This window comes from Oreochromis niloticus, linkage group LG10 (genome assembly GCF_001858045.2).
Source record: "Oreochromis niloticus isolate F11D_XX linkage group LG10, O_niloticus_UMD_NMBU, whole genome shotgun sequence".
Lineage (NCBI taxonomy): Eukaryota > Metazoa > Chordata > Actinopteri > Cichliformes > Cichlidae > Oreochromis > Oreochromis niloticus.
In genome coordinates, this window is record NC_031975.2 from 32,343,658 (window position 1) to 32,415,746 (window position 72,089).

General features: G+C 41.3%; 4 protein-coding genes and 1 long non-coding RNA gene across 5 annotated transcripts; all 5 read right to left on the reverse strand.

Annotated features, from left to right (window-relative positions):
- Positions 1–10,656: 10,656 nt before the first annotated feature.
- Positions 10,657–11,595, reverse strand: LOC109203791 (odorant receptor 131-2-like). The gene has a single exon (XM_019363510.1). The coding sequence runs from the start codon at positions 11,593–11,595 to the stop codon at positions 10,657–10,659; it is 939 nt and encodes a 312-aa protein (XP_019219055.1).
- Positions 11,596–21,402: 9,807 nt separating this feature from the next.
- LOC112847974 (uncharacterized) lies at positions 21,403–22,592 on the reverse strand. Its single transcript, XR_003221816.1, has 2 exons — positions 22,478–22,592; positions 21,403–22,113 (listed from the first exon to the last, which is right to left on the reverse strand). It is a non-coding gene; the product is annotated as an uncharacterized LOC112847974 (long non-coding RNA).
- Positions 22,593–22,647: 55 nt separating this feature from the next.
- On the reverse strand, positions 22,648–28,028 carry LOC109203776 (uncharacterized). The gene is made up of 6 exons (XM_025910627.1): positions 28,023–28,028; positions 27,260–27,304; positions 26,194–26,232; positions 24,935–25,126; positions 23,367–24,412; positions 22,648–23,264 (listed from the first exon to the last, which is right to left on the reverse strand). Exons 2-6 carry the CDS (start codon positions 27,261–27,263, stop codon positions 23,172–23,174), a joined length of 1,374 nt encoding a protein of 457 aa, XP_025766412.1. The 5' UTR covers positions 27,264–27,304; positions 28,023–28,028; the 3' UTR covers positions 22,648–23,171.
- A 19,935-nt stretch (positions 28,029–47,963) lies between these two features.
- On the reverse strand, positions 47,964–48,914 carry LOC100705702 (odorant receptor 131-2-like). The gene has a single exon (XM_003452559.2). It carries the CDS (start codon positions 48,912–48,914, stop codon positions 47,964–47,966), a length of 951 nt encoding a protein of 316 aa, XP_003452607.2.
- A 14,952-nt stretch (positions 48,915–63,866) lies between these two features.
- LOC100705443 (odorant receptor 131-2-like) lies at positions 63,867–65,385 on the reverse strand. Its single transcript, XM_003452558.3, has 2 exons — positions 65,358–65,385; positions 63,867–64,822 (listed from the first exon to the last, which is right to left on the reverse strand). Exons 1-2 carry the CDS (start codon positions 65,383–65,385, stop codon positions 63,867–63,869), a joined length of 984 nt encoding a protein of 327 aa, XP_003452606.2.
- Between the last annotated feature and the right edge of the window lie 6,704 nt (positions 65,386–72,089).

The following is a 72,089-nucleotide window of genomic DNA, read 5'->3' on the forward strand; positions in this document are numbered from 1 at the left end:
GAGACGGGAAACTGTTCTTGAAGTACAGAGAGAGAGAGAGAGAGAGAGAGAGAGCTGTGCATGAAGTGTGATTTTTATCGTGGTGGAAGCAAAACAGCAAAAGTCAGAGGGAATTCATGACGACATTGATCACATGTGAAGCGTAGTTTGCTGCTTCTTTTGCTGCTGGCTCGGCGAATTTTGGTTGGAGAGACAAAACCTGCAGCTCAGAATCAGCGCAAAAAAGACGGAAACACAGCGCGGACCCGACGCATCAGAATCGCTGAGCTCCGACAGCGTGTCTGTGTTCGGGCCGTGGAGTGAGAAAGCCGAGAAAGACAAAGCTGATCCTGATGCGTCGGGTCCGCTCTGTGTTTACGTCTTTGTGTGAAATCCATTAATGAATTGATATCGCTTTATTCAAGGTACTCACCTCTCTCTTCCACCTGCCCTTTCAAATGGACCACGGCCAATCAGAGAGGTCCCGCCCCTGACTATCTCTGATTGGTTTAGTCCACGATAGGGGCATAAAGTGTGTCTGTTTGATAGGTTTGTAGCTTAAACCTATTCGCTGGAACGTTAAAGGCAATGTAATTACACAGCAAGCAAGACACGAAGTAGGCAAAGTTCTTTGTGTTACTCATGCATGAGGGAGGCCTGCCTGGAGCCAAGTGTCGTTCCACCCACTTGACCTCCGTCAGACTCTCAGCCAGGTTCCCCATAGCACTCCTTTTATTGAGGTTACTTGAATATGCATAGGGTCATTAACATATGATGTATACATACACACAAAGAGTACCTTGCCTGTGGTTTTGTAAGTGCGTGTGTGTGTGTATGTGTGTGTGTGTGTGTGTGTGTGTGCGTGTTACCTCCTGCTGACCAAAGGGTCGTAAACGCAGGAAGCTTACATCAAAAGAAGCAGATCGTCCAGATAGGATGTATCTACAATAAAACACTACAGCCCCTCACCCAGAACCTCGAGAATCTGGGGAGGGGGACTGTGAAATTCCTTTCATCCCACAGTTAAACAATATAGAAATGGATGGTAAGCATAAAAATGACAACATTTAACAATTCACTCTAACACTGTTGTTGACCACACGGAGAGTTGCAGAGATTTTTTTTTTTTTTTTTTGTTACCCGAAAATATTTGGTCGCATCGGTGCGACCAAATACTTTTTTTTTAGTCGCACCACTGAAAAATTTGGTCGCATTTGCGACCAAATTGGTAGCACTCTAGAGCCCTGTGTGGGGGGGCAAAAAAGCTACAGGTATATTACTACTCAGCACACCTGATTGTTCTGTACATAGTATTAAATGGTTATATAAAAAACGCCTGAGACCTTGGCTGCATTTTTAGGTAAATAGTACCATATAACTTTGTTGTTTGCAAAACTTCTGCATAATTTTTAGAAATGTGCAATTTCTATTTGCATTTCAAGTTATGAAAATTATTCGTTAAACATGTTTGTGGTCTGTACATTAAAAAATATAACTTGTTTCTACTCGGATTTTTAATTTTTTGTCTGGATTTAGATCAATTGTACTAATATTGTATGTCAAAATGAAAAAATAACTCCAATTTCAGATATTTGAGGATGTGCTGAAAATAATGATACCAAACAAGGCAAGATAAACAGTTTTTGAAGGAGAAATATTGAGGTAAAATCAAAAGTTGTCAAAAATGGCCAATTATACCCTGGACCAACAGCTTAACACGTTGGTGGTGTACCTGGGGCTTCTGTTTAAGACTATTCTTCCTCCTCACCATCACCCAGCTGTCCTCTTTCCCGAGGTGCTCAGGGCCTTCCAGGGAACAGCTAGCGGGGCCTACGCTACCTTCGGCTGCACTGGCTACAGGGGCCTGGCTAGCTACGGGTGAATCAAGGGTATGAAGCAGAGTCTCCTAATCAGTAATCCTGGCCTCCAGAGCTACAAATAGGCTATATTTATTACAAGTATCATTACTGCTAAAGTAGGCTGAGGAGTAACTAAACATCTGACACAATGAGCAGGAAAGTGCAGGAGGGACAGGTGAAGAGGCCATGCTGCTAGCGAGTCGGCTACAAGCTAAGCTAAGCTAGCAAAACAGTAAAGACACAGTGAGTGAATACTTTGGCAATAAATTAAAGAGTGCGTACACAGAGAGTGTGCTTCGGATGAAGCACGTGAAGATTATACTATCAAATTCATATTACTATGAAAAAAGAATTTATCTAAAAGTCTTCAATTAAATTGCTATGCATATAAGCTACTCAAAAACACCACTGCGTGTTGGAACAGGAACAGGAAGTGATACTCTACCGCAGAGAGTATCACTTCCAACACTGTGGACATTCGGACTCAATGTCCCCTGTCTCCCTCGGAATGCTGTTGAAACTCTGCCACAGGTGTGTGTTGAAGATCTCGTGGACTGGGTCCTCTGCCAGGCATTCCCAGCGCACCCTCACTATATGTTTGAGTGCGCCAGGTCTGTCCAGCATCCTCCCCCACCACCTGATCCAACTCACCACCAGGTGGTGATCAGTTGACAGCTCAGCCCCTCCTTTTACCGAAGTGTCCAGAACATATGGCTGCAGGTCTGATGATACGATTACAAAATTGATTATGAACCTGCTGTCTAGGGTGTCCTTGTGCCACGTGCACTTATGGACACTCTTATATTCCAACATGGTGTTTGTTATGGACAAACTGTGATTTGCACAGAAGTCCAACAAACCACTGCTCGGGTTCAGATCCGAGAGGCTGTTCTTCCCAATCACGCCTCTCCAGGTCTCACTGTCATTGCCTACATGAGCACTGAAGTCTCCCAGGAGAATAACAGAGTCCCCACGTGGAACATTCTCAAGCACCCCGCCCAGGGACTCCAAGAAGGCTGGGTACTCTGAAGCGCACTCGGCCCATAAGCGCAGACAACAGTTAGGACCCGCTCCCCGACCCAAAGGCGCAGGGAACAAACCCTCTTGTCCACCACAGAAGCCAAATGTACAGGCAGCAAGCAGAGGGGATACAATGATACCCACCCCAGCCCGCCGCCTCTTACCAAGGGCAACTCTAGACTGAGACACGGTTCCAGCCCCTCTCCCGAAGAATGGTTCCAGAGCCCAAGCCATGCACTGAGGTGAGCTGACTATATCTAGTTGGTACCTCTCAGCCTCATACACTACCTCAGGCTCCTTCTCCACCAGAGAGGTGACATTCCATGTCCCAATTGCCAGTCTTGCTAGCTGGGATTGGTTCACCATGGTGAACCAATCCTGGCAGCCGCCAAGGACACATTGCACCCGAACCCTACAATGCGTCATGCGGGTAGTGGGCCTGCAGGAGGATGGGGGATTTCCTTTTTTCGGGCTGTACCCGGCTGGGCCGCATGGACTAAGGCCCGGCCACCAGACACTCGCCCTTGGGCACCCTCCCCGGGCCTGGCTCCAGGGCGGGCCCTGGTAACCCTATCCTGGGCAGGGTGAACTATTCCCTTGCTCTTTCACTCATAGGGGTCTTCTAAATTGCTCTTTCTCTGGTCCCTCACCCAGGACCAATTTGCCATAGGAGACCCTACCAGGGGGCAAAAGGCCCAGGACAACATAGCCCCTGGAATCCCTGGGACAGACAAACCACTCCACCATGATAAGGTAGCGATTCACGGAGAGGGTAAGACATGTCTTTAAGATATTCCTGTAGATCAACTAATTGGTGTGTGTCCTCTGGCTTCATGGATAGATCCAAGCTGCGTCCGAATTCAGGAACCGCATCCTTCAAAGGACCCGGCCTTCTCCCTGTATTTGCGTGGGTTCTCCCCGGGCACTCCGGCTCCTCCCACAGTCCAAAGACATGCAGTTAGTGGGGATAGGTTAATTGGTAACTCTAAATTGGCCATAGGTGTGAATGTAGGAGTGAATGTGAGTGCGAATGGTTGTCTGTCTCTGTGTGTTAGCCCTACGACAGACTGGCGAGCTGTCCAGGGTGTACCCCGCCTCTCGCCCTATGACAGCTGGGATAGGCTCCAGCACCCCCCGTGATCCTGAAAAGGATGGCTGTACGTTTGGGGTCATTGTCCTGCTGCAGAATACATTTGGGGCTAGTAAACAATCATTCTCCTTGCACAAAGATTTGATAGTTTTGTTGAAAAACATCAATTTTTAAGTGAAAGTCATTATGGATTTCGGCCAAAAGGATCAACAGTAATAGCTTTAATGAATACTATTGAAGACATTTCATCAGCAACACATAATAGTAAATATACTATAGGGGTATTCATTGATTTAAAAAAAAGCTTTTGACACTCTGCAACACTCCATCTTGATTTCCTAGTTAAGTACTTATGGTGTGAGAGGAATTGTATTGAACTGGTTGAGCAGTTACTTAATAATAGGTTTCAGTATGTGCAGTATTTGGGTAATTCATCTGAAAGAATAAAAATATAATGTTTGGTTCCTCAAGTTTCTGTTTTAGGACCAAAACTTTTTAATTTTTATATAAACGACATTTGTGATGTGTCGAAAATGTTACATTTTGTTTTGTTTGCAGACGACAAAAATTGTTATTGTTCTGGAGAAAACTTGAAAGAATTGGCAAAAATTATGGTTATTGAAATGAAAAAACTAAAAAAATGGTTTGATGTAAATAAGTTATCGCTGACTTTATCATAAACTATGTTTTTTCCATTCGGAAACTGTGTAAAGGAAGAAGAGATAGTATTATTCATATATGGAGTATTGATTGAAAGAGTTACAGAATTCCGTTTTCTGGGTGTAATAGAGAATGACAAGTTAATGTGGAAATTTCATATTGAACATGTTAAAAAAAAGATGCCCAAAAGTATTTATATCCTGGGTAATGTTAGATATATATTAAATTACATGAACTTCTATATGGACAACACCGTACCCAGCATAAAGGTACGATGTTTTTCTAACAACAAGCCATGGATAAATCCTGAAATTAAGGCTCTGCTCAAGGAGAAGAAGAGAGTCTTTAGATCTGGAGACAAACAGGAGCTGAGAGCTGTCCAGAAGAAGCTGAAATGGAAGATAAGGCAAGGGAAGGAAAACTACAGGAGGAAGATGGAAGAGCAGCTGCAACAGGACAACATCAGAGGGGTTTGGAACAGCCTGAAGACAATCTCAGGACAAAAACCAACCCCCCAGGCTGCAGGAGACTTGGGGTGGGTGAATGACCTAAATAAATATTTTAATAGGTTTGATCAACCACCCACCCACCCCTTCCCCAGCATCGTCCCCCCTGCTGCAATCTCCCTCATCTTCAGGGACTGCCTGTCCTTCATCTCAGAGCTTCACACCTCTCAGCTTCACACCTCCCAGCTCCCAGGCATCACACCCACCCCCAGCTTCTGTGGACTCCAACTTACTCCCCCAAAATCCACTTTTTCTATCTCAGCACTTCAAGTGAGGAATGAGCTTCGCAAGATCAAGGTGCGGAAGGCTGCAGGTCCAGATGGCATCAGCTCCAGACTCCTGAGATGCTGCGCAGATGAACTGTGTGGCATCCTAGGATATCTGTTCAACCTGAGCCTGTCACTGGGGAAAGTGCGTGGTACCGGTACCAAAGACCTCCCATCCCAAGGACCTCAGCAGCTACAGGCCGGTAGCCCTGACATCACATCTGATTAAGACCATCAAGAGGTTGGTTCTAAACCATCTGCGCCCCCTGGTGAGGTCTTCATTGGATCCGCTGCAGTTTGCTTACCAGCCTGGCATTGGGGTGGAGGACGCCATCATCTACCTCCTGCACCGAGCTCTGACTCACCTGGAGAAGCCTGGAAGCACTGTGAGGATCATGTTCTTTGATTTCTCCAGTGCTTTCAACACCATCCAGCCACGACTTCTGAGGGACAAGCTGGAGCTATCGGGAGTGGACCACCACATGTCCCAGTGGATACTGGACTACCTCACAGAACGCCCACAGTATGTGAGGTCACAGGGCTGTGTCTCTGACACACTGGTCTGCAGTACGGGGGCCCCACAGGGAACTGTGCTGGCACCGTTCCTCTTCACCCTCTACACTGCAGACTTCTCCATCAACTCCCCACGCTGCTACTTACAGAAGTTCTCTGACGACTCTGCCATAGTCGGCCTCATCACAGGTGAGGACGACTCAGAGTACAGACAGTGGACTCTGGACTTTGTGGACTGGTGCCAGCAGAACCACCTGCTGATAAACGCCGGGAAAACCAAGGAGTTGGTGGTGGACTTCCGGAGACGCAGACCCACCACACTGACACCGGTGAACATCCAGGGAGTGGACATTGAGATAGTGGACTCTTATAGGTACCTGGGTGTTCACCTGAATAATAAACTGGACTGGAGCCACAACACTGATGCTCTTTACAGGAAGGGTCAGAGCAGACTCTACCTGCTGAGGCGGCTGAGGTCATTTGGAGTACAGGGAGCGCTTTTAAAGACCTTCTATGACTCTGTGGTGGCATCTGTCATTTTTTACAGTGTGGTATGTTGGAGCAGCAGTTTATCGGCAGCTGAGAGGAAGAGGTTGGATAAACTCATCAGGAAGGCCAGCTCTGTTCTGGGATGCACCCTGGACCCAGTGCAGGTGGTGGGAGACAGAAGGACTCTGGCCAAAATAACATCTCTGATGGACAGAGTCTCCCACCCCATGCATGGAAATGTTGCTGCAGAGCTCCTTCAGTGACAGACTGCTGCATCCTAGATGCATGAAGGAGCGTTTCCTCAGGTCCTTCCTCCCTGCAGCTGTCAGACTGTACAATCAGAACTGCTCCCAACAAACATAGATGTTTACATCTGTGCTGTAACAACTTCTACTGTTATAACTGCACATTACTTTTCTCAGCTTATATATACACTAACTTATTGGAAGTTACATGTCTACTTTTAAATGCACAGGTACAATCACACAATCTGCACTTTTCTATTTATTCTAAATATTCTTAACTATTTAAACATCTTTCAGTATCCTGCTCTTTTTGCACACTATCTGTACGCTAATTTTAACAACTGTACTCTGCTCTGGTAACTGTTGTCCATGATATGTAAAAATTGTGTTTTTTTGTTTTCTGTTCTGTGTCCTGTTCTTTTTGTATATGTGTGTTTTTTTGCTGCTGATACAACCAAATTTCCCCTTGTGGGACAATTAAAGGATTATTCTATTCTATTCATTCTATTCTTCTAGATTCCTCGGCGGCTGGTAGAGATGGAGTACCTGGCAAGGTACTAAGAGCATGTGCCCACCAGCTCACCCTCATCTTCACCAGGCTCTTCAACCTCTAACTGGATCAGGCAGCCATCCAATCCTGTCTAAAATCAGCCACAATCATCCCAGTGCCGAAGAAGTCTCCCATCACCAGCCTGAATAATTACCGCCCTGTGGCCCTCATGCCGGTAATCATGAAATGCTTTGCGAGACTAGTCCTTCAGCACATCAAGGATTACCTCCCCCCACAATTCGACCCCTACCAGTTTGCATACCGCGCAAACAGATCCACAGAAGACGCCATCGCCACGCTGTGCTGAGTCACCTAGAGCAGCGGCAGAGCTGCGTCTGAATGCTCTTCGTGGACTACAGCTCAACCGTTAATACAATCATCCCGGACATCCTCATCACCAAACTGGTCACTCTTGGCCTCCCTCCTCTCACATGTGCCTGGATAAAGGACTTTCTCACAAACCGGCCCCAGACTGTAAGACTCCGCCCTCATCTCTCCTCCACTCGCACACTGAGCACCGGCTCCCCACAGGGCTGTGTGCTGAGCCCCCTCCTGCATTCTCTCTACACCCACGACTGCAGCTCAACCCACAACAACAATCTCATCATCAAGTTTGCTGATGACACCACGGTAGTCGGACTCATCTCAAAGGGAGACGAGGCAGAGTACAGAGAGGAAGTCCTGAAGCAGCCTGGTGTTCAGAAAACAACCTGCACTGAACACCAAGAAAACCAAAGAGCACATTGTTGACTTCAGGAGACACAGCACTGACTTAGCCCCCCTTTACATCAACGGGGAGTGTGTGGAGAGGGTCCACACCTTCCAGTTCCTTGGTGTCCTCATCTCTGCTGACATCTCCTGGACAGAAAACATCTCAGCAAACGTCAAGAAGGTCCAACAGCGGCTGCACTTCCTGAGAGTCCTCAGGAAGTATAAGCTGAACTCCAACCTGCTGCTGACCTTCTACCGCTCGTCCATTGAGAGCCTGCTAACCTACTGCATCACGGTATGGTATGGCAGCTGCAGCAAGGCGGATAGAGTGAGGCTTCAGAGTGTGGTCAAGACAGCACAAAAGATCATCAGCTGCCCTCTCCCCTCCCTGGTGGACATTTATTCCTCCCGCTGCCTCAGCAGAGCAGCAAACATCATTTCTTCCCTAAAGCCATAACCACCCTGAACTCACACATGCAACGATAACACAGCCCCCCCACAATTTCTTTTTTTTCCCATTTCTAATATGAACCACCACTGTGCAATAACCTAACTGTATATATATAACACTATTTATTACATATTACTTTTTAAAACCAGCTTGTATATTTGTACATTTTATATATATATATTTTTCCCTCTGTTAATACTGTCCATATGTACATAGCGCTGCAGAACTGTGCCCCCCCCCAGCATGTTTGCACTGAGTAGGAGATGCTCTGTATGTCATTGTACAACCGTATAGTGACAATAAAGGCATTCTATGCTATTCTATTCTATTCTATTCTATTCTATTCTATTTTAGATTATAAGACAATGAGAATATTATATTTTTCATTGTTTCTCCCCTATCTGAGTTATGTGTTAAAGTATGGGGGAATACATATGTGACTAATATGAAACCATTATATTTATTACAGAAGAGAGTGTTTCGAATTATGCATAATGTTAAATATAGAGAACACACTAATAGTTTGTTTATAAAAATCGAAATTACTAAAACTAGAAGATATAGTGAAATTACAGACATTAAATATTATGTTTAGGGCAAAAAATAAAACATTACCTCTTAAGTTACAAAGTTTATTTGTATTGTGTTCAGAAAATGGGGACGGCAGAAGGAAGTTTTATTTCAAACATCAGTTTGCTCGAACCACACAAAAGCAAATGTGTCCAACAGTCATAGGCATAAGAAACTGGAACTCTCTCAATGATCATCTTAAGTGTTGTACAAATGTTTCTCAATTTAAAATCTGCTATAAGAATTAAATGATAAACCAATACGAAGAAGTTGAAAATAACAGAATGTAATTGTAGAAAAATTATCCTTTTAGTTTCATATTTAGTGGTATTGCTCATTGTTGAGTATATTGTTCTGTTTGGTTTGCTGTGTATAGAATAGTACCAGAGGGTATTTTGGTTGTAAGTGCCCACTTGTACTATTATTATTTTGAATTTAGAAAGGGTGCAGGTGTTAATACGAATTTATTCTTCTTCCTGCTCCTTTTTATGCATGGAAACAGTGTTACTTTTTTAAAGGAAGGTTTGTGTATAGGAAATGAATTACTGCTGTACCATGTGTGAAACTAATTTAACTAGCATTCTCTGTTTACAGCATTTTTTTTTACACCTACCTAAAACTTTTGCACAGTACTGTAATTATATGATAGTGTCCTCTGGATAAAGGACAGAAGCTGAGATGTTACGGTGTGGGCATAAAAGTAGAAGTAATCCAGTGTAGATTTTCTACGTTGAAAATCTAGTGTGAGTTAGTCGCTAAGATCGACTGGTCAAATATCCAAAGTATATCTCATGTGGAAAGGGAACTCGGCTCCAGCCTTTTGTAACCCTACAAAGAAATCAAATGTGTTTCTGTATTTCTTGTCTGGATGTACATGTATTACATTTAGTTCAAGGCATAATTCTAGTCATATAAACACAATATTATAATGTTTGAAAAAATATTTTTCAAAGGAACAAAAAAGTCAAAGATGGACAATCAGAGAGCATAGGTTATTATGCAAACAGGTTAGGACAATATATTTAGGACACAGAAAGGTTGTTTTTGTTTTGTTGTGGTAGCGCTAGAGGTTGATGTAGCCATGATGGACACTCCCACTGGGCATTGACAGATAATCCAAGGCTTCCTTTTCCTGACACATTACTTCCAGCCAAGTCTCAGAAATGTGTGTAACAAATTACAACTCTGCCAAAAAGTTGATTCAGTTCATGTGAATGTAGTGTTTTCAGTGGAAGAAATGTTCTGCCACTCATCCAAGTTACTTCTTTAGGAGAGATAAGGTTGCAGAGGTTATGCTACTAAGAAGGGACTTGTTAAGGAGACTAAAAAAGTCACTTGGAAGAGTGACGAAACAGTTTTCCCACTTAAAACGGTACATCCAAATGAACAGAACCAACCTTTTGGGATTTTCTCACCTGGATGATTGAGAAATTATGACTCTACTTGTCATTTTAAAAAAACTGCAAACTTTTTTCAAAGTCCCTGCAGAATATATATATATTTAAATTGTTCATACTGAAATATTGATATTTATTGTTTTTAAAAATGTAATTTATATCTCACTGACTATATTTGTACCTGCCAGAGGCTGCAGATGGACATTGATGTGTAACTAAATCTGATATAAGGCATCTATTTTTTCTGAAATATGAGTGGTTTTGTGCATGGTCCTTGAAAAAAATAGACTGACTAAAACTAAACAATGTTTCTTTCATGCTCACTTGCTGCAGCCAAACAGGCATCTCAGCTACTGACTTAGTTTCTGATAACAGCATAGGTGGTACATGAGGACAGGTCTGATGGTCTGATCTCTTAGCCCATAGATGAGAGAACTCAGGCATCTGGGTAAGATAATAAAGCACACATAAAAAAAATTCTGAACCCACAAAAATACGGTTCTTGTTACAGTTCTTGAAAGAGCTATGAGCAAAGGGTTATTAATAGTTGAGCAGAGACTCAGGCACAGCTGCATCATATTAAGCAGCAGAGTGTTTCGAGCTTTACGGGCTAAAGCTTTGTTTGCAGAGGCTGACCTGGCTGCTAATATCACAGCAATGTAGGAAAAAATGACTGCCACACCAGCTGATACAAACACTAAACATGTGAAAGCTGTATCATATTGATCAGACCTTGTCCCGAGCAGTAGAGCTATAGTGGAACAAACATCTTTCGTCTGCAGATTTTTCAACATTTCAAATGGGAAAAAAAAGATGAGTCTGGTGAGATTATTTAGTGAGCTGATGATCCAGATTACAATGATAGCAGCCCCTGTGTTTCTGATGGTGATGATGGTAGGATACCTCAGTGGGTAGCACACAGCTACATATCTCTCCAGAGGCATCACCGAAAGGGTGAGAGGGGAGATCCCAGTGGTGAGATTGGCCAACAAGCTGAGAAATCCACATACAGGATATGGCAATTTTACTCTAAAAATAGAGAGCAGGAAAAGAACCTGACTCTGTGCCAGCTGCACAGTGTCTGCAAAAAGGAGGTTATACAGAAGAATGTAACGGGGAGTGTCACGAAATACAGGTTTACTCCTCAGTGTGAACAACATGGTCCCATTAATGAAGAGAAAAATAAAAGATGGAACTGTTGACAGAGTGGAAATAATAATTACCCTCAGTAGCTCCTGATACTGCACTTCAATAGACATGTTAGTGTAAGACTGAGATACATTCGACATTACAGAGAAAGTTTAAGATGTAAAACATCAACCTGTTGAAGTTAATGCAGCACAGAAATCCAACAATTGCAGTATTCCTACAGGAGAAAAGTCATATTAAAACACCTCACAAAAGCCTGGTGGTTGATAAAAATCAGTCCCTTGTACAGGCAGCCTGCAGGTTAGGATCCGTGTTTGCTCATAGTTGGCAGAGCTCTTCTGCAGAGTTGGTGTGACATTGCATACAATTTATGATTTCTGTCTTCGCAACCTTATCACATGACACGGCAACTGATCACTAATGAGCAATGTAAACATTCTTGTATTACAAACATTATGCTTGCCCTTGTGGCACTTGCCTCCATTGTTCTTGGATTTAGTTTGGTGTTAAATATCATCACAGCCCTTTTCACCTGGTCCCAGAGAAACCTGGACATCTTTGTTGTCCATTAGCAGAACTGGATACTTTGGAGGTGATTGACACATACTTTCATGAGACAAGAAAACAGTGCATTACAATAATCAAACTGGGAGGAGATAAAAACATGGGCAAGCAACAGTGCTTTTTGGCAGTATTTCTTAAATTAAAAAAAACAAAAAAACAATACCTGTTCAAAGTCTAGATGCGAGACTCAAATATGACAGACTGATCAAACATTATCTTAAGATTCTGCATGTTATCTTTTATACTGGATGAAAAAGACCTAATTGCTGTCTGATCTGGGCAGTTGTTGTCATGGTAACACTGGACATGAATCCTGATTAATCATTATTGTGGTATTTCTAGAGTGACTTATGTTTCGTAGGTTTTTTTTTTCTTTTTTTCTTTTACACTTTTCTGGTTATTGTGTTTATCTCTTCTGGTTCTGGTTTAGTTCCCTTAGTGTTTTCCTTTCCCTGTGTCTCCTGTGTATGTCAGTTTTTTTTGTCATGTCCAGTCTGTCATAGCTCCTTTGCTGTGTGGGAGCTGCTGGTTTCTTATGTTCCCTAGTGTTTCCAGGTCACCATATGTCTCAGTTTCTGTTCATGCCAAGCTTTTGTATTCCCCAGGTCTCAGATGGCTTCCTCAACTCCGAGGTGGGGCTGGTAAGCAAACTGAAGGGGATCCCGATGTGTCCTGATGTGTTCCAGTAGGTTGGAGCTAGACAAGTATGAGTTATTCCACTAGGAGTGGGTTTCAATAATCTATTATTTGATTAAAAGTGCTTTCAGCTTTAACAGTTATATCGATTCATTAAAATCATGAATCGCTTTTTCAATATGAATGTATTTTCCCAGAAGCGCCAGAATCTCAGGTTAAAGCTTACAAAACTATTTCAAGAACAGCTTAAACAGTAAATGAGAGCAGATAAACAGATTCTGTAAAAAGACGTCATCACAAAGTGCGGACCTGACACATCAGAATCAATGAGATGTCGGCTTTTTCACCTGACAGCATGCCACACGGACACGTCGTCGGGCTGAAAGCCGACAGCTCACAGATTCTGATGTGTCGGGTCTGCGCTTTGTTATGACGTCTTTTTTTGTGCTAAATTCTGATGCTACAGGTTTCATCAATCTCCAACCAAAACTGACTGAACCAGGAGTAAAAGAAGATCAAAACTAAGCTTTACATTTCGCTTCACATAAACACACTGTTAGACTTTTCATCTCCACTTTACGGTAACATACTGGCATCACTGTTGTCAGCGTCACACCGTGACGCCATATTACTGTAGCTTACCGTTGTGCAGGATGATACCGTTTTTTGCTGTTGTGGTATAATACTCTTGGACAAATTATGGTAACGCACCGTAGCTTTTGTTAGGGTTCAATGTTGAGAGAAGAATCCATAAAAACCACAGATCCAGGCGTGTGCAATTTAGACGGCATTTTAATGAACACATGTGTGAGTTCAACAACCCAATCAGTGTTGAACTGAACTTACAATCATGAGACAAGGTTTTATATGGGTACAATAACAAAGCCCCCCTCTTTTACAAAAATAGACAATAGTACAGCTTACGTCAATCCAAACCACAAAATGTTCCATGACCTTTAACATTGCTCTAAAAAACATTGTCTTCGGGTCGGTGCTTCCCCTCTTCGCTGTCGCTCGTCGGGTGCACTTCCTCTAAGTACTTCGGCACACTTCTGCATTTCTGCCCTACCAAAATAGATCTGTTATGGTGTGTGTGTGAGTGCGTACACGTGCAAGGGCGCGTGCATGTTGTGTACTGCGTACGTGTCATGACCTCTCACTATTTGTCTGTCTGTACTGCATCTGCTTTTCTGAACCTTAGTTGACCTTAACTTAAGCAACTTGAACTTTCCCCTATCAGTGATCCCTATAGGTGTACTCTACTGAATTAATGTTTTGATCAAAAGCCTCTACTAAAAGCTTAAATCAAAGATAAATGCATACTAACTCTTTGGCTCTTTGGCTTGCACTCGCTCTGCTTTCGGTTTCACTTCTGCAAAACATGCTCTGCAGACGCGTTTCGTTTCCTGTCTCATTTTGGCACAGAGAGTATTTTCCTGTCTCTGCCCTCTACACAGAGATCATAAAAGCATTAATAACTTTTAAATTATAGATTCAACTCAACCCTTTAAAATGGTTCTTCTTTGGACCTGTAATAAAGACTAATATAATACCAATATATTTGAACATCTGAATGCATCTGAATGCAACATCACATGAAATGGTAATGATGATTATAAAATAGCAGCAAATAATAGCAATAAAATATTTCTATTCCCCACACTCCCACTCTCGACCTCTGGACCACCAGAGGTCGCAATACATTTATGTTGGGTCACTCCTTGGCCCATTCAACTGTTTCCCTGTCCACCCCTGACGTCATGGACATTTAGGATCACTGTTCTTAGCTCTGACCCTCTCTTGGCATCCTGTGACTTAACAAATCAGACAACCTCATGTCATCTAGGTGGTCTTAGTTATAAAATGCCCGCTCCCACTTGAGAACACTTCATGCTTAAGTGGTCTCTGCTCCTCTTCTGGGTCCCACTCTAGTGGAAATCTGGCCACCTGCAAAGGAAACAGAACACTTCCTCCCTAGTACGGCTTCCCTGCCTTATGTCCCTCAATTGTCTTCTTTATTCAAACCTAATGTTACTCAACCTAATGTTACTCAAAACATGAACCTAATTACGTATTTGGTTTTTCGACATTTATTTTCATATCTCATTCAACATTACTCAGCATTTGTGAACCTCTGAAAGCGTTGTCTTTAAGAGGATCAAAGGAAGCATGTCTCTGCATGTGCTTCCTCTCTGCTCCTTATCTGATCATCAACATCCTGTGCACAAACTGTCACTGCTGCAAGGGCCTACCTCTCATCTAAGTCACCTCTCACAAGCAAAATCATCATAAAATCATTATAAGGGCTTATTCTACTAAAAGGATCAAAGAAAAACAACCATTTTAATCAACTAAGTTTAAGCATATAATCAATTACTCCTAAATAACTTTCATCATAGCTAAAAGCTCCCTAGGAACAACTTCTGTGTGTTGACACTAACTTCATTTTAACACTCACAGTTCCTGTGTTATAACCTGTTGTAATATATCATTTTATTTCATTTTACTACTCTTAATGTAATGGTACATTCTAATTATATTTTATCAGTCATTATATTTTATCAGTTTTAACCAAAATACATAAGCTTTTCCCCCCTTGGACCTGGTTTAAAGCAAAAACTTGATCCCTTCAACAAGTATTTGTTATCCTGTAACTGCATTTTATATAAGAGGACTAATTTAGAGCTGCATGTGTTATCTCCATATTTTACATGTCACCCAATTTAGTTACAAACGAAACTCCTATTCAGTTAAATGCTAAATGGATTTCAGGCCTTTTGCCTGGAATCAATACTGTCATGTGTCTTAATGAACTCTGTATGTCTGTAAGCGTGTGCAATCCTTCAATAACTCAGGTCATTCTCACAGTAGATTGGCTAATCATAACGTTAACCAAAAGTTTATGACCCTCAAGAGACGACTCTCTGAGCCACAACTCCGTTAAAGGCACCAAAATGCAATGTGTATGAAAAAATCATTTCTACATATATAATCTCCAATATTATTCATTTGAGTCAGCGAGACTTTTAACATCCTCATAAAAAGCTCTCCTCTACCCTAAAGCCTACCTTATAACAACATTCTAGCATTATGTCACTGTTACAACTTATCCTAAAAATCAAAAAGAAATCCCACATTTTCTACTCATAAAATCTTCACTATTTTCCCCCAAAGCATATCCTTTATTCCCACAGTTTCCCCTTTAAGTTTTGTATACAACTTCTTATGAACACCGCATTTTATCTTCTAAACCTAATTCAGTTCATTTTAATCCTTTCTTTTAACAAATCCTCAGTTTTACTATATCTAGATTATCAAACAACCCCAATCATTATAAAATCCTAGTAAAACCCCTTTCAAATTAAACACATTAAATCTTAAACCCCTCTCTTTTTTGACACATCTCATGTGGCAAAAAACTCAACATGCTCCACCCAAGCTTAACCAATTAAAAGGAAAAAAGGTTAGTCATTTCATTTCCCAGAACCGCTCAGCAATTCTCCTCTCCGGTGTTTTGCTCCAGCCCTGAAAACCTGTGTTTAAGGAACAAAATCAATTTAATCATCATGTCAAATCTTCTCCAAATCGTTGCTCCATTGAACTCTGGATCCTTGGAACCTCCTGAAAACAAAACCTGTACTTTACATTTCATACTCTCCCTTTATGATCCAGTCTGTGTCATGACAAAAACAAACTTAAACAGAACAGTTATTAATCATGTGTTACCTCAGTTAATGGTAACTTAAGTTACACCAAACAATGTTTCCCTTTTAGCATTTAGCATTCTATAATGTAATAACATGGTCTAACCCAAATCAACAAAGCAGAAATTCACCCAAAGGAACATCAGCATCCCCAAATTTAAGTCTCCCACTTCTCCTGTTTGTCAACCTTTTATTTATTTCCCCCCTTGGTCCAACCACTCACATTCACTCCCATGCATTCACACATGATATTTTTTGCTGATCTGCAGCCCTCCGCGCACGTCATCAGATGCTCCACATCAGCAAAATGAGCTCAATCATTCGTTTTATTTCGTTTTCCTGTTTAGGAAAATAGTTCTCTATACTTTTGACTGGATTGAATCGATACAATCCATTTTTAGACAGAGACTTGCCGCCAATCAGTCTCTGATTGTAATCAATTATAATTCTGTAAAGCCCACCTGATTTTCGTACTTGGTAATTTTGTCAGCGCCGTCGGTTCACTGTCTTCCAGGCCTGCTTAGAACAAAAATGAAAAAAGAGAGCTGATTATTAGCTCATCAAAGTACAAAACAAAATCACCTGACAGGTTTTTTCCTGAGTGCACTACTACAAAAAATTTTTGGGGCCCCTCTCAGACATATCCCTGTCTAATCAAACACCCTCTCTGGAAATAATCAAACACCCTCAAAAATCTGAAACAATCTTAAATTTCACCCATTCAACACACCGAAAACCTCGTCAAAAGATCAAAGACCGTTTGCACAATGTCACCCTTCCTCACTTTACCATGTGTTCATTCAGCACAAGATAAAAACCAATTTCAACCACATATCATCCTTAAATTATAAATTTCCTGTCCAAATCTGCCCCTCTGAACAGACCTGACCACCGTAATCAAATATCCTGATACTTTACCATTATATATTTCTCCCAATACTCTTCATCAGCCCCGATCTCTCCTGAACTGAACAGAAAGCCTCCGACACACACACACAGGAAGTGTCTTTGTCACTCACTCACTCCAGCTAATTTGCATAAACCCACAGCTCAACAGCCAACTTAACAAGAGGAATACATGTTTAAACCTTATCACATTATTGAATCATTTTCATTTTCTTTCTATACTAATCACTTACTTTGATAAATCAGTGCAAGAGCACTCCTAAGTAATTACTCCTCTTTTGTTTTTTGTTTTTTTTCCATAACTCACTCCCTTGTCATACAGCTTCGTTTGAGTTATTCCACAACAACTCTATTTTATCCAAGTGTGTTTTAAGTGTATCTTCTTCAACATTCACACCATTTTAACCCTCATGAAATTAGCAGGCTGATTTAATTACGTATGTTTGTGTTCTTAGCCAGGTTTTAAATCATTATCTGTTCATTACTCTTCATGAGCTTGTCTCTGTAAGGTTAGTGCATTTTCTGTTTGTATGTGTGATTCTTATAAATGTCTCTTTATGATCTTTGTGATCTTGTAAATGTTTCTTTTCCAGTGTTCCAAACTCCTTTTGACAGGGTGTGTTTTCTCTCTTTGGCTCATCACTGGTCATTGTGAATGACATTTCCCCTTCGTCTGTGCCCAGTGGCCTTACCTGTTAAATCCCGTCTCCTCCAGTGACTCCACGGTCACTCCGGGACTTAGGTTCGAGCAATCGTGACTGCGCCTTGCCTTAGGTTGTCCCAGGGTTTCGAGGTGGGATCTTACCCGTCATGGGCTGTCCAGCCTTCCATGCCCGCCTACTACAGGAGCCAACTGGGCAAGGGTGTTATCAGACCTAGGGGACACACTGGTTCTGGAAATTAAAGGAGTGTAAACTGCTTTCTTTATTAAACTTTCCAACAATAATTTCACATGTAACAGTTTGTGTATGTGCATTTTCAATTCATTAATGTAATTGTTAGTTCCTGTATTTATTTCTCTCAGTCTGTCTCTTTTCTAAAACCTGTAATTAATATAATTTTATTACTTTATTACTTTTTCTTAAAACATGCATCCGCTTCATCTTCTTAGAATTTAACTCTGTCTATTTCTCTGGGTGCTCCCCTGACATCATCAGTCACACACACCTTCCTCTCACACACACTTTTAAATATTCTAACCTCTTTCAGACGCCATGACTCGTCTCACCCACACTGCCTTCTCTCTCTCAAACTTCCATTTTCCACTCACTCAGACAAATCATGCAGCGTCACTCAAATCAAATACTGACAGCATTCACACGGTTAAAATCACACAAAATACGCTTTCATACGAGTATTTTGGACATGGCTTCCATGATCAGAAAGAGCAAGTCAAAAGGAAAAAGAAAAAGAAAACTGAAACCTCTCATCGTCTCGCAGCTTCTCCCCACACACATAACTGAAAATGAACACACCAACATTTATGGCTCACGAAATATACATCTATCAAAATTCAGTCATTTCCTATGCATCCACACTAATATATTCACACTGTATTTACACTCTCATAATAAGCAAAACCAACCTCTCATATACAGGCATTTAGCAAAAAGCTCTCAGTCCTCTCAAAATTGAAACCACCCTCTCTGCGCGTCACTGCTGCTCATTTGCATTTACACACACAATCAGTGCACATCCGGCTGTGCATGACTGACACAGAGACTGATCCTACTCATAGATCTCATATTTTATATTACAGACGTCTTAAATTACAACTGCACAGATTTTTTAGGCCTCTTAAATCCTATAAATTTCGACAAATTTATCCATAACGGTCCGACCGATAAAAGTCCCTGACTTTTTTTGCGACCAATTTTAGCCAGTATTCCGTCCCTGACGGTGGCCCGATTGCTAATGCCCTAACCAAATTTATCGTAGCCAAAAAAGCGCAGATACCGTTCCAAACGGTAAAGTGGTCCAACCACTGGCTTATCTCAGGATGCCCTGTACCCCACGGTCAAGCCAAACCGAGCTAACCCTACTCGCCGATAGGTCAACAATGCGCGTCCGCATCGAGGAGGGATCGCAACGTCCGGGCTATGCGCTTCTTAACAGACGCCGCTGTCGTCCTAGACAAATTTAGAATAATTTGAAACAACAATCTACACCCAACACAGGATTAAGATTGAGGACAACCCTCAACAGTTTTAGAGATTCCCCAGTCCTCTTCGGATGTTGCCCGAAACTATCCCTAGTCATCGCTAGGTGAAGGATAGATTTCTCTATCCAGCAGGGAGCGTCACCTCCGAGAAAGTTCTTAAGGGTTGCATAACCAATGGGACTTGAACCCACAAAATGACCAAATTCCCTATCATTCTAAGAGTTCACTTAGCAGCTCCAACTGCTTTAATTCTCTTTTCATTCCTTTATTCTCATTACTCAGTACTGTCACTTATACTTCCTTATCATTACTTCAACCGGTAAACTTCATGAAAACTTCACCAAAATTAAAAACAGACATTCACCAGTAATTTTCAGTGAGTAGACTTTTAATTTGACATGCCCAATGTGACACCTTTTGGAAATATATTTCAACAGGCAGTGTCTTACCTTTAAATGCCCCGGGGAATGCCTACTCACTTTCACCACTGATTACCGTCTGCCCGTCCAATTACCACGGACCCTGGATCTCTCCATCTACACCAAAATTAATTCCCTCTCTTCACCGGAACGAGCCCCCAAATGTTAGGGTTCAATGTTGAGAGAAGAATCCATAAAAACCACAGATCCAGGCGTGTGCAATTTAGACGGCATTTTAATGAACACATGTGTGAGTTCAACAACCCAATCAGTGTTGAACTGAACTTACAATCATGAGACAAGGTTTTATATGGGTACAATAACAAAGCCCCCCTCTTTTACAAAAATAGACAATAGTACAGCTTACGTCAATCCAAACCACAAAATGTTCCATGACCTTTAACATTGCTCTAAAAAACATTGTCTTCGGGTCGGTGCTTCCCCTCTTCGCTGTCGCTCGTCGGGTGCACTTCCTCTAAGTACTTCGGCACACTTCTGCATTTCTGCCCTACCAAAATAGATCTGTTATGGTGTGTGTGTGAGTGCGTACACGTGCAAGGGCGCGTGCATGTTGTGTACTGCGTACGTGTCATGACCTCTCACTATTTGTCTGTCTGTACTGCATCTGCTTTTCTGAACCTTAGTTGACCTTAACTTAAGCAACTTGAACTTTCCCCTATCAGTGATCCCTATAGGTGTACTCTACTGAATTAATGTTTTGATCAAAAGCCTCTACTAAAAGCTTAAATCAAAGATAAATGCATACTAACTCTTTGGCTCTTTGGCTTGCACTCGCTCTGCTTTCGGTTTCACTTCTGCAAAACATGCTCTGCAGACACGTTTCGTTTCCTGTCTCATTTTGGCACAGAGAGTATTTTCCTGTCTCTGCCCTCTACACAGAGATCATAAAAGCATTAATAACTTTTAAATTATAGATTCAACTCAACCCTTTAAAATGGTTCTTCTTTGGACCTGTAATAAAGACTAATATAATACCAATATATTTGAACATCTGAATGCATCTGAATGCAACATCACATGAAATGGTAATGATGATTATAAAATAGCAGCAAATAATAGCAATAAAATATTTCTATTCCCCACACTTTTTTTACAGTATCTCACTGGCGTCACTGTCACCAGTGAGATACCGTTATGTCGTTATGTCGTTAATTACGTCAACAAAGTAACATCATACTGTGATTAAGAAATTGGTATACTACCGTTTATTCACGGTATGTCACTGTAAGCCCGCTGCAAGGTAATAAACTGCAGTATATTTACCAGTAACTTACCGTTATCACGCATCATCAGTACCAAAAATATTCATCTCTGCTAGAGGATACCGTGTCCCAACAGGCGGTCATTTACCGTTTAACACGTCGTAATTTACCGTAATTTAAGGAAACAATAACATACTGTAAGAGACTGGAGGGTTAAAAAAAATGTATTGTATTAAAAAAAAGGTACCATTTATTTATTTATATTTATATAAAAACATACCCACTAAAGATCGATTGATTGAGATAGATACACACACACACACACACAAAATAATTCATGTGCTTTACACCACTTTTTATTTCAGTTCTGATTTTCCTCTGCAGAAATACACATTTCCAAAATCAAAAACTGAAAAGAACTGAAAACATATTTTCATTGAGGAAGCACTTGTTTTTACTAAACCATGTAATCCATTATTTTCTCAGATGGTTGTACAAACAATAACGATATTATGTCATATCCATATCATGGCAGACGACATATGCTCAAGTGTTGGGTTTTCTTAGTTATATTTTGTAGGGTCTTAAACCTACACTGTGAAGTGCCTTGGCATTCATTTTGTTGGCACCATACAAATAAACTGAATTGTAATGAATATAATATCAAGCCCCACACTTCTGCCTTTATATACACTTTGTCCAAAATACTGGCTCACACCACCAAATCAATGCACAAAGCAGGGTCCACAAGGACATGGATGAGCGTGTGTGGCGTGAAGGAACTTGACTGACCTGCACTGAACCCTGATCTTGCTTTGTGGACTGAGTTCATTGATTTGTAGGGTGAGCCAATACATGTGACAACTAAAGTGTAAGTAGCTGAAATAACTTTTAACAAACGGGTAAAAGAAGGAAAAAAAAATCAAAACTGTTGCACTCAAAAAACCTGTTGGACAGAGACAGCGTCTTGCAAGATGGTGAGAGAGCTTGTCTTCATTGTTGTTCGTCTTGTGTAAATGTCCAGAAAGCATGGGCCATGGATCATCTGTGGAAACACAGGTAACAACACATTGGTCACTTAAATTATACAAGAAATTCACTAAAAATGGCAAAAACAGTTACCTAATTTGAAGTTCTCCACTCAAATTCAGCAAGCCACTGGAGGAAAGTTGTGACGTGAGGGTTAATGTGAACAACCTTTCACTTCACAGTGGTCCCAGTCTTTCTGCTTGTCCCAACCTTGGAGATACATTTTGTTCCCTCTTCAGGGTTTATCCTTACAAAAAACCTTAAAACATGCCCCAATAAATAGTAACATACAGTAACACTGAGTTGTGATGTGAAATAATGAGTTACTTAGGGATAATTTATTCATCATCTATCACAATTAGCTAACTGTTCAAACATACCTCTGAATTAGTTCCAATGTTGCACACGCTGACTCCTGGTATTCCAGGTTCAATACATAGAATGAACCAAAGAAGACATCGCATCAGCAAAGATGTTCTCTTTGTCCAGCTCAACAATTACACGTCCTCTGCACTCACCATCCAGCAGGTGGCGGTCATTGAACTTTGTCCTTAAATGTATAGGGGCAACATGTTGTCATTATGCAACATAAAATAATTTCAATACTTCACTTCTTCACACTGTCTAGATAATCAAAAAGCAAATAGCTACGTACAGTTAATCATTAATGGCCTTATGTAGTCCGTGTTAACATATTAGAATTGTACATAATTGGGAATTATTCTGCACATTAAACACACCTAACAAAGAGTCAGCCCAATTAAATTACCGGTATGGTAAATTAGGTATTAACTGTATGGTTATTTTGGAGTTTATAGTGTGTGCTGCTGTTAAACTTTACAGTATTGACTTCAGTATTTCTGCTGTTGGTGTAGCTAGACTACCATGTTGATCAGTAATATGTAATGTGAAATTTGATATTGTTACCTTGCTGGGTTCACTGAGACACATGTTCAACAACCTTGGTTTATAAAGGAAATTACAGAAATGTGAGCTAACAAAACAGAGACTGGATACCTGCATCCACGAAAAGCTCCTGTGCCAAACAGAAATTATAATATTGTCTAATCAGCTCTATTTCATAAATGACTTCTTACCAAGCATAATCAGCCTTGGAGTGATTGCCAGGTTGCTCTCTGCTTCAAGGGACATCCTGGTAGATGTTTCCTGCCAGAAAAAGGACCGAGACATTTTATGTAACAAAAAACAAAACAAAAACAGGACAGCAAGCAACAGTATTAAACATAGAGCTGTATGTAAGAAGCTTACATCTGCTAAGACAAAGAGGGAGTCTTCATCTTCCTTGTAATACTTCATCATGAGAAGTATGGTTGCTGTGCCAACCTTGTTGTTGGTCAAAACTCCCTCACTTTCTATCTGCTGGATGAGTGTCCTTATACCAAGCTTCCATTTGAGCTTCTGGCTGGAGAAATAGTTAATAATCCTTCTGCCTTTGGTTATGAGGGCCTGACTTAAGCACTCACTGATATCGATGCCTGTGAGTTTGTAAAAGTGGTTCGAAAGACCTTTCCGAGTAAACAAGAATGGCCACTGCTCCTGAATTTCAGCTACTGAAAGTGAGCGACAACTGTTGATAAGCTGGCGCTGAGAAATATATGTGAGGCACATGAAGTCATCCACATCAGGTCTCTCCACAGCTCCAGGTCCTTCTGAATTAAAAATTGTCAACAGGATGTGTTTCTTTTCCTCTAAAGAAGCTGGCGTTTCCCCCTCAGGAAGTTCAACTGGTTGCCAATTTATACAACCATAGCTATCCACAAGGCATCTAACTTTTTTAGGTGAGGTTGCATTACTGTTGGGACTGCAGTCTTCCTCATTCCTGGTTCTCTTTGTTTGACGAAGTCTATGTGTTGTATTATCTCGATTAACATGTTCAACTCTAGATTTGATGCTTCTTAGTAGTGAATAATGTCCACAACCCAGTCTTTCTCCCTTTTCAGTAAAATCTGCAAATGTTTGAGGGTATCTGTTTACAATGATTTTAGCAACTTCTTCACAAGATGCACGTTTAGGGTTCCTGCAGTGAACTTGCATGGCCTCCACAACAATTCTAACCATACTTCTCCTGTCCTCTGGATGAGCTCTGTCTCCTCTTGTGATTGCATGCGACAATCGGAGTGGAAATCTTCCCCAAGGAATCTGTAAGTGTGAGACCCAAGAGCTGGAGTAATGGTTGTACATAGTGGTGGACGTGGAGGAGGAGGGGTGAGGTGGATGGCTTGATGTTTCAGCTGATGCAGCAGGGCAAAGCTCCAGAGTAATGGTGTCATTCAGGTTCTCTGGTCTGTTGCCATCTAAACACATAAATAAATAAATAAATAAATAAATAAATAAAGATCATTGGAAAAGCTACCTTAAAAAGCTACTATGTCAACAAATATGTTCTCACTAAAAGATGAACCCTTCAATTAGGATTGAGTAGTAACGGCAAGGCAGTTTTTGGGGACCTTGTCTAAAGATGAAAAGAAGCAATCCCAGGACTGCAAAAGAACTACAAACTCAAGGTCTTGCATTGAAAAGACCTTGAGTCAATATATTTTACAGTTTGTCACAATTTCAAACCCTTAGTTGTACCACTACCAATGAAAGGTTAATGGTGTTAGATTTAGTGTCTACTTTTGTTTATGTTTTCCGTGTTAAGTATCTACCAGACAATGTGAGCCCCAAAACGCTCTTCAATATTATACTGTCAAAGTACATGTGTAGTATGGTGAAGAGAAAAAAAAGCTAATCAAGCTAATCAGTGACATATGAGTCTATGAGTGACCTTCAAATCATAGACTCAAGTCTATGATTTGTACAGAACCTACACAAACCTTTAAATGCAAGAAGTAGTTTACGTATTTGAATTGGTGTGAGAAAGGGTTTGAGATCTTCCGCCTCCACAAACAAAAGATCACTTTTTTGTTGTACACCAATAACGTCCGTCAGATGTTCTACAATGCAGATTATTTTCTCTCTGTCTAGTGTCGGCAGGAGGCTTGTGAGTTCCTCTTCAATTTCCATCCCTGAAAGAGAATTAAGAGGAAACTGAATTGTGTAGGGAGACAACAAAAAGGCCTGCCATGTTATAAAGTGGTGGTGGGTAATAATCCATCAGACTGTCAGCATTTACACAAACACTTCTTTCTGTAGGGCAACGCAAGCAGTGAAGTCCAAGGTAAATGAGAAGTACTGAGTGATGCAACTCGAGCACAAAGTACAATTCAGAATCGTTAACAAGTATAACAGCTATCTTCCCAAAAACCAAGCCATCATCACCTTTGACATACTTGGTACCTTTGTAGACAACTGCTGACACATCCAAAGTTTGCCACAGCTTCTTGAATGAGAGCATTGTAAAGATGAGGATTCTAGTCACTTGTTTCTCCAATGATTTGGACTATAGGTGGAAACATTTGGCCCACTGAGAGGTAGGACTGCAGTAACTGATGCCGTTCAGTCTTGCATAAGTTGACAAAGTTATGCAAGAGTGAACTTGTACATGCTTTGAAATACGAGTGCTTGCTCTCAAACCTAAGGGTGCACAAACGAATGAGTGGTCCAAAGTGAAGGATAAGCTCTGCATAATGTAACAAATAGTGATGTTTTGCTTTTAAAGCTTTGTCAGGAAACCTGCTGTGTCTCAGATATATATATATAGTCCTCTATGAAAAAAGTTCTTGGTTGATTTTGTCCACTTCTGCTTGTGGAATATTAAATGAAGAGTTTGTCAGACAGTATTGCAAGAACATCGTGCATTGCACAGCTGCGAAGATCCTGAAATTCCTCTATGATGCTCTGTATAGTGCTGGTTGGTAAGAGCATTTTAGCCTGCATTTTTAAATTACACAAAGCCAACTCTCTTCTAATAGATTAACTGTGTCCTGTTCTTGTATTATGGCAAATTCCCCAATTTCTTGTTGCCCTTGACTGCTGAACTGTCTACTTATGTTTTCGAGAAATACGGCTGGAAAATGATGTTCGGACACTGAAGTATTTAGAGCAATCTTCAAATGGACATAATACTTTTTTCCCGTCTTTGATGTGAAATCTGAGATGGGCACAAAGAGTTGTAAAGTTTTGTGCAGCATACCCACATCCAGGAACTTGACAGCTGAGGTCACCCGTGAACAGAGATGGGCAGTAACGCGTTACTTGTAACGAGTTACTGTAATCTGATTACTTTTTTCAAGTAACGAGTAATGTAAGGGATTACTATTGCAAAAACGGTAATTAGATTACCGTTACTTTCACGTAGGAACGCTGCGTTACTGCGTTACTAAAACCGTGATTTTTTGCGAGAACGTCTCATGACAGTGACGTAAGCGAGTGCGACGTTCGTGACAACAGCTGTCTGCAGATCATAGTATATCGAGTGCGGGACAGAGTGTAGCATGCAGCGTTTAAAGCGTGGAAGTACTGACCTTATTTTGAGTTTGATTCCATAAAAAGTGACAAAAACATTAGTGTCCGCTGTGCGTGGGAAGAAAACTTCTTTTTACAGCGAAAAAACCCCTAAACTTCCAAGCAAGCAGCGAGTGTACTACGACGTAATGTGAAATTCACAGAGAAACTCGCAGATTCTTCCACTGACCGCTGCAGCACACCTGCACCAGGGTAAACCTCCGCCTACCCCAGTCCTGCTTTACAGGTGAAAATAGAGCAACAGGACCGCTGAGTCTTTGATTTTATTTATTTTCTGCTGTGTTTTACTTGCATCTATTTGAAAGAGTGAGTGTAAACACAAAAAAATATTTTATTTTATGTGCTGGAATGTGCAGAAAATAGGTTTAAATGTTAAACAAATTTCTTCCAGTCAGAGAATGTTGCATATAATTTAATTTTTGCTTGATGCATAAAGTTAAAAGATTAAAACTAATAAAACAAGTTTTAAAAAGAGACGTTTCCATTTGATTACATTTTGTATGATGAATTATGCAGAAAAAGTAGAATTGGGCTGAAAGATCTATCGCTTTATCACCTATTCAGGTTGTAAATCGTGTTTTTAAAAAGTAACTAAGTAACTAAGTAACTAAGTAATTGATTACTTTTGAAGATAAGTAATCAGTAAAGTAACGGGATTACTTTTTGGGGGAAGTAATCAGTAATTAGTAACTGATTACTTTTTTCAAGTAACTTGACCAACACTGCCCGTGAACTCATAGAACTTCTCCTCAGTGGTCTCCCTTCTTGTTCTGTGATTCCTAGGCATATGTGAATGAAAGGCAGAAAATGTTCTGAACGTGGCAGGACAGTTCTCAGTTCCACAAGAAAACCTATAGTTAGCTACATGTTTGTGGCTTTTAACATGCAAACTGAACAATATAAATTTGCGTGCATGGAAGCCACAAAATTTACAAATACACATAGTTGCAAAAAGTTCAATGACCAATTACCTTTCCTAAATGACATATGCGATGCAATGCAAAAAAAAAAAGAAAGAAAAATAAGAGTATTGTCAATAGGGACCAATTCCCAGTTTTTACATGATCAAAATTATTCACAAAAGGCTTCAATAAACAGAAAATGTGTGCTGACAAAAGACAAGAGAGCAGTGCACAAAAATGAAAAGATATTTGAGCTCGACGCTTTAATGGGTTTAACATGACTTAGTCAGCACTCCGCACCGTACAGGTAGTACAAGCACACCTGAAAACACTAACCAGCTAACAGCTTTAAGCATTTGGGCAACCTCGGTAGTTCACCGATTCACCTGTTGCAAACGTCCAAGTTTCTATCAAGTCTCATAAATCCATCGGCAACTATTACCTAACTAGTCTTTTGAGTCTCCACATTCATAGATATTGACATTTTGTCTTAGCATTTGACTGAAAATAACCTGGCTGGGTAGCTTAAAAGTCAAAACAAACAGTAATAAGAGCGTATTTCTGACTTCTGTCGAATAAGTGAAAAAACACTTACCTTCAGACTGATTAGCTGGTGTCAGTCCAACTTTAATGGGCTCACAATGGGCTCACCCGAAACCCTGGCTGATTAGGTCCCACACCCACTTTCACACCTTGGCGCATGTGATTAGAGGATCACCAGGGGGTCCTTTGTCCCTCCTTGGGGGGATACTCCCACTGGGTTTAAATCTGGGACTCTCGGCCATTTGACCTTAGAACTGAAGAAGCTTCTCGGATGAGAGGTGAAACGTCTTCAAGCAACTTAAAGAAGTCCAGACGCCTTTCTTTGCAAACTCCATTTACTTTTGAGATACTCCCTCATGGACGAGAAATTTGGAGTCTAGTAGAGTTGTCACGAATAGCATATGATCTTCAGATATAATCCAATCAACCGTGCATTTAACCTGACTGAACTCCATCCAGTTACCTCTGACTACTTCTAAGTTGCACATGTTAACGGTCCGTAAATTGTCTCTGTTGTTCTTCCACCATCATCACTCTGTGCTGCAGCAAACTGGATCTGTGGCACAGAATAATTGATGGCCATGTTGTTCTCCTGCTTTGCAGCTTTTTTGAGTTTGAATTGCGTCTTAAACGTGCAAAACTAAGAGCAGATCAATATTTTCTTCTTCTTGTTATTTAATGGTGGTTGGCAACCAGCGAAAGGAGCATTAGCCGCCTCGATCAATATCTTCTATCCGCCATTGTTGTTTTGAAAGTGTGCGCCATACGTCACGTTGTACGTCAGGTAAAGGTGTGGTCTTGACATTGACAAGTTAACAAGTGCTACACACACCTGTCGCCTAACACGCTTTAAAAACGTAACATTCGCTTTAAAAACACAACCCAACGCGCTAAACATGAACAAACAAAAACACCCGTGTTACATTATCATGTATATCCAGGACATCTCTTCTGAACCAAGATGAAGTGGTGCTACAAGGAGAGTGCATTAATGCACCGCTAAAAATACAGTTTCTGCTTGTCCCAGAATTTATTAAATTTGAGAGTGAAGTTGTAGGACTGATGCTGGTTAGTGGTGTAGGTTTCATGGATGTGACACCTGAACTTGTGCAAAATGACCACCAGAGCATATTCCGAGACTTCTGGTTAGTTCACTGTAGTTAGGCAGAGGTGTCTTAAAAGTACCACCTTATACAGAAAAAATGAAGTTCCAGTATAAAAAAGAATAAGAAGAGAAAAAAGCTACACCCTGCTAAATGAAGTAACTTTTAAACATTACTCTAAATGTAACATATAGAAAGGAAATCAGTCTAAGTATACGTTACCTACATTGGCCCCCGTTTTAGTATATAGAAGTATACTTGAAATGAACTTTTAGATGTACTTTTTGTTCACTATAACTGTATTAGCATAATGTCCTTTCCAGTCTATAAGAGTATACTTAAAATATACTCTACTCTAACACAATACTAAACTTACAAGTATACTATTGATTTACTTTTTAGTTTATATTTGAGTTACTTCTGGTTGAAACATAGTAATTAAAATCCAGTTGAAACATATTTTTCACATGTAACAAATCACTCCATTCCTCAGACAGTCAGATAATAGTTCCAACTATCAGAAGGCTTCCTTTGCAGAGAACTACACTCATAGTTCACGTACCAGAATTATATTGCAAACAGGTGAGAAAATGATTTGAGAGTTGAGGTTTATTAACTATTAACCGTTTTCACTCACGGTTTAAACATTTTTTTTTTATCCCACTTACTCTGTTCAGAAGGTAAAAGACATTACACAAGAATTTCTGACAAATTCTTGTTTAAAACATTGTTACGTCCCTCTGCAGCCCCTAATCATCTTAATGTGTTCAGCTGGTGCTAATTGGCCACACCTAGTCAGGTGTGGATAAAACCATACCTGAGGCAAGCTTCTGGGGAGCTCACTTGCTTTTGCCTTGGTGGTACCAGCCATTTTAGCCAACCTGGTGGTCCATTTTAAGATAAAACCTCTTCCTACCTACACACTGCTATTCGTCTCCTGTTTTATGTTGCGGCCTCGAGCCGGGTCGTAACATAAGTGGGGGCTCGTCCGGGATTTTTGGACATTTTAGTGGAGACTGAATATCAGTTTTTTTGTATTGCTTTTAAGTGGGTGAGTGACGGTGTTCACTGTAATTGGGCAGACTCCCTTTAGTAAGTGTGTTTCAGCTGGGTAGCTGTGCTGCCCTTCCATCGAAGCATTTGTTTGTTGTTTTGCTTTATTGTTTTAGTTTATTGTGTTTGGTGGTTATCCTGGGTGGGGGTACGCTTCAGAGTTTGGTAGGAGACCATACCTCTGGTCTGCTGCTTGCTCTCGAGTTCGCGTTTAAAGTTGCCTCGAGCCCGGTACACCACTGAAGACTAGACAGGTCAAGTTTTGTTTTTAGCGTTTTAGGCTGGGAGTTGCTCATAGTAAATCAGTGGCAGCGAACTTGGCAGGAGGTTTGAGACCATTCAATAATTATGGTCTGTAGCTGAGGCAGGTAGACCATTTTTAAGTTGGCATAGTGTGTACTGTGTGTGCATATGTCAGTGTTGATGGATGCTAATGAGATCCTCGTGAGGTGAGTGTTTTGTGCTGTGACTTTTAGTGTTGTGGGGAATATGGCTACTTTTGTTGGATCACTTGTGAGTGTTGCTGGCCAAGTGATGGCAATAACACTGAGGGGTGCTGAGTCCCCCTTAATGTGATCATTGTGTGGCCATAGCTCTCCATTTTGTGGTTGGTCACTAGTGTGCTTGCTTTACTGAACTTTTTGGATTAAAGTAACTTGTTATGGTATAGGGCCACTTGTATGTGACTGTTTGTGTGGTGGAGACAACAGATCACTTAGTTGTGATTATTTGTTCTTACTTTTGGTTTTGTGTTGTAGGTCAGGTAATCGTTTTGGGTTGGTGACTGTTGTGCTCCTTTATGTTGGTCACATGTTACTTTTTGTGTGTGTTCAGTGTGGCAACTTCAAATCCTCATGCAGGGGCATCCATGCTTACAGATGCCAACTATAGTGTGAACACTGTGCTTCTGTTAGCTTTTACTTTTATTCCAGGTTTGTGGGTCAAGGACCTGAAGGCTTCAGAGGGGCTTTTAATAAATTTAGGGGTCCTAAAGGAACCCTTTTGAGGGAGGAGGTGTTACGTCCCTCTGCAGCCCCTAATCATCTTAATGTGTTCAGCTGGTGCTAATTGGCCACACCTAGTCAGGTGTGGATAAAACCATACCTGAGGCAAGCTTCCGGGGAGCTCACTTGCTTTTGCCTTGGTGGCACCAACCATTTTAGCCAACCTGGTGTTCCATTTTAAGATAAAACCTCTTCCTACCTACACTCTGCTATTCGTCTCCTGTTTTATGTTGCGGCCTCGAGCCGGGTCGTAACAACATCAATTATTTGTTTCATAGTTGTTTTAATTTTACAGTTAAAGCACTGCAATGCTTGCTGGGTATTTTGTTGTACTTCTTAGTATACTTCAGTTATACTTCAAATACTTCAAATAGTGTAGCTGCAACTTACTCCTTAAGTTAAAAATGATGCTGTATATTGTAGTTTACATGTGATACTACTCTCACAATGAATTGCATTTTATGGTAATACACTCTGAATGAGGATTTAGGTAATTACTCTTAGATCTACAGTAGAAAACAACAGAAACTCGGATGGTGTAATAGTATAATCTCAGTAACATCACCAATTGTTACATTTGCTGTATTTTACAGCTGTTTCCATGAGTACGGTGAGTTACCGTAAAAATAATGTAATCTCATGGAATTTTCCCACAATTACTTGCAAATTACAGTACTAAACTGCAAACATCCTTTAGAGTTTTTTACTGTTGATTTTGCAGTACTAAGCTATGGAAATTACTGCAAAGGCTAACAGTGCATCGTCATGAATTCCGTCTTACTTTTGCTGTTTTGCTTCCACCATGATAAACTCACACTTCCTGCACAGCTCTCTCCCTCTCTCAGTGCACTTTAGGAACAGTTTCCCACCCAAAAATCTCAATTTTCTGCATTATTTGCTTGCTTATTACCAATCAGTCTAACATTGTGTACAGCACTGTCGGCTGCTGTTTTTCTTTTTAATGACTTTGGACTAGAAAGCCTCTTTGCTTCTGTTCTTTTTCTTTTTTTTTTTGCCTGTCCCATTTGGTTCTTTAGCCGTCAGAATTGTTGTCTGAAGGCCAACAAAGATACCCAGCCCATGATGATCCACTTGATCGACCTTATTATTTCTTATTTATTTTATTGTATTTTTTTAAATTTTCAGTTGTTACAGATGTGACAGATAGACATGACTGGGAGATAGGAAAGGGACAAAGAAGATTAAGGAAAAGAAAAACATTATTTTTAGAAACTCCCACTATTCTGTCAAAGAAGAGCTGATGTTAATGCTTTTAAAGCATTCATGTCATTTGATATTTGAGCTGATAAATGTTAAGTCTGAAATCTCTAGATTATTGCATAGTGCCTGTTCTACATCTAGCCAAGGCTCATCTAAGTGGGTATGTTTTGTTACGAAATAAATATATTGTTAGTGCTTATTGTCACTTGTTTTTAATATAGTTTGCTTCAAGTTTAAGAGAGGGCCAACTTTGAGTATAAACTAGGTCAGAGGCTGACAGGATGTAGACAGAAAGTGAAACTAGGCAGAGTTGTTTTGATCGAAACTGTGTGTGACGTATAAGAGAACTATATATATACGCATTTGGCTTGTAATGTTTTTAGACCTGTGGGTGCTTGCTAGCGTCCGCAGCTCTCCTTTTCCGGAAATGTAGAATAAAGATGAATTTTTGAGCTTGACCACACTGAGTCCGGTCTTTCTCTGTTGGTAAAAGAATTTAAAAAAGAACCGAATTTGATAATTGGTGCCTGTGACCCGGATTCTTTTACAGCTGAGAGGACAAATTCGGCTTAAGGTGAAATCGTAAAATGAAGTGAACGGAGAGCCATCCTTTTACAGTGCAAAAATAATAACAGTTCAGTCCGAAATCCTTTGGCCGTGGCTCCCCATGGTCAATTCTCCCGGCTCCCGAAAGTGCAGTATGGCGATGTGAAAACAGGCGACACTCCATGCATTAATTCCCCGCTCGTGATTCAGCTCCCATGTTCTCCACTCCACCTCCTGGTGCAAAAGACAAAAAGGAGTGAGAAGCTATCCGAAAGGGCATCTGAAACAACACACAATCTTAACTGTACTAACGAGCTTAATCTAATGATCCAGCGCTGACTGAAGCCTGGTCACAGCGTTAAATACATCGGCGTCAGACGGCGGACAATTTACAGCAGCTGGTGAGTGTTGATTAATCGCCGGTGTGGAGAAATTCAGAACATAGCTACTTCCAGGTCAGCGCTCCCGCCTCCAGGGAAGCGCGGCTCCATCAAAATAAAAACAAACACAAATGAGCAGGTCGCCCTGCAGGGCCGGTCAGACCATGACATGCAGAGGATGCCCAGCATTGTCCATAATGTCCAGCAGTTTCTTTAGTGTCCTTTCCTCTGCCACTGTCACCAGAGTGTCCAGCTTTATGCCGACCGCAGAGCCGGCCTTCCTGATTAGTTTTTCCAGCCTGGATGGATGATTTAATTTAGTTTAGTTAAATCTGCAAGCTTAGGAGAGACATTAATACCTAAATATTTAATATTTCCAGATTGCAGTAGGGTAGAAGAAGAACACATGGCCCTCTTCCTATTGAAAAAACAAAAGTTGTATCCAAGATGGCCGACTTCTAAATGGCCACCATGGTCACCACCCATCTTGAGGAGTTTGCCCCCTCACATATACTAATGTGCCACAAACAGGACTTTAATATCACCAACCATTCCCATTTTATTACGGTGTATCCATATAAATGGCCCACCCTGTATAATATTTTTAGCCAGTTAATGAAAGAGTTTCCAAAACCAAATTTGTGTAAATTTGCAAATAAAAATTTCCAGTTAACTCTGTAAAATGCTTTTTCTGCATCTAGAGATAATATTGTGGTTTCAATGTTTTTACTGCATGAGTAGTAGTAGTTATGTTCTCTAATCTTTTTGAGAGAGCTTTGCAGATTATTTTGAGGTCTACATTTTTAAGGGATATTGGACAATAGCTTCAGGGAAATACAGGGTCTTTGCCTGGTTTAGCAGGAGACTAATATTGGCAGAATTCATATTTGGTGGTAGTCTGCCATTTTCCTTGATTTCCTGCAACATTCTGTAGAATACAGGTGCCAGAATTGTCCAGAATTCTTTGTAGCATTCTGCTGTAAAGCCGTCTGGACCTGGAGCCTTATTATTGGGTATACTTATTACGGTGTGTTCACACCGAACGCGATAGGCGCGAGCGAAAACGCCCCAAACGCCCCTAATTTGACGCGTGCACATTCGCACCTCGAACACGTGTCCAAGAAAAATCCATCGCGCGTCAAAATTGCATATTTTGACGCGCGTGAACCGGAAATGTGGGAGGGATGTGGGAGGAAGTTGTGCCAGACAGTATCTTTGCTAGACGGCAGCTGTCGAGCTAGCGTTTCTATTTACTGTGGAGAGCAGAGCAGCAGCGTTAAGGACGTCCTCGCCGTACCTGGGTCCATCAAGTCCTCCAGACGGGTGAGCAGTTTGGTGAGTTTCACCACTTGCTCCAGGAGCTGCGCCTGGATGACAGCCGATTTCAGCGATATCGCCGTCTTTCCCTCGCCCAGTTTGAGGACCTGCTGTCCCGCGTTGGTCCAAGCATCGCCCGCCTAGACACCAACTACAGGCGCTCAATCCCACCTGCAGAGCGCCTGTCCATCTGCCTGCGGTTAGTAAAAGTGTTTAATACGGTAGTCCTTTATTGATACCTGTGCTAATATGCTAAACTATCGTTTATACACTGCTAACATGGATGTGCTATGCTATCAATGAATGCCGTCGGTGTTTGCTGATATCAAACTGGTACAAGGACCACTGTGGGTTAATCTTTGTAGTGATACTCACTCCTTATTTACACCTGGTTTAATTCTGGTATAGATGAATATTTGTATGTAATCCTCGCAGCTGTCAGACTCTATAACAGGGGTCACCAGCCTTTCTTTAAACTGAGAGGTAGATAAAATTGTGAACAGTTTGGTTCATCTTTAGTTATATGGTTCTATCTTGATAAGCTATGTCTTATCACAGATTAATTTTTCAAAAATATTAATGATTTAAGCAAGGAAAGGGCTACATGTCAACATACAACTCTTTATTTCTATTAATGTCTTACTTCATTCCTGCCTGATTTACATGTTTAGGAATTATCAGTGATTGGCTCACTGTAGTGGTAAAAGTTGCTACCAATTAGTGATGCGCGAATCATGAACGAATCGTTCAATACTCGAGAATCACTTTACTGACTCGTGAATCATGATTCACAAGCGCAACTGACTCACTGACTCATCCCTGTTGCTGTTAGCAAACTAATTTCATTAGTAGAAATATATCTAGCTTATAATTCAAATTGTGAAGAAAAACACAACATCCAGTATCTTAACAAAAACATTTCTGCTCTGAACTGGAAGAAAAAACCCTGAGTAGAAGCTCACATCAAGACAATAGCTCCTCGGTTCACAGTAGCATCGCTCTGCTGACATGCTAACAGCACATTTGAGCTACTCACCCCCTCCCTTCCTGCGCTGAATCGTAGGGGAAGCAAATCACTCAGGACTCACTAACCCCCTCCCTCCTGTGCTGAATCATAGAGCGAGCGAATAACTCATGACTCGCTCACCCCCTCCCTCCTGTGCTGAATCATAGAGCGAGCGAATCACTCAGGACTCACTAACCCCCTCCCTCCTGTGCTGAATCATAGAGCGAACGAATCACTCACTCACTCCTGGCTCGAAGCTACTTCTTCTTCTTCTTGGTTGGCAACCAATGTTAAGGCGCACTACCACCCCCTGGCTCACAGCTCAGTGGACATTTAGATGAGAAAATATATATTTGACACATGTAAGGAAAATACTAATAAAATAAAAATAAACAAAAGAAATGTTCCCTTTAGAAATTCTTTTGCTCTTTTTTGCTATATAAAATAGTTGTTTTCTTTAAGAATCACTCATCTTAGCAGTAGGATTTACATTAAAAGAGAAACAAATTAAGTGTGAGTGAAAATGTACATTTTTTGCACTCTCTGGTCAACTGACTCAGTGACTCAAAAAACCCGATTCACTTTGGTGAGTGACTCATTAAAACCCGATTCAGTAAAAAGAATCAAATTTACCATCACTACTACCAATCAAATTATGATATGGTAAAGTTAAAACAAAACACAACTGACTGTTTTATGTTATATCTAATATATGTTATGTAATTATCCTTATAATTAGAAAATGTTTTATGTAAGATTTATGTTTTGTAATTTAAATCTGACATCACAAAAGTATTTTGGAATTTGAATAATGTATTTTGTAACTGCAGTACACATAATACTAATTTTGAACACTTTTGTCCAGGTTCCTTGCCACCGGGGACTCCTTCAGGACCATCGCGTTCAGTTTCAGAGTCGGTGTGTCCACGGTGTGCCAGATCACCCCCCAGGTAGCGACGGCCATCTGGGACTGTCTAGTGGGCGACTTCATGGCTGTGCCTTCACCTGGAGACTGGCGGTCCATCACAGAGGGATTCCAGGAGCGCTGGAACTTCCCTCTCTGCTGTGGAGCTCTGGATGGGAAGCACGTCCAGACAAAGGCCCCCCATATATCACATAGGAGACACACACATTGATATACACTAAATATTTATTTCATTTCTTTTTTTGTGGTGCCCAAATTTATGCACCTGCTTGATTTTGTTTAAACAATTATTGCACACTTTTTGTAAATCCAGTAAACTTCTTTTCACTTCTCAAATATCACTGTGTGTGTCTCCTGTATGATATATTTAACTGACATTTTTTATTGTAACAACTAACGATTTATACAGGAAAATAATGGCTATTAACAAGGTTGCCCAAACCTTTGCATCCCACTGTATTAGTATATTCTGTCATTAGTGTAATATGAAATAAATTCTACATGTGTCAAGTCGTGTGCCAACATTTGCTGTGTAGTAGAACTGAGACATTAGTCATTATAAAAATTTATTTGAAATAATATTAAAATTCTCACAGAGAAAAACATTAAACATAAATATATAAAATATAACTATTTACAGAGAGACAGGAATAAAAAAAAAAAAGACCCAGCTGCTCTCCAGAGCAGGAACAAGGCTGAGGAGGAAATGCTCCATTGCAGACTGGCGTGGCCTCTTCAGGGACACCAGGATGGCCAGCTCCACTGCCGATGGACCGTCCTGGGACCCGTCCCTCATCTGCCTCAGAGCTGTCCTCCTCTCTGGGCGTGTAAAACACAGCACAAAACACAAAGAAATGAGAAGGCTGCTACTAGATTTTAATTTCAACATTGAAAAAACAAAACAGGATATAATCAGATTAGTTGTAGATATTTAGTAAAGGTGATCACAAGGCAATCCCACACCGAGTAAAAAGCTATCAGTGCTTGCTGTACATACCTGTGGGTGCAGCAGCAGGAGCTCAGGGACTGGGGAGCCAGGAGAAGCAACAGGGGATGCTCTGCAGCAGAATCAGTTGGTTCTATCAAGACAATATTAAATGTTAACAGGTTGAATACAATAATCATAGAGAAAGTATATACAGTGGTCCCTGTTTTATTGCAGCAGGGGTTCTCAGAATAACTAGCCCCTCGCCACGCACTTTATACACTTTTTTCCCCACACACATGAACATTAGTCACAGTTCTCACAAGTTGATTCTCAAAGTGCAAACCTTTGTAGATTGCAAAACGTAAAAGTATTTTTATGCCGCGTTTTGTCTTCATCTGCCTGCCACTTTCGTGCGCCTTTTCCTTTTCCTCCCGGTGCAGGTGTCTATTTCCGAATGAGGGTCATAGTTATGTGTGTTTTTGTGCTGTTTTTTCTATTGGACGTGATGGTTATCAAAACCAAACATGATCAATTTGGCAAGCGCAGGAGACACGACACGGAGGAGATTTGTCAATCAGGCTGCAGAATGCAATGCTGTACGGTGCAATGAAAAATCAGCGAAAAAGCGAGGCAGTGACGGATGAGCGGGACCACTGTGTGCTGTTTATTAATAAACAATATATTCCTATATGACAACATGCATAAAACCAGAACGGTATTTGTACATCAGTGGGAAAATAGCGGGACAGTAGGCGGGCTTGCTAGCTTTAGCGCGGCTTCATCGGGTCAGTCTGAAAATTAAAAAGAAGAACAAATGAACTTACCAGGTTGCCCGATCTCCTCACTTCTGTGCCTCCAAGCTCGGTCCTTTTTATTCCTGTCCCGGTAGAAGTAGCAGCTAGCATCGTATAGTTCTGGACGATTAGCCACTGCGTTGATGAGTTTTTCCTCCATACTGAATGAAGAATGAAGGGCTTTGGTTTGATCTGCCCCTTTGACCTGGTTACAGCCACGTCACCAGGCTCCTGATTGGTTGACGCGGCGCGACTTGACGCTGGAGTTCAAATTTTTCCAACTCGAGCGGTAGAGGCGAAAGACGCGTATGCACAAAATGCAACACAAAAACTCACGCGCGTGGTTTTTTCCGCGAGTCAAACGCGCCAGACGCGCTACACTGACGCGCGTTTCAGGCGTTTTGGCGTTTTCGCGACGCAAATCTGCTTCAGAATTTTCGCCGGACGCGCAATCGCGTGTCATCACCCTCTTTCCATTGACTTTACATGTAAACCTGACGCTCTGGCCGCCTCTATCGCGTTCGGTGTGAACGCACCGTTAGGGCTTCCTGGAGTTCACCTGGTGTCACTGGTGAATCCAGTGCCATTGCTTGAGTGTCTAATAATTTTGGAAGAGTTACGTTGTCAAGTAACCAGTGTTGGGCAAGTTACTTTGAAAAAGTAATTAATTATAGTTACCAGTTACCTCTTCAAAAAAGTAACTGAGTTAGTAACCAAATTACAAGATTCTAAAAGTAATTAATTACTTGAAAAGTAACTATTGTGTTACTAGTATAATTGGCCATTTTTTTACTACTCTTGATTTTCTCTCCACATTTTACCTTTAAAAACTATTAACTTTGCCTTGTTTGGTATCATTCTTTTCAGCACAACCTCACGTGTCTGAATTTACAGTTATGTTTTTATTTTGACATACTGTATTAACACAACTGATCTAAAATCAGACAAAAAAACATAAAAATCCGCGTAGAAAAAGTTATATTTTTTACTGTAACAACCATAAACATGTTTATTGAATCATATTTCATAACTTTAAATGCAAATATAAATTGTTGATTTTAAAATCCTATGCACAAGTTTTGCAAACAACAAAGTTATTTGCAACCATTTACCTTTTACCTTTTTTTTAATAACCATTTCAAACTATTTACATAATCAGAATCAGAATACTGTATTGATCCCCAGGGGAAATTATTTTTCGTTACAGTGCTCCATTATAAACAAACATTAACAAAGACAGACAATACACTAACTAAGAATAGCACAATATATACAGGCATATATATACATAAAAGTCACTTATTAATAAATAGCTGAAAAAGAACATGTGCAAGAAGGGTGTAGCTGTTACAGTAAACAGTGTGTTAGATGGAGGAGTTGTACAAGGAGGTGGCCACAGGCAGGAATGATTTCCTGTGTCGGTCAGTGGTGCTTTTCGGTAATCTGAGTCTTTCACTGAACGCGCTCCTGTGACCAGGCCCGGCCCTAACCAATCTGGCGCCCTAGGCAAGATTTTAGGTGGCGCCCCCCTACATCGGCAGTGTAGTGTATGTACTCACAAGAAACCGAATAGCTTTGTCTTTGACCTTTTTTTTTTACTTAAAGAAAGCAAATTCACAATCAGAATAATTAACAAGATAAAAAAATATATGAATAAATAAATGAATACAAAAAATAAAAAATGAATATATGAAATACAATAAATTTTACATACATAAACACAATAAAACGTGTCAACAAGTTGGATAAAATAAATTAAAAATACAATATAAATAAGGCACTGCACAAAACAAGATATTAAATAAACCAGTATGACTTTAACAACTATATTACAAAAAAGGGGATCCTACAGAGTTCTCTAGTTGTGCTTTTTAATACTGCATTAACTAGGATGACTTACAAATTACTGTACACCACCCCCTCATCAACCTCACATCACCTGCTACAGCCTTACTCTCCTAGTCTTTCTTGCAGCAAAGTCATCTACAACATCATCATATGACAACTGATTTGAGACCACATGATTTATGCTTATGATGGAAAGTCCACTGAGACGTTCTTGCATCATAGTAGATCTCAGGTAGGTTTTAATGAGTTTGAGCTTAGAGAAGCTTCTTTCAGCAGCAGCCACTGTAACAGGAAGAGTGGCAAAGATTCTCAGAGCAACCCACATGTTGGGGTAAATTTCTGCCAGTTTCTTCTCATGCAGGAAGGTCAAGAGTTCCATGTTTGTCATGTTCTTTGATGGCAATGGTGGGAAATTCTGCATTTCCATTGCAAGTTCTGTGCCATTAATGTCCGGCTGGCTGTCATGGGTCAGAGTAGTACTCAGTGTTTGGCACTGCTGTAGCAGCTCTTCTTTTTGTAAGTTGTGGAAATTGAGGAGTACTCCAAACTTGTTGTGCTGCTGAGGTGGAGGCAACAGGAAGACCGCTTGATGCTGCTGCATCATGGCTGGGTTGTGCTGCTGATGCTGCATCACTGGTGGGTTGTGCTGCTGAAGTGGAGGCAGCAGCGGTAGATGTGGTAGATGGCCCAGGGGTGGGATTTAGAAACTTCAACAGTGCATCTGAAGAGAGGAGTATGTGACACCACTGAGTATTAAAGTCTAATAATAAAAACATATGATTCCAGGAATAAAATGAAATGATATAATATAAATGAAAAACCAAAGAGATATATGTATGATGTTAACTGATATGCAAATTAGATTAGATTCAATTTATTGTCATCATTACAGTGAAATGCTGAATAGCAGAATGCAAAGTAACAGTATAATATATGAGAATGTTATGTTATGATTATCTTTGACCGAATCACAGCAGTGCTCATATTAAAAAACAGCATTCCCTCTCATGTGATATTGCTTAATTAACATTAATGATGTGCACTTTAACAACTAGGCTCACAACTATAATATATACAGGGGTGGAAAAGTAACTATTACCTGCAGGGTAAACGTTAGCTAACCAGAAGGCAATAACAATGTAAACAAAAAACACCTGCTTAAAAGATGAATACAAATGAGGAATGGTGGGAAAGGTGGGAGTACTGTAATTACCTAACGTTACATTATTATTTTCCATAACAATTTAGCCCCCTCCACAATATTAACTGACGTTAAAACAGTTAACTAGCTATTTATTGATTAGCAATTAGCGAATCATGTAACATTAGCTTAATGCTAAAAATTTAGGTTACTATCACATTCAGACAAATAATTTCATGTAGGCTAACGTTACCTACCTCTGTGTTTTTCTCGTTTCTCCTCCTCTTCTTTTCTCTTTTTTCTTCCCTGGGCACCTGACAGTTTTGGCCGTTTTGACATCTTGTGTTGATTTTTTGATGTGGTGACGTCCAAAAGGAACCATGATACGGGAAGGGAGGGGGCGCACCGTGCGGGGGGGGGCGTAATGTTGTAACAAATAATATTTCTATTAAATAAGCTTTACTTTGCATTTTAATTAACGTGGGATTATTTTTTGTATTTAGAAATAATAGTACCAACTTTTTTTTTTTTTTTTCAACATTTGTGGCACTGGCGTGGCGCCCCCTGATGGACGGCGCCCTTAGCATTTGCCTATACGGCCTATGCCACGGGCCGGCCCTGCCTGTGACTGACCAGCATGTCATGGAGTGGGTGGGAGGTGTTGTCCAACATTGTCTTTATCTTGGACAACATCCGCCTCTCCGACACCACCTTGAGGGAGTCCAGCTCCATCCCCACAACATTACTGGCCTTACGGATCAGTTTATCAAGTCTGTTGGCATCTGCGACCCTCAGCCTGCTCCCCCAGCATGCAACGGCATAGAGGATCGCACTGGCCACAACAGACTCGTAGAAAATCCTGAGCATTTTCTGGCAGATGTTGAAGGACCTCAGTCGCCTCAAAAAATAGAGACGACTCTGGCCCTTCCTGTAAAGTGCTGTGGTGTTTTTAGCCCAGTCTGGTTTATTGTCAATGTGTACTCCAAGGTCTTTATTGTCCTTCACAATGTCAATATTGACACCCTGGATTGAAACAGGGGTCAAGTGTTTCCTGGTCTTCCTGAAGTCCACTATTAATTCCTTGGTCTTTGCCACGTTGAGCTGCAGATGATTCTTCTCACACCACGTGACAAAGGAGTCGACCACAGCCCGGTACTCTGACTCATCATCCCTGCTGATGCATCCAACCACCGCAGAGTCATCAGAAAACTTCTGAAGATGGAGGTCTCTGTGCAGTGGTTGAAGTCTGTGGTGTAGAGGGTGAAGAGGAAGGGGGAGAGGACAGTCCCCTGTGGTGCCCCTGTGTTGCTGATTACCTTGTCAGACACACACTGTGGGAGACGTACATATTGTGGTCTTCCTGTCAGGTAATCAACAATCCAGGACACCAGAGAAGCATCCACCTGCATCAACAATCAGCTGTTCTGCATTCAATAAGATGCCACACAAATTATTTGTGCCACTCCAAAGAAATAATTTCTGTCCACTACAAAGGAGAACATCACAGCCTGATACCTGCAGGTCTGACAGCAGCAGGTGTATCACTGCTGTTTCTACCCGGAGACAGCAGTCGCCTCATTGTTCTGACACACAACACAAAACTATCTACAACACTAGACACTAACTACACAAGACAACACATTAACTACACACTCCAAACACGCTAAACGTCACAAATCTCTCACATCTCAAAACTCGCTCTCTCTCTCTCTCTCTCGCCGTCACTCCTAAAACTTCCCCCTCTTCCTAAACAACCAAATGTCATGTTGCCATATCATTTTTTGATTGGTCGACATGGTGCATTTTTCCACCAACATGAAAGGACTGTTTTTGGTTTTGTTTTTTTATGTTTTGCTCATAAGCAGAGAGTGCTTGCTAGCGCTGTCCTTAGACAGTAAACGTGACGAAACTATTGAGGAAAAAACTCCGTGTATATATTGTTTATCATGACTCTGGTTTTACGTGGCCTATCAACACAATTTCTAAACTGGTATATATCACCTTGTTGCTTTGTCATCTTAAAGTGGTCATGTGATTGGCTTACCACGACTACTTTATTCTTCCTCAGTCAAAAAGCAGCACTCATGCGATTGTTTTGCCCCCTTAGCTCCAGGTGTTGTGCCAAAAAGTGATCGTCAGCCAGAAAGTGATTACCGTCCACGGGAGCGCGCAGCTGCTTAAAGCTGTAGCGTCCAGATTACTTACGTAAACAGCTACTTCCGTGTAACTGATATAAGATGCGGTAAACTGAACACAGCTTCAACTGTTTGTTTCTTGAAAAATAGTAACGCGACCGCATTTTGTTATTAGTAACGGTAACGGCGTTGTAACGATAGGAATAGTATTAGTTAGATTACTCGTTACTGAAAAAAGTAATGCTGTTATTCCCATCACTGCAAGTAACTGATCAATTTTATTTTTAGACAGGTTTATGTGTGGTGAATATAAAGTTTCATAGAAATCCCTAAGATCTGAAAACTGCTGTTCACAAACGCTGTCCATCTAATCTGACTGAGCTGGAGCTGTTTTGCAAAGAAGAATGGGCAAGGATTTCAGTCTGTAGATGTGCAAAGCTGGTAGAGACATACCCTAAAAGACTGGCAGCTGTAACTGCAGCAAAAGGTGGTTCTACAAAGTATTGACTCAGGGGGCTGAATAATTACGCACACCCCACTTTGCAGTTATTTATTTGTAAAAAATGTTTGGAATCATGTATGATTTTCGTTCCACTTCTCACGTGTACACCACTTTGTATTGGTCTTTCACCTGGAATTCCAATAACATTGATTCATGTTTGTGGCTGTAATGTGACAAAATGTGGGAAAGTTCAAGGGGGCTGAATACTTTTGCAAGCCACTGTAAATATTGACAGGGAATTTGCCTCATTTACCCAAATGCAGAATAAGTTCTCTCTCCCTGCGTCACATTTTTTTAGTGTTTTGCAGAAAACTATGTTCATTAGAGTATTTTCAACTTTCCATCTCTTCCTGGAAGAGCGACCAATTTTCAAGCTCCTTCTGGGCTCCCCAGATTTTAAAAAGTTGGTTTCTGGTTTTGTTTTCAGAGTATTCGAATTGTAAATCTGACTTTTGAAGAATGCATGCGAGGAGGAGCTGGGTTTGCGAATTGGGGATAAGGGGAAACCAAACAACCTTTGGCGAAGCGGATGGCACAACACAGAAGAGCTACCTTGTAAGGCCAGGATTCCTCAGTCTATTCACACCTACAGGCCAGTGGACACGCTTTCAACGATGAGGATGTACACATCCTGGACGGGGAGGAACGCTGGTTTGAGCGCGGAGTCAAGGAGGCCATTTACGTGAAAGGGGAAAGACCATCTCTGAATCAAGGAGGGGGCCTAAGGCTACATCTTTCGCCATCTTACAATGCTGTGATTGTAGCCATTCGCCAACTCTCTGTGAATGGAACCCATGGTCTATGATCAATAGGATTTGATCAGTGGTCATGAGAATTTACATATTAATGATCAAGGAAATGAACTCCCAGTCCATTGTTCATCAGTGGTGCTAGTTTCAGTCATTATCACCTGTCCCTTAACCATATTGATAATTTGTTTTTTGTTATTTTACAGTTGACCACGATGCTTTAATTTAGATATTGCTGGTGTAACCTTTCTTAACATACTATCCCGGGTTTGTTTGTGGTAGCTGGAGTTACATCTATTACATCCATGCATATGTTTTTAAAACAAATGCTACTAACCATCAGGTCATTTGAATTTTTTCTGTTCAAGGCAAATGTCTAGTAAACTATAGTGATGTGTCCTGTGTGTCGAAGCTGGGGGGGAGTTTTTGTGAAGCGTGTATCAAAGCTTGCTTTGATTACGTATGCAGTGATGTTCAAGGCCTCGCGGGCAGTCTGTACCACATGACTGATTCAAGAACGCTCGCTGGTTCGCACCTGATTCGAAATAAAATGGGCAGCAAAATACAGCTGATTCCCCCATCACATTGTGTTGTGGAATTGGATTACGTACATGTTAGTTACTTGAGCATTTCTTCTTCGATAGAACCAACAAGGAAGAGAAGATTTTCCCCTGTCTGGCAACATTTTGATGTCATCTCTCCTAATAAGGTATGCACACAGTAATAAGTATCGCAAATGATAAGTACCATAATATAAATAAACAACACCACAGATCCTATAATCTGATTTCTGTCTTTTGGTTTATTAAAAGGTGAAGTGTTGGCTGTGCTCCAAAGAACTTGGATACAGCAACAACACCTCATCTATGCTTAGGCATTACAGAAAAAAAAAGAGATTAACCAAGGTGGACCAAGCTCAGGTAAGTTTTATTTAGGTTGTAAGGATACCGTCATTTGATACATTTATATTCCGCATGTTATTCATTTATATTTGGGTTGTAATTACTGATATATGTAATTTCTTAATATTTTGTTTGTTTTATCAGGGGAGAGGAATGATGTGGATGAGGCCTTGGTCAACATAGTGATAGAGGATTCCCAGCCCTTCACTACTGTGGAGGACAGTGGGTTTAGAAAGCTTGTTAAAGCTTTGAACCCTAACTATGTTCTCCTCACAAGGCAGGTGTGTGTCTTAAAATATGAAGCATGTTTCCATTTTGCCTATATTTCCATGTTAAGAGCTGTACTTTCTTTTTTTTAGACTTTGAAAGCTATGGTGGACCAAAGATACAAAGAGTCCAAACAAAAAGAAAAACTGACTGTGGCAAAGGCTTCTGTAGTTAGTTTAACATCTGATATGTGGATCTCCACTAACACAGAGGCAGTTGAATGGTTTATTTGATCATGCGGTCATGTGACCTGGAGGCACTGAGCATACACTGTCTAGGTTGCTGTGAGTGACAAAGAGGCATGTCATGTGGAGATATTTCATGGGTGTAAATAAAAACACCTCAAACAGTCATGTGTGTACGAAGAAAATTCTCTATTGTGAAAATAAAATCAATTTATATAAACACTACAAAAAACAACAAAACTAGGAACTATTAGATGGAACAGCAAAAGAAATAAAAAGAAATCTCTCAGACAGACCCAGACCCTTGGAAAAAGAGGTCAGAGGTCACTGGCTCTTAATATTTTATATATGTGCATTTGATATCCATCTATTTGTGGTAATACAGGTTGGCAACATAATTTTTTAAATTCCCTTAATGCTTGGAAGCGACAAATTAGTCCTTCTCTGGGTTTCTCTTACACCCGCCATTTAAGGTTTTCAGTTTAGACCCTACATTGAGCATTATGGAGAATGGAGAGCACTGGGTGTATTTTTGCCCTAACTAATAACTATTACTGAAGTCTTAAATTGGCAGATGAATATTCTTTGGCTGATAATGGAGGTTTGGGAAGAACTGGAAGAGAGAATTACTGCTGAAGATTTTGTTCTGGCAAATTTTTCCTCATCTGAGTCTACAAAGGTTAATGTTAAGTGGAGAATGTTTTTTACTGTAATGTCTATATAGCTTGTGCACTAACAAGGGCTATGGCTATGAACAGTGTAGATTCATCGTTTAAAACAAAACTGAAGAGTGTCAGTTAGAATTTGATTTAAATGTTCTTAATTATCTCTCAGTTTCTCAACAAGAGCTTATTCAGGAACAGTGTGCTGATGCTACTTTGATTAAGCTGTCTGACCAAGTGTGGCCTAGTGAACTAGCTAGAAGCACAGCATGGGTATTTTCAGAACAGTACTGTACTTATTTGACTTCCACAGGGCTCACATTGTGTTAGAATTCAAGTTGTTTAAATAATAGTTCCCTTTAGGTATCGTGATAAAGTATTAAAATGTTTTTATGATCAGGAATTGAATTTAGAGTGAGCAAAACAAATTCAATAACTTGTTTAAAGCATCTCGCATAATATCTTGGCCTGATGGTCTTTACAGCATTGCTTCACTTCATTGAGGTTTGTGGGCTTTCAGTTACACATACCATCTCAATTAAGTCAGGTTGAGGTCTAGACCTTGGATGGGTCATAGCAACTTTTTGAATCTTTCCTTTTCATACATTCTGTTGGATATTTGCTGCTTGCTTGGGATCATTGTTCTGCCACGTGCCTCAATACGGGCTAATCTTCAGCCGGCGGACAGATGACTGCGTATTTTTCAGCAGCAAGTAACAGTAAAAGGTGCATAACAACAAGGCAACAGATTAATAATTAAATATTCATTAATAACACAACAATACATCTCTCACATAAAACTGCTGTGTGGTAAATTTCAAACAATGGAACCTCACCGTTTGCCCAGCTTAACTGCAAGTAGAAGATCCACTGAGAAATCTTTCTGGTATAACAAATAGACATCAACTTGAAAAAAAAAAAAACAGCAGAGTGGAAAATGCCCCCAAACCAAAAGATTTAATTGTAACGATGACAATAAGCAGCCTGAATATTGTACATGTAATCATTAAGGTTGTATTTATGATGAGTATCTTAGTGAACCTCATGTAAAATTGTCTCAAAACTGGCTCCCACAGTGGTATAAACAAATAGAGTTTATACAAAATATTTGACTGGAGGTTCTGGAGACAGGAAGTGGAGTACAAAAATATAAACATTAGGTAAGCACCTCAAGCAGACTTGGAAAATGTGGCTACAGCTATGTATGCTTCGTTGAACAATAATACCTATTGTTCATTTGTTGTTTGAAAAAATGAAAAATGTTGCTTTAAATCACAAGACCCAAATATGCAGACCAACAAAGGCCTCCATCCAAGCTAAACATGTCAACCCTTGTCTTCTACCACTGGGCATTTCAATTGACAGCATAGATGATATATGAGGACAGGTCTGATAGTCTGATCTCTTAGTCCATAGATGAGAGAAGTCAGACACCTGGGTAAGATAATAAAAAACAGATAAAAAGCATTCTGAATGCGAACAAGTACTATCCTTGTAACAATCATTAAAAGAGGCACAAGCAATGGGTTGTAAATAGTTGAGGAGAGGCTGAGGATCAGCTGGAAGAGATTCAAGAGCAGTGTGTTACGAGCTTTAATGGCTAAGGCTTTGTCTGTGGAGGCTGACCTGGCTGCTACGATCACACCAATATAAGAGAAAATGACTGCCACACCAGCAGCCACAAACACAATACAAGTGAAAGCTTTGTCAAAATGATCAGACTTTGACCCGAGCAGAATAGCTATGTCACCACAAAAGTCTTTCACCTCTAAATCACCCAGCTCTTCAAATAGTGCTAAAAACAACAGAGTGCGAATAATAATATTCAAAAAACTGATGGCCCAAATCACAATGATAGCTGCCCCTGTGTTTCTGATGGTGATGATGGTCCCATGCCTCAGTGGGTAGCACACAGCAACATATCTCTCAAGAGGCATCACAACCAGTGTGAGAGGAGAGATCACAGCTGTGAGCTGAGTGAAGCCCACAAGAAAGGCACATACAGGATATGAAATTCTTATTCTAAGAACTGCAAGAAGAAAATGAATCTGACTCTGTGCCAGCTGCACAGTGTCCGCAAAAAGGAGGTTATAAAGAAGAATGTAACGGCAGGTCTCACGAAACACAGGTTTACTCCTCAGAGTGAACAACATGATGCTATTGATAAAGAGAAACACACAGGTCGGAAGTGTTGTCAGAGTAGAAATCATGACTCGTTCTAGTAACCCAGGAGCCTGGACAGTGATGTTAGTGAGAGTCTGTGATGTGCTTGTCATTGAAGAGAAAATGTAAGACCTGAAATATTAAGCTGTTAAAATCACTGAAATACAAAAGTACAATGCCCAATATTTATAAGAAACACAAAACAGAATGCAAGTACAGTTAATCTGTGCAGAGAGTTAGCATCTTATTGGTAGTATTTGTTGTGATGTGGGCAGAGCTGTTCTGCAGTGTTTCCTTGAACTCACTTACAATTTATAATGTGTGTCGTAGAAGCCTCTTCACAAGATGCAACACGTCAGCAAATTTACCAGCTCATTAACCGCTGATGTAATCCTTCTTCTCACATGTAGTGTAAGGTAATAATGCATGTGTTATACAGCTTTACATTTTTGTTAGGGTGGTTCTGAATTACCTTACTACCACTTTTCAAAACCCCAGTTCCTAAAATTTTGGAGTTAATTGCTTGTTGAGGTAATTGCTGATAAGTTTGTTTTTTTGTGGTGATTTGATGTTTTGAGTTTGCTGTGTATTGTTTTTGGGAGGCCACATTGTTTAGGAAGATTAAATGGAGGCAGTTTAATTTAACACTGATGTTTTTCTATAAAATAAAATTCTGTTTGTAAGTTTAGTGGAGCAAGTGTTGATGTTCTGTTTTGTGTAAACTTTGGAGAGCATGAGCAGGCTTGATTATTGAATATGCTTAACTTAAATTCAGTGCTTTCCCTGATAGGTTGAAGGAGTGTTTCTCTTTTGAGAATCATTCATGGACTTTCTGTTGCAGTGAAAATGGTTAGAGCAGTTGTCTCGGGAGCATGTCCCTAGAATTGAGGGGGTCGCTATTTGTGCAGTTGCCTTTCTCTTTCTGGTGCTTTTAAGTGCCCACTGTAAGTAACTGCATGAAGACTAGGCTTAAGTTTTGTAGTTTTGGGGTTAGGCAGTTAGTGGCAAAGTGCTGATTTCAATTGCATGTCAAGGATCAATACTTTGCTGTTATGGCTAGAGTTGATGCTTTTGTTCAGTCTCCATCAGAGGAACTCTTGAATAGCTGTACCAAAGAACAACTATTGAAACTTGTTGAGCAATATGATGTTGATATTGGAGATAAACGGTTGAAAGATGATATTAAAGAAGTGTTAAAGGCTGCATTAGTACAGAAAGAGGTGTTGCCAGGTAAAATGCAGACTTTAGTTGCTGATGTTGATCAATCTGTGGTCTCGACTACAGTTGCCTTGTCTTTTGAGCAGCAAAAGGAGTTGTTGCTCTTATAAATGGAAAGAGACAAGTTGAACATTGAAAAAGAACGTCTGAGCCATTCTTTAGAAAAGGAAAAAATGGAACTAGAGCAGTATCGGCTACACCTGATCAAGGCAGGCAAGTTACCAGGTGGTGTTGAGGCTGAAGAGTTTTCTCCACAAGGACGTGAAGCTTTTGATATTGTGCATAATTTGTGTTTGGTGCTGAAATTTTAATGAAAGAGAACTAGATGCCTTTTTCGCCCTTTTTTAACGCGTTGCCAAATTGAGAGGATGGCCAGAAGCTGACTGTGTAATTATGTTACAGTCTGTTTTGACTGGAAAGGCTCAGGATGCTTATTCAGCGCTCAGTGCAGCTGATTGTCAGAGTTTTGCTACTGTTAAAGATGCAGTTCTGAAAGCCTATGAGTTGGTACCAGAAGCTTACTGTCAACGTTTCAGATCATGGAGAAAGTCTGATAAGCAGTCGCATCTAGAATTCGCGAGGGAATTAACTAAACACTTCAACAGATGGTGCTCTGCCTTGGGAGTGACTACTTTCCAGGATCTGTGTGAGTTAATGGAATTGGAGCAGTTTAAAGTTTATGTCATCGGTTCCTGCGAAGGCCAATGGTGGAGTGAAGTCCAGTAGTTATGGTCACGCTTGCAACTATTGCCATGGCAATGGACACTGGAAAACAAAATGTCCCTTGTTGAAAAGCAAGTTGGCGGGTACAAGTAAGCAGGTTAAGCCTGCGGCTCTTACCATTCCTGCACGGGAAATTTCAGTAGTCTCTCAGGAAACCCTAGTTTTGACTAAATCTGACTCAGAGAGACATTCGGGGTTTGAGGATTTTGTGTCAGATGGGTTTGTATCACTCCCACGTGATGTTCATAAAGTTCCTGTAAAGATTTTGCGTGACACAGGAGCGAAGGATTCTTTTATCTTAGCTTCCGTGTTACCTTTTTCACAGATTACTGATACTGGTGAGTGTGTATTGTTCAAGGCATGGGTTTAACCACTATCTGTGCCCCATTGCATAAAGTCAGGCTGTCATGCAGTTTTCTGGATGATGATATCTGCAATGGTGTTCGTCCTGTTCGTCCTTGCCATTTGAGGGCGTACATGTGATTTTGGGCAATGATTTGGCTGGAAGTCGAGTCTGGGCTGACAGTTCTTTGCCTGTTAAATCTGGAGTTCTCAATGAGTCCCATGAGTGTCAACGGGGTTTTTCGGACTTTGCAGCTTGTGCTGTTACAAGGGCTACAGCTAGAAGCGATGCTGAGCCTGTAACTCAAGCAGAAGAGTGTCAGGTTGAATCAGATTTGAATATTCCTGAATATTTGTCAATTTCCCAGCAAGAGTTAATTCAAGCGCAGCGTGCTGATGCTTCGCTGACTGAACTGTTTCACAAGGTGCAACCTAGTGATGACGCTAGAAGTGCGGCCTCTGGTTATTTTCTGCAGAAGGATGTACTAGTCCGTAAGTGGAGTCCGCAAGGGCTGGACTGTGTTGGAAGTTCAGTTGTCCAGATTGTGGTTCCAACTAAATTCCGTGACGAGGTGTTACCATTTACCATTCTTTTGGCCACATCCTAAGCGTGATGTTTCAGCTTACATTAAGACCTGCCATACTTGCCAAATTGTAGGTAAGCCAAATCAGTCTATTAAACCTGCTCCACTTTGTCCCATCCCTGCTGTGAGTAAGCCATTTGAGAATTTGATCATTGACTGCGTGGGCCCTCTTCCGAGATCAAAATCTGGTTCAGAGTATCTTTTGACTGTGATGTGCCAGGTTACGCGTTATCCTGTTGCATATCCATCTCAGCCAAGTCTGTGGTGAAGGCTTTGACACAGTTTATTTCTATATTTGGCATTCCAAAGATTATTCAGATTGACGAGGGATCAAACTGTTTGTCAAATCTATTTGCACAAGTTCTCAAGCTGTTGAACATCACACATAACAAAGCCTCTCCTTATCATCCACAGAGCCAAGGTGTTTTAGAACGCTTCCATCAAACACTGAAATCCTTGTTGCGTGCCTATTGCACAGAAATGAAGAGTAACTGGAAGGAAGGTTTTCCGTGGCTTCTGTTGGCAGCACGAGAAGTGTGCCAGGAGAGTACTGGGTTTAGCCCAAATGACCTGGTCTTTGGCCACAAAGTTCAGGGACCCTTGACAGTGCTGTGCGATAAGTGGTTATCAGGTGAACCACCAGTGAACTTGATAGATTATGTTAATGGTTTTCGGCACAGATTGTATGTGGCAGGTCAGTTGGCAAAACAGAACCTTAAAAAGGTTCAGGTCAGGATGAATTATTTTCATGAAAAGCAGCAGTTTAGTGAGGGTGACCAGGTTTTGGCTTTGCTGCCGATTGCAGGGTCACCGTTTCAGGCGTGATTTGCTGGGCCTTACACCGTGGTACAGAAACTGTCAGAACAGAATTACCTGATTGCTACCCCAGATCGCAGGAAAAGAAATCAACTTTGCCATGTTAATTTGTTAAAACCATATCATATTTGTCCTTTATCTGTTGGTTTGTCAGGCTCTCTTATTTCTCCTTCCGCATCCAGTCCAGCGTTGACTGCTTGTATACTGGCGCAGTCAGTTTGTGGGGGGTAGGATGTGGCAGCACCTGATGATCCTTTATTGCTTGGTCATCTGAAGAATTCAGAAACTCTTCAGAACTTGGATTTGCTGTTGGGCCATTTGCCTGCTGACAAACGTGCAGAACTGTCTGCATTAATTAAAAGGTATCCATCTTTGTCTAGAGACACACCTTCAAAAACAACTTTGATAGAGCATGATAGTGATGTGGGTGATGCAAAACCAATCCGGCAGAGGTTCTACAGAGTCTCTGAGGAAAAGAGGAAAATAATTGATCAGGAAGTTCAGTACAAGTTGGAAAACAACATTGCAGTGCTGTCGTCATCAAGCTGGGCTTCCCCATGTTTGTTGGTTGAAAAAGCTGGTAAATCACCATGTTGTTGCATAGATTTTCGCAAAGTAAATGCAGTGACCAAATCTGATTCTTATCCTTTGCCTCATATTGATGACTGTATTGACCAAGTTGGTGCAGCAGAATATGTGAGCAAGTTTTATCTGTTGAAGGGATATTGGCAGGTGCCTCTAACTCCCAGAGCTCAGGAAATATCTGCTTTTATCATGCCATCTGGTCTTTATTCATATACAGTCATGGGTTTTGGTTTACAAAATGCTCCAGCTACATTTCAGTGACTCATGAATATTGTTAATGGGCTGAAAGGCTGTGCTGTTTACCTAGATGACGTGGTGGTGTATAGTGGGAGGATCATCTGGATTGTATTCAAACTTTGTTTGAGCAGCTAGTTGGGGGAAATCTCACTATCAACCTGGCGAAATGTGAATGTGCAAAAGCAGTTGTGACCTATCTTAGTAAGGTTGTGGGCCAAGGTTATGTGAGGCCTGTTGATGCGAAGGTGTTGGCCATCAAAGAGTTCTCTGTTCCAGTCACTAAAAAAGAACTCATGAGATTTTTGGGCCTGGTCAGTTATTATCGTTGTTTTTGTCAAAACTTCTCAACAGTGGTCGCTCCTCTGACTGACTTGTTGAAGGCCAAAGTAAAGTTCATTTGGTCTGCAGCATGTCAGCAAGCTTTTCGGGATGTAAAAGCTTTATTGTGCTCTGAACCTATGCTCTTAGCACCCTGTCTGGATCAGCCCTTCAAGCTGTAAGTGGAGGCAAGCCACATTTGTGCAGGTACTGTTTTAGTCCAACCTGACATGCAAGGTATTGAACATCCAGTTAGCTTCTTATCCAAGGAGTTCAACTCCCATCAGCTGAATTATTCAGTCATTGAAAAAGAAGCTTTGGTATTAGTTTTGGCCTTGCAGCATTTCCGATTTGGATTCTGCTTGGCCAATTGAGTTATTTTCTGACCATAACCCTCTCACTTTCTTGAATTCGTTGCAGAACCCGAATGAGAGGCTCATGCGGTGGGCTGTCTTCTTGCAGCCTTACACTTTGTACATTCAGCACATTAAGGGCAAAGATAATGTCTTGGCAGATGCTTTGTCCAGTGCGCCTTTGTAACCAGTAGCTACACCTTCATATGCTTATAGTATGTCTTCTTCAGTATTGTTTTCCCTCCTCTTAAATTGGTCCTAGGTACCAAGGTTGCTGAGGTTGGAGATGAGTTGAAGATCTAAGGACTTTGAGCATGCAGAAAGGTGTTGAAAAAGAGGTTGCATGTGTGTACATATGTTTATGGAGTTAATATATAAATGTACTTCTAGTTGCAATTCATAATGTGAATAATTGTGACTCTCAGGGTAAGAGTCGCATTCTATGGGGGGGAGTGTGACAGCCTGGTGAAGGAAAAATATGGGAAATAACAGAAATTGTTTGATTCTTATCACTATTGTTAATTTTGCTGTTGTTGTTATAAAATGTTGATTTTAAGTGTTAAAACATTGTTTTGATTATTACAGTAATGTACTAAAGTGTAGATAAAAAAGATAAAAGAACGAACAGTCCTATATTACAATCACGTATCACAAAATATCAGAATATCAGAAAAAACAAATAGAAAAGTTTTAATTAGCTTGTAAAATTTTTTCAACTTTTATACACTTTCATGAAAATACACTGATCAAAGATCTGAAGGAAAAAAATAATGAAGACATGCATTTTTCACTGTACCTTAGCATGGTTATCTCAGTCGGAGATAAATAAGTTGTCTGTGCTGACTGTTTATTTGTTGTAGCTTTTCAGTTAATAAAAAGATGAGAAAGAGAGCCATCATTTCCTGCTGTCAATGATGGGGAGAAGTGGTAAGGGCAGGGACAGCTGGTGACGCAAATCTGAAGGCTAGATCATTTCACAGTCTCTCACTTCCAGCCTTCGAGTACAGTACAGTAAGCCTACGTTGGCTGTGTCCTTCTAAGGATGTGGCCCCTGAATAGGGACACAGATTCTGTCTCTTAAATCCACACTGGGAGATGATTTCACAGAATCTAGCCCTGAGAGCTCTACTTTTGAAAGCTCTAGGAACCAACTGAATTTATTAAAATTCTATTTTACTTACGCAGAGCCAAAGTACAACAACAATCGCCTAAAGGCAATTTATAAGAGCAATCACGGTTAAGAGCCTACAATAATACAGAGAAATCCCCAACAATCAAACAATTCTATGAGCAAGCGCTTTGGCAACAGTGAGAAAGAAAAACTCCCTTTTGTTAAGATATTCATTGTGTGTACTCATGTTGTACAGTGTGTTTAACAGTATTATGGTTACTGTGGTTTAACAGAGAGACAGTATTTTAGTTGTCACCACAAGGAGGCACTGTTTCATTGTAAGGGCACGTATGCTGCGTCATCACGTCCCTAAGAAGGAGAAGTGTACCTCCGACAAAATGGCATCCAAGAGGAAAGTTTTGCCGCGTGTTCGTGAGGAATAAAGTTCCCTAAATGTTAAGGACATTTTTGCCTCCGTCATCATTTTTCCTTCGAGTTGATCGCTGTCGATGCTGCAATACTCAACAGGTTATGGGCCCAGGGCCGACTCGAAGAGGAGTTTTTCTTTTCTTATGAAGATCTGGAGTCGCAACGGATAGCGGGCTAACGGCTAAATAGCAACATGGATCAACGAGGAGCAAGCAGGCTGCCTCGACTCATGTTTGACGGAGATGAGACCAAATATGAACTTTGGGAAACTAAGGTGCTAGGATATTTGCACTTGTTGGGATTAAAAGACACTGTTCTGAAGGAACCGAACAGTGAGGCTGAAGTAGCGGCAGACGGTAAGAAGAACGCTGACGCTTACGCCGAGTTAATCCAATTTTTGGACGATAAAAGCCTCTCGCTGATTATGAGAGATGCCCCTGATAATGGGAGAAGAGCATTAGAAATATTGAGGGACTACTACGCTGGAAAGGGAAAGCCCCGAATCATCAACCTGTACACCATGCTGACATCGCTTCAGAAAAAGAGGGAGGAGACTGTCACAGACTATGTCATCAGAGCAGAGGCCACCATTACAGCACTGCGCAATGCGGGTGAGACTTTAGGTGATGGATTACTGATTGCTATGGTTTTAAAAGGACTACCTGAAAGTTTTAAACCATTTGCAATACACGTTACCCACGCTAAAGACGATATGACATTTGCTGAGTTCAAAACAAAGCTACGGAGTTTCGAAGACACTGAAAAGTCAAGCGCATCGGAGTGTAGTGACAACATAATGAAAACAGGAGTAAGAACCGGGCGTGAGCACACGAGATCCAGCGCACAATGTAGATACAAGAGCGATGTGGACATTGTGTGTTTCAAGTGTGGACTAAAAGGCCACCGAGCAAAAGTGTGCAGACGGAAGACGTGGTGCAGTCATTGCAAAAGCAACACACACAGTGATACCACATGTAGACATAAAGACAAACAAGATGGCGCGCGGAAGGTCGCAGATGAGAGCGGCAACGGATCCAAAGCAGAAACGCCGGATTATGCCTTCAGGATTAAGGGCGCAGACATCAAAGTCCAGCAGTCAGCATACAACATTGAGGAGAAAGGCCTGCTGGTCGACACTGGGGCTACCTCACACATCATTAACAACATCGCCAAGTTCAAGAGCTTCGACGACGCGTTCAGACCGGAGTCACACAGCGTGGAACTGGCAGACGGTACCCAGTGCAGAGGCATCGCCCAACAGAGGGGGGACGCAGAGGTGTTCCTGATTGACAATACAGGCCAGCGACGGAAGGCAACGCTGAAAGATGCGCTGTTTATTCCAACATATCCCCAGAACATATTCTCCGTAAAGTCAGCCACTTCATTAGGAGCAACAGTCACCTTTAAACAAGGGCAGGACATAGTACCGTCTTTGTGGGTCAACAACTTTAACATTCATGTGTATGGCAAGTTGTACTATTTGCAGACTGAAGTTGAGGGTAATGATAAGTGTAACACCTGTCATGACATACAGGCATGGCATGAGATATTAGGTCATTGCAACTATGAAGATGTAGTAAGATTGCAAAGTGTGGTTAACGGTATGCAGATTAAGGGGAGAACTGATAGACCTGACCAGGAATGTGAAGTGTGTATCCAGGGAAAGTTTGCACAAACCCGAAACAGAGTCCCTGATACAAGAGCAAAGGCTCCTTTACAAATGGTACACACAGATTTAGCAGGTCCGATAGCCACTGAATCTATTGATGGGTACAAATACGTACAGTCATTCACTGATGATTATTCAAACTCAGTATTTGTATATTTCCTGAAGACGAAAACTGATACAGTGCAGGCAACAGAGAAATTTCTAGCGGATGTTGCACCATATGGCAATGTAAAATGCATTAGATCAGACAATGGGACAGAGTTCACATGCAGAGATTTCCAAACCCTGTTAAGAAAAAATGGCATTAAGCATGAGACATCAGCCCCGTACTCACCCCATCAGAACGGTACAGCCGAGAGGGGGTGGCGTACTCTTTTCGAGATGGGCAAGTGCATGCTAATTGAGAGTCAGCTACCGAAATGCCTATGGAACTATGCCATTCAAACTGCTGCTGTAACACGGAACAGGTGCTTTAATAAGCGAACAGGGAAAACACCCTACCAAATGCTGACAGGTAAAAAGCCAGACTTGTCAAAGATGCAGAAATTTGGGTCTGTGTGCTATGCATACAAACAGGATAAGGGAAAACTTGATTCAAAATGTGACCAAGGTTTCTTTGTAGGTTATGATAAGAACAGTCCCGCCTACTTAGTTTACCACCCCGAAACTGAGAAAGTTCAGAAACATAGACTTGTTAAGTTTGTGAACAAAGTAAATATAGAAAGACAAACACAGACAGATGAGGGAGAACTAAATGATGACTGTAGCAGAGTAGGACAGCCTATGGCTAACAGACCTTCAGAGAAAGGTGACAAGGACAGTGAGGAGGATCCAGAACCTATTGTGACGGACAAAAGTCCACAAAGTGGTATATCTGATAAGCGTGAACAAAAAGGGTCAAGTGTGGCAAGTGACGGATCTGTCAACAAAAGGTATCCTATTAGGGAGAGAAGAAAACCGGGACATTTAAACGACTTTGTAGCTGCCAACAGTGGCAGCGATGAGATCCACACTACCATAGACTACTGCTACAGGGCAGTGTGTGGTGTCCCAAACACATTTAAGGAAGCCATAGAATCAACTAACTCAAAGAACTGGATCAAAGCCATGGATGAAGAAATTCACTCGTTACGGGAAAATGATACTTTCACCCTAACCACTTTGCCAAAAGGAAAGAAAACTGTGGGGGGGAAGTGGGTTTATTCCGTTAAGAGTGACAATGAGGGAAACGACAAATACAAGGCAAGGTTTGTAGCCAAGGGTTACAGCCAACAGTTGGGGATAGATTATGAAGAGACATTCTCACCAACAGCCAACTTAACCAGCATAAGAGTTTTATTACAGAAAGCAGCACAGGAGATCCTGTTACTCCATCAAATGGATGTGAAGACAGCGTATTTACACGCTCCCATTGATTATGAAATCTACATTGATCAGCCAGAAGGTTATGAAGAGGGAGAAGGGCTAGTCTGTAGATTACAAAAATCCTTGTATGGGTTAAAACAATCTGGTCGTAACTGGAATAAAATCTTGCATGAATACCTAACAGCGAACAGTTTCAGGCAAAACCCAGCAGACCACTGTGTTTATACCAAAGAGACAAAACATGGCAAGGTGATTATGATCATCTGGGTGGACGACCTGATAATTGCTGCTGCCAATGAAAAGGTAATGAAGGATGTGAAAGAAATGCTTTCAGTCAGATTTAAGATGAAAGACTTGGGCAGACTTAAGCATTTTCTGGGTATTGATTTCACTCAGTCTGATGGATGTGTAACAATGTCACAAGAAACGTATGTCAACAAGATACTGATGAGGTTTAACATGCAGAACTGTAAACCCAGAGAAACTCCCTGTGATCAAAAGTTGTGTTACACAGAAGGTGCTACTTTGATGAGAGATGTGAGGATGTATAGAGAGGCTGTGGGCAGTCTTATATACCTCGCATCAGGTACCCGTCCTGACCTGAGTTTTGTGGTAAGCAAGCTATCACAACATTTCCATGAGCCTACAGAAGAACAGTGGGGAACTGTGAAACATGTGTTGAGATATCTCAAAGGGTCCAAAGAGAAGAAGTTGTGTTTTAGAAAAAACACAGATGAGAATTTGGGTCTAGTGGCCTACAGTGATGCCGACTGGGCAGGTGACACTGCCGACAGACGCAGCACTACTGGTTACTGTGTACGTCTAAGTAACAACAGTTCTTTAGTTTCATGGAAGACCAAGAAACAGCCCACTGTGGCGCTCTCTACCTGTGAAGCAGAGTATATGGCTCTGGCCTCCACAATGCAAGAGTGTATATATTTAGAACAGCTTTTGAAAGGTATAGATGACTACAAATACACTCAAACAATAGTGTACGAGGACAACCAGGGAACAATTGCCCTGGCTAAAAACCCTGTGAGCCGACAGAGGTGCAAACATGTGGACATTAAATATCATTTTGTAAGATCCATTGTAAATGAAGAGAAAATGTGTCTGTTATATTGCACTACTGAAGAAATGGTTGCAGATGTCATGACCAAACCTGTTTCTAAGCTAAAACTTGCTAAGTTTGCTGAGGTTATGTTTGGTGCTTAAAAGAGAAAAAAAAGAGAGAAAAAAAAAAGAGGGGAGAAAAAGGAAGTGTGATAGAGTGTACAACTGTTTATTGTTTATTGTACAACTTTTCTTAGATTCCAGCAACCTGAGTACAAGAGGGGGTGTTAAGATATTCATTGTGTGTACTCATGTTGTACAGTGTGTTTAACAGTATTATGGTTACTGTGGTTTAACAGAGAGACAGTATTTTAGTTGTCACCACAAGGAGGCACTGTTTCATTGTAAGGGCACGTATGCTGCGTCATCACGTCCCTAAGAAGGAGAAGTGTACCTCCGACAAAATGGCATCCAAGAGGAAAGTTTTGCCGCGTGTTCGTGAGGAATAAAGTTCCCTAAATGTTAAGGACATTTTTGCCTCCGTCATCATTTTTCCTTCGAGTTGATCGCTGTCGATGCTGCAATACTCAACACCTTTTAACAGGAAGAAATTTGCAGCAGAACCAGGCTCAGGATGGGGCAGCAATCTGCTGCAAATGGCCAAATCACAGCCATATGGGAAAAAAATATGTAATAGTCAACAAAAAATTTTGTCACGAATATGGGAGGACTCAGGCGCAGGTAGGAATTCATAGTTCAATTTAACAGTTTATTTACACGTCACCAATCTATGTACAAGTGGGGGAAGAATCCAGGGGACCAAGGATGGTTTGAGAAAGGGAAGATCTCCTCACACACTCGTACTCCAGCACGCGACTCCAAACACCGGCTCACTCCAAAACAGGAAGTAAGGCAGCAGGTCTGGGGAAAACTGTTCACAGGAACAGTCAGTCACAAAGGGGAAACTCACTCACAAAAAAACGTTCACAAGAACCAGAATTTAACACTAATGTGTCTCACTAAAACATCCGGTGAAGACAGGATCTGAGCCCCAGCCTTAGACAGTCAAAACATCCCCAGCCAAGTAATTAGAGACAACTGCGCGGACCAAAGGCGGGAGCCCACAGTGAGCTCAGCCCAGGAAGAGTGACGAGGGAGAGAGAGAGAGCAGTCAAAAACACATGTAGCCTTGTGGGACCAGCGGGGCAGACACAGGGACCATGACAAATTTACTACATAGAAATAAAGAAGACTACACATTTGACACTATAATTTCACAACAGAAAGAGTCACGCATTAGAACAGCAGACGCTACTGGATTGGTATCAACGTATTTCTTAAAATGCATGTGTTTCACTCCAATTTCACTACATAAAAAAGGCATATTTCAGAAAATAAAGGGATTAAACTAATTCCTGAGTGACTACCAAACAACAAAAATCTAGAAAGCACATTTGTGTTACATTTTTACTTCAGTTGGTAGAAGCCCTTTGTGAGTTTTTAGTTTATTTTTCTGTATATAATTTCCTCTGGGATTAATCAAGTATTCTCATTTTGATTATTCATTTCTTTTAAGAGTAAATGTCATGGTTGATATTTATATTTGTTTTACTGATGTGTCACTGTTGTAGAACAATAATAAGGACTGATCAGCAACAATAATGGACAACAACAACACCTACGCCAGAATGCTGTTTATAGACTTCAGTTCAGCGTTCAATACAATCCACCCCTCACAACTCATCAGGAAACTGACAGACCTGGGCATCAGTTCCCTCATCTGCAAATGGTTACTGGACTTCCTGACCAACCGCCCCCAACATGTCCGGCTGGATAACCGCTGCTCATCTACAATCACAATGAACACCGGTGTACCACAAGGCTGTGTGATGAGCCCTTTCCTTTACTCCCTCTTCACCCATGACTGCAGACCTGCTGATGGTTCCAACACCATCATTAAGTTTGCAGATGACACCACGGTGATTGGCCTCATCAGTGACAACAATAAGGCCGCCTACAGGGAGGAGGTGGATCGTCTGGCTGAGTGGTGCAACAGAAACAACCTGCTGCTTAACACTGAGAAGACCAAGGAGCTCATCGTGGACTACAGGAGGAATGCTGACCCACATCCACCCATCCACATTAAGGGGACGGCTGTGGAGCGTGTGAGCAGCTTCAAGTTCCTGGGAGTCCACATCTCCGAGGATCTCATCGGGACGACCAACTGCTCGTAACGTTAAACTCATGGACTGAACATACACACACCCACAACCACCTACACACACACACACAATGGACAACTGTACCCTCAAACACACAATAATAACATGGACTGAACCACCACTCACAACCACTAGCACTTTATACAGCCTCTGTAGAAATTATCCACATATCTCACTTATCTTAACTGCACTACTGTATAGTTCTGTGTAAATAATCATTCTGTACATACGATAATTTTTAATCCTACAACTGTTCATAACTTGCATAGTTCACATTTCTGTATAACTGTATATCTCAGATTTCTGTAGTTTTTTATTTCATATTTATATCCTGTTCATAGCCTGTACATAGCTTGTACTCACTACAGCCTGTACATACTTATAGTTATAGCATATTCATAACATACTTCACACCGTGTACATTATAACATACCATAATAGACCCATTTCTGTAATATACTTACATATCTATATTATTGCTAATATATATTGTAATATATCTATATCACGGCTAAAACACTTCTGGATGGATGCAAACTGCATTTCGTTGCCCTGTACCTGTGCATGTGCAATGACAATAAAGTTGAATTCTATTCTATTCTATTCTATTCTATTCTAATGATTCAGCCTACAGAGAGGAGTTTCAGCATCTGAGGCAATGGTGTGACAACAGCAACCTGCATCTAAACACAGCCAAGACCAAGGAGATGGTAACTGACTTCAGGAGAAGAAAGGGATCGGAGCACTCCACCCTTTACATTGATGGGGAGGAGGTAGAAAGTGTAGAAAGATTTGGTTTTCTCGGAGTCCACATCTCAGCTGACCTTACCTGTTTACTGTTACTGTACTGGAGCAACTGTAACCCACATAATTTCCCTAGGGATTAATAAAGTATGCAGATTCTGATTTTGATTCCACAAACATCTCCCACCAGGTAGGGAAAGCACAACAAAGGCTGTACTTTCTCAGGAAGCTGCGTCAGGCCCCAATTACCCCAGAGACTGCTAGTAAACTTCTACCGCTCCACCATTGAGAGCCTTCTGACTTACTGCTGCACACTCTGGTTCAACTGCTGCACTGCGGAGGACAAGAGGAAACTGTAGCAGAGCGGGCAATTGGCACTTCACTAACCCCCCGCAGAGACATTTATACTGGCAGACTTCAGTGGAAAGCCAGCATCATCATCAAGGACCCTTTGCACCTTGGACACTCACTTTTCCCCCCTTCCCTCTGGTAAACGCTACAGGTCCATCAGGATGAAGACAGACAGACATAATAGAAGCTTCTACCTACAGGCTGTAAAACACGCTTGGAGGATAACTGTACTGTCAACACTCACAGACATTACACTTTATTTCTAAACCGTATTTTTATTTATACTATAATGCAACCAACATGCCTACCTCTATAACTGTATTTATTATTCCTACCCCCCACCCCCACCCCTTACACTGATCACTCACTGATGCTTTACATTTCACCTGCTCCACAAACGGCATGTGTATGTATATATATATATGTAAGCATGTATGTGGAAATATGTGTATGTAGGTTTATGTGTGTGTGTGTATGTATGCATACATATGTGTGTATACGTGTACATGTATGTATATATGTGTGTGTGTATATACGTATAGAGTATATGCATGTATTTGTGTGAATGTATGCATAATTATTTGTGGGTGTATGCATATGTGCACATGTGTATGTATAGCTTGTACCTATCTTTCTTGTGTAAATGTAAATGCCTGTGTTATTGGGTAGATACTTATGTTACTGTGTATTACACACATTCCCTGAGTAGATACCCCTAAAACTTGTGTCTGTTTTTATTGTCTTCTCCTATTCTGAAACAAACTGAATCTAAATCTACATGCTGCCAATGGAGAGATGCCAAACTGTGTTTCATTGCTCTTGTAACAGTGACAATAAAAATTCTACAATAATAATAATAATAGTAATAATAATGACTGGCACATCAAAGTATATGGTCCTTTGATGATGCTGTAAACAGCAGAAATCTCAGTATCGTATAACTGATTATCTCAGTCGACAGCATAGATGTTGCATGAGGACAGGTCTGATGCTTTGATCTCTGATACCATAAATCAGAGAACTCAAACATCTGGGAAGCAAGAAAATACACACATAAAAAACAACCTGGATGCGCACAAACACTATCCTTGTTAAAACTCTTGCAAGTGCTGTGAGAAGTGGGTTATAAATGGTTGAGGAAAGACTGAGACCCAGCTGCACCAGATGTAGCAGCAGTGTGTTAAGAGCCTTATGGGCTGAAGCTTTATCTGTGGAGGCCGACCTGGCTGCTACTATAACACCAATATAAGAGCATGTAATTGCCACACTTGCGGAAATAAACAGAACACATGTGAAAGCTTTGTCGTAATCATCAGACATAGACCCAACAAACATTGCTATGTCAGAGCAAAAATCTTTCATCTGCAGACTATCAAGGGCTTCAAAAGGAAACTCTAACAGCAGAAGAACCCGAGTGAGAATATTTAGTGAACCAATGGCCCAAATCGCAATGATGGCCACACCTGTGTTGGTGATAGTGATGATGGTGGCATGCCTCAGTGGGTAGCACACAGCGACATATCTCTCCAGAGACATCACCACCAGCGTGAGAGGAGAGACCACAGTTGTAAGATTGGCAAGCATGGTGAGAAAACCACATACAGGATACGTTAGTGTTATTCTAGAAGTAGCAATAATATACAGTAATTGACTCAGTGCCATCTGTACTGTGTCTGCAAACAGAAGGTTATACAGGAGAATGTATCGAGACGTCTCACAGAACAATATCTTACTCCTTAAAGTAAATAGCATGATTCCATTAATGAAGAGGAATATACAACATGACATCGTAGACAGAGTGAAAAATAGCACAATTTCCAAAACCCCTAGATACTGCAGGTTAGCAGTAACATTGGTCAGTGTTTGATTTGAAAGTGACATTTTGAAGATGGTATTTAGTCCTTAATATCTTCATAACATCCTAATGTCACTGAAAATAAATCATAAAGAAAGACTTCCAGCATATAGCTTTCATGAATATAGACTTCATTATCCTTCATTACTTCATTATCAAGGTTCATTATCCTTTTGCAGACAATGAGCAGTGTAGAGGTTTTGTCCGGTTGGCTTTTCCTACCGTCACACTCTGTATATAACATCTCTCTTTCACGTGACATTATTACATGTCTGCATAGTGAACGGCCCACAAACAGGTCCCCCCCCATGAGAATAGCAGATCTCCTCTATGCCATGAAAATCTAATACACTAAGGATATATACCTTTATTTTTCACACATTGTTGTTGCATAATGTCCTATGCAAGTTCATAAAACTCTCATAAAATATCATTTTTGGTTCAAACACAAATTACTTCAAGTGTATGTTGTGCTTTTAAACTGAAATCCCATCTGTAATAATTTGCTCATACTATATTTAAACTAAACTTTGCCCTTTGCCTGCAACAACAAATTGGAGACCTCTCAGAGTATATGATACCTCTTACCCTGTGACAGATTCCAACCATGACTGAACTGGATGAGCAGAAGGATGGATGAAGGTTTTCACAGTTTGGAACACAATACAATATATTAATAAGAGACTGAACAGCAAGGAATAAGAAAGAAAGAAGTGACCTGATAACAACAATATTTTATTCCTTTAATATAGTTATTAAAGGTGCTGCCCTGAAGTGGTTTGAATTTTATCTAAAAACAAAATCACTAAAGTTTGTTCATGTATATCAGGAGTCCACTTCAGAAATTCACACACTAAAGTTAATTATGGAATTCCATGAGGTTCTGTGTTACGACCAGTTCTATTAACATTATACATGCTTTTCTTAGGCAATAATGTTCGAAGACCTAGTATACAGATTCATTCCTATGCAGATGATGTCAGGGATGCGGATACAGGACCCAAACGCCAGAGTCTTTGAATGCATGCATTGTGTTTATTTATAGTGAGGTAAATAAGAATACGAAACAGTTCCACCAAACAAAAAAATCTCCATCCAACAGTTCAAAAGGCACAACTGCGGTTTCACGTGGTTCCGGCGGTGGCGGAAAACAGCTCCGGTGGCTGACCTGGTGGGTGGCAGCGCTGGTAAGACCCTTCAGGTGGCCAAACACGGGCCCAGTGGCAGCGACATAGCAGCTTCGGTGGCCGACCGCGGGTCCGGTGGTGGCGACGTAATGGCTCTGGTAACTGACCACGGGGACGGTGGCAGCGAAGCAGTTCAAGTGGCTGCCCATGACAGTGAAGCTCCTTCACTGATGGCTGGGGTGGACGTGCAGGCCGTGCTGGACATGGACATGGTGGTGTGATGTCCTCGGGTGCAGGTGTGGCAGGTGTGGGTGGCGTGCAGTCTTCCAGCTCGGGCAAAGCAGGTCCAGACGGCGCACAGACCTTCTGCTCAGGTAGAGCAGGTGCTGACAGCACACACACCTCCAGCTTGGGCAGAGCGGTGGCTGGGCCTGACTGAAGAGTAGAAGCTGCAGGGGGTTGAGGTGACAATGGCAATGTGGGTATGGCAGGCAGTAGAGTAGAACCTCACACTCCGTCTCGCAGCCTGAGATCATCCAATCAAAGGCTGTTGGTAGTCCCCCGAACACGTTGTAAAACCAGAGGTGATAGATCTTTTGGAGCGGTTGCCCCCAGGTTGTGGAATTCTCTTTATGTTGCCTGGATTGTATTTATTCTTTTAAACATGATCTTAAGACTCATTTATTTAGACTAGCTTTTAACTAGATTTGTGCTGTGTGTTTGATTGTGCTGTTTTATGTTTATCTGTTTCATATTATTGTGAAGCACTTTGTGGTTTTTATCCTGTGAAGAGTGCTATATAAATCAATAAAGTAAAGTAAAATAAAGTAAAGTAGATGATGGCGGCATGGCAGCTGCAGACAGCTGAGAGAAAGGTGGAGCAGAAAGGGGTGCGACAGCTGCAGACCGTGAGGCTGAGAGTGGCACACCAGGCTTAAAAACTTCCAGAGGTCCAGAGTTGGCGGAAGCCATAAGCTCATCCTCTGGGGAAGCCCTGGGGAGAATTTGTATCTCCTTATGGCCTGAGTCAGAGTTGATTAACTCTGGGAGCCCTGATTCTTTGTCCACTGTTACAGAATTAACTGACTTAGAGTTAACAGTTCCTGGGTTCAATAACTCTGAGAGACACAAAGCAGAACTAGACAAGTTAGTGAACACTAGCTTCTCCCCAGACTTAACAGGCTTAGAAGGAAGAGTCTCTATTTTTTTCAATCATAGGGAATGAATTCACAACAATGGCAGAGTCTTTTTCACTCACTGCGACTTCCTGTGCTGGTTATCCAGAATCAGCTGGCTCTTTTGAAGCCACAGGAGTGTGCTGTGCTGTGGCGTGACGATGGCGGGGGCGCCGTCTTCTCCGCGAAGGCAGGGCTGACGGGCAGACAGCAACACCTCTGGCGGGCCAGGCTGCAAAAACAGTAGCAGGCCAGGATGCACATCCACCGGCGGGCCGGGCTGCACCAAAGATGAAACAGGGAATGCTGGTTCCTGAGCCTGCAATGCCTCTTCAACTTCCCTAAAGGCGCCAAAAATTGCAGGGGTATCTAGGATGGTTTATGGATTATGGTTTAACTGAGCTTCAGCAATGTTAATAATCACCTCCACACTCTGTGAGTCAGGAGCCGTGAGCGCGCGGCTGACGAGCTCACAGATCTGCGTTATTTCTCCACAGCATTCCGGCAGGTAAGAGTCTGTTGGGTCCATTCTGGCTGGGTTGTTCTGTTTGGGATGCGCATACAGGACCTAAATGCCAGACTCTTTGAATGAAGGCAGTCTGTTTATTTACAGTGCAGTAAATAAGAATACGACAATTAATCCCAGTGCGCGTTCCCAATGTGTGTTTCCCAGGGTCCATGCTCTGTGTCTCCACTCCTCTTGTGCTTCTGTCCAACGTGCTTGCTGCCTTCTCAGTTGCCTTCAAATCACATTGGCAGCCGTTAGAAAATCCACAATAGAGGCAGACTCACCCTTTCAGCTGACTTGCTGGGAAACTAACGGGAAGTCTTGTAACAATCCAGCGGTGACGGGTGCTAAGTCACTCTGCTAAGACTGCTCCCGAGATGAGGCTGATCATCTGCAGGTGTGTGTGATTGTGTTACAGGTCCGGCGAGTCCCATGACGGGGACACCACTCTCCGGGCCCGGAATGGCGGAGAGACCAGAACACACACACATAGACGGGGAAACAGGGAACAGGTGAACACCGGGGCTGTGAGCTCGGTACACTCTGTCAGCTGACTGTTAGCACAGCGAGTGACATCTCTGAAAACATCTGAGCACTTTTGCAAACACATTCTATGTTGACAACCTGACCAGACATGTGAAGATTACGCCACGACATTCACGGCTAAAACACTATTTAAAGTGTAGTTGGTGACAGAAAAACGGGGTATTTTAAAACTTTACACCACCACCATTGCTGCCTGTGATTTGAAATGCATTCTGGGATACCAAGTCCATACAAGCAATCGATTATCTAGGATCAACCTGTCTTGACTTACTTTGCACGGCAGCCAATCAAATGCTAGAGAAGCTGCAGTGGCAGCGTTAACCCCGCCCACTTAGTTTGATGGGTGAGACTGACAGATTTTTAGACATGAAGGGGACAAAAGTGCCATAATGAATTAAATAAATAAATCATTAAATAATTAATTAAAACTGTCAATAATTATTTAAATGTGTTATTAATTAATTAAATGTGTCAATAATTATTTAAATGTGTTATTAATTAATTAAATGTGTCAATAATTCATTAATTAAATGTGTCGTAAATATTTATTTAATTAATTATTTCCAATTTTAATTAATTATTGCAACATTTAATTAATTATTTAATGGTATATTTAATTAATTCATTATGGCAGTCCTGGCGTTACATAGGAAGCAACGGTGAAAAGCTTAATTAAAACCCACTTGAGGTCGATCACATCAGGGCTAAGAGGTCGGGTGCCAGGAGACCACATCCTATTGTGGCCAAATACGGCCATTTCAAACAGAAGGAGCAGGTGAAGAGTCACAGCAGGGAGTTGAAAGGAACAGACATCAGCGTGCATGACAAGTTCCCCATAGAGATCCTGGAACGACGCAGGTCCTGTTCCCAGTTCAATCCAGCGTCATCCAGAAAGGCTCCCGTGCTGTCATCGCCGTGGGCCGCCTCTACGTGGACGGACAGCTCTATCGCAACCCTGACACTACTCCGTGGTTGAATTAACTTCATTCCAGATAAGAAACCACTACACTTTTTTTCTTTCTCTCTCTCTTGCATTAACATTTTTAACTTATTAATATCAATTTGCTAATTCAACGTGATGTTATAGCAGTTAAAAAATACGTTGTTCTATGATGATGCATTGATTACAATGTTTTCTTTTTTTTTGGTTCAGTTTTATCTTTCAGCCCTCTCACCCACCCTTTTCCTCGGTTTTCTTCCTTTTCTTTTCTTTCACTGTGTTGATCACCTGTTTCCCTACTCAACCACGAAGAACACCTTCTATTACTACACATTCACACAGCACAATCACGCACACACGCGCTCAACAGCAGCACATCCACAACAGACATATAAGATACACACACTCAAGCGAGTACAAACTTGCTCATATTACTGAATATGCACACACATAGTCAGACTTATGGAGCATCTCGCCACACATCTTTTCTCTATCTGTTTACACACGAGTGATGTATTTTCATTTTCCTCACCCGTGTAAGCAACACACACAGTGTGCAACATTAGCTATACACACACAACTATGGACACAATAAGGTTTGTTACAAGCTATGTACATGGAGCTCGCTCCAGAGAAAAGAGGTTAAAGATATTGAACCAGCTCAAAAAACTACAGGCAGATGTTGTTCTATTACAAGAGACTCACAGCTACTGATGAACTTTCCTCATGTGTTCTCTGCCTGATATAACTTTAGACAAAGGGAAGTAGCAATTTTAACACATAAAAATATTAATTTCAGAGTACTCAACACAGTTATCGATCAAGACGGTAGATTCCTAATCATTATATTATCTATGCTTAACAAAAAGTTATGTATTGTAAGTATATATGGCCCAAATGTTGATGACTACCGCATTCTTCCATGTTTGTTTTAGTCCACTCACTGAACACCTAGATTGCTCAGTTCTTCTTGGGGGTGACTTCAACTTTGGACTAAATGAAGAAATGGATGGGCTCAATGCAGCAGGAAGTGCAACTGGCAGTCCATGAAAGACTCTGTTTGTTCTGCTTCTTCTGAGCTAGGAGTGATTTTCTGTGCTCAGCCTGTGGATTTAGAGGACTGTTTTTCGCCTGCTCATTCAGAGCAGCGAACTAATCCCACCAAGTCTGTCTTTTCTGAGCCTGCTCCTCTGACTCCGAGCATTCCCCTGCACCTGTCTCAGTTTCCCAGGTGACGTGGGCTGGGAACCATTTGGTCCCCGCTCCGGTTTCCAGATCAGCTGAGGCTCAGCCTGTAGCGCAGTCACCAGCTCAGCCTTTAATGCAGTTATCAGTTCAGCCTTTAATGCAGTTATCAGTTCAGCCTTCTCCCCAGTATGTAGCTTCCCCATTAATTCAACCGTCAGATCAGCCCGGCCAGCACTTCCTAGTGTCCGCTGGAGGGTCCGAGAGGCCCGTTCAGCCGTCTTTCTCCACTGGAGGGTCCGAGAGGCCCGTTCAGGCATCTTCAGCTCCTGCTGGGGGCCCGAGGAGTCGCTTCAGCACCTCATGTCCCCTGACGGCTCTGGTGAGTCTGCTCAGCCACCACCTGGAGGTTCCACTCCGTTGCCTGCAGCACCTATGCCGTCTGGCCTTGTGCCCGAGAGTTGTTGCCCACGACCACGTCTAGCACGGCCGGCTCTTCCACGTTCGCCACCTTAACATTGCCGACCACCTTCCAGGCCGCTGGCTGGATATCTTTGCTATTGTGGACATCCCCCTGAACTCTGTCGCCACCACTGTCTTCCACGCGGCTGGCCTCCAGACCAGCTCTGTCGCCCCCGCCATCTTCAACGTGGCTGGCCTCTGGACCACCGCTGTCTTTGCGGTCGGCCTCCATATCTGCTTCGTCTCTGTGACTGGCCTCTGAACTTTTTCTCCTAATGCTCCTGTGCTGTTGCCTTCCTGGTCGACCCCCGGAACCTCTAGACTATTAACTTTTGCTGTCAGCCCACAAAGCGGGCCCCTGGATCTGCTCAGTTGTGGACTAGTGTGCCGTCGCTCTTCAGTTCGACCTCCTGTACTTTGTTGTGAACTGTCTCTGCCCCTGGCCACATTCTCTGTGGGACTTTTGGACTATTTCTTGAGTCACATGACCGGTCCCTGGACTATTTTGGTTTTGTTTTGGCTTCCTGTTCCTGGGATTCTGAAGTTTTGGACTCTGTGTTTCTGGACTCTGGCCTTTTGTGCGAGTGTTTAAAGGTTTGCCTCTATCACCCCTGTCCTTGCGTATTTTTAAAAGGGTTATATGCTAAAAAATAAAAAATAAAAAATAGACGAGGATAAAATCTACTTACTTTTTCTGTGTTCCAGTCTCAGTAACTTTGACACAGTAATATCTGCTTCAATATTTACACCTCTGATGAAAGTTCACAAGTGTTAGCTTTATTTTGATACCAAGATAGTAAGCACAGAGATTGTAATTGCAGAGAAATAATCAATTAATTTGGGGCATTTCATTTTTGAGCAGGAAGCTCAGAAACCCCTTTGGGGCTTAAGAGGTTAATAAAGCCGTGTTTTGAGTTTATCCACTGGTGTTGTGAATCTTGTGTTTGGGTCCTCATCTGCCTATACACAGCCAGTCCCTGACAAAAATATAGAGAACACTCTCCAAAATAGATGAATCAGTATCCCTTCCTATTGCACAATTAGAAACGGATTTATCAGTCAGCTTAGACCAAAACTTCTGGTCTCAGGTATGCTTAAAAACCTTTTGTAGAGATTAAAAGGATATTTTGCTGCTATTTTTTATGATCATTATTACTATTCCATTAATTATTAATATTGATAGTGCATTTAGATGTTTAAACATATTGGCACCCAATTAAGCTTTTATTACAGGTCCAAGAAGAACCACTTTAAACTGTTGAGTTGAATCTATAATTTTAAAGGCTTTTGAATGTTTTTATATTCTTACACTGAAGTCTTCAGTGGGTGAGAAACTGAGCTGCAGGGACAGGAAATATACTCTGTGCCAA

Excerpts from the sequence above, each read along its gene's own strand:
- LOC109203791 (XM_019363510.1), bottom strand. The coding sequence starts at position 11,595 with ATGTCGAATGTATCTCAGTCTTACACTAACATGTCTATTGAAGTGCAG.
- LOC109203776 (XM_025910627.1), bottom strand. Across the intron at positions 24,413-24,934 it reads ACTACTTCTTGCATTTAAAG|ATGGCAACAGACCAGAGAAC; the intron begins GTTTGTGTAGGT and ends TTATGTGTTTAG. Across the intron at positions 23,265-23,366 it reads CCCTCTTTGTCTTAGCAGAT|GAAACATCTACCAGGATGTC; the intron begins GTAAGCTTCTTA and ends TTTTTCTGGCAG.
- LOC100705702 (XM_003452559.2), bottom strand. The coding sequence starts at position 48,914 with ATGACAAGCACATCACAGACTCTCACTAACATCACTGTCCAGGCTCCT.
- LOC100705443 (XM_003452558.3), bottom strand. The coding sequence starts at position 65,385 with ATGGTTGGAATCTGTCACAGGGTAAGAG. Across the intron at positions 64,823-65,357 it reads AATCTGTCACAGGGTAAGAG|GACTAAATACCATCTTCAAA; the intron begins GTATCATATACT and ends GAAGATATTAAG.